The sequence below is a fragment of the Solanum dulcamara genome, chromosome 6, assembly GCF_947179165.1.
Source record: "Solanum dulcamara chromosome 6, daSolDulc1.2, whole genome shotgun sequence".
NCBI classification, from domain to species: domain Eukaryota; kingdom Viridiplantae; phylum Streptophyta; class Magnoliopsida; order Solanales; family Solanaceae; genus Solanum; species Solanum dulcamara.
The window spans coordinates 11,107,010-11,179,098 of NC_077242.1; the positions used below are offsets into that span (position 1 = coordinate 11,107,010).

Consider the following 72,089-nt stretch of genomic DNA (forward strand, 5'->3'; position numbering starts at 1 on the left):
ATCCTCCGGTGGGAGAATCATTTTTATAGCCCAAACTAACAACACTTGGTAATATAAACAACTTAAGATGCGGAAGCTGGTTTAATCAAATATGTAATACTGAGTTCCCATAAAATCATAAAACAATCCGGTCAACAAACTTAACATGCGGAAAACATCCTAGGAACTGAAAGTTATCATACCAAAATTCTAAACAACGAACAAGTCTAGAAAAGGGTATGCAATCCCCAAAAAAAAATCATTCAGAGTTAACCAATGTTTGAACATCTAAGTTCCGGACAAAGGACTAGGATAAGTGAGAGAGTCCACGACAACATGAACGAATAGCTCGCCCTTGGAATCGAACAAGATCACTCCTCTAGGCGAGGTCTCTTCGCAGCCGGTTGAATATAGCCTGTACTCAATAAAGACAGAGCAAGTGTAGTATCAGCACACAAAATTAACAGTGTACTAGTAGGATCACGCGGTTAGCCACTAAGCGGATCATGGATAAGTAAACTCAGCATAATAAGCACATATATATAGAATGACTTAACCATTTTTACCTCAATCAATACTCAACAAGATCACAGTTCATCAACCCCAATATCATGTAATTTTCGCATAAGGGTCCTCTCATAGGACCTACAAACACTTAACTTGTGTTGGAACGTGACACTTGATCCCAACATACAAAACAACCACAATTACATTCAGTATTCAACATTATGTTACCAAGAATAGGTTTATCACAAAACATGCCAGCAAATGATTATTTCACATAAAATGTAGCATGTTTCCCTATTCATATACATATATGCATACCATAAAGCAATTTAACAAGTACATAAAATACATACGGGAAACAAAATCATCACTTACCTCAAATTCGAGCTTCAACCACTCTAAATGTAATGACCCTCCGAGTCATTTTCATCCTTTTTTTTATCCTTTTAACATTTAGAGCTTTCCTATTGTGACTCAAAGCCATTTATGACTTGCGGGCATTGAAAGTTCGATCATCTAGTCGTTCATTTAGATTTTATGCCACTTTTCCTGTTTTGGAGTTCTTGGAGTTTGAATGGTTGACTTCGATCAAAACTCTAGGAAACCTGCCTCAGAACTGAATTATGACAATTTTCCCATCTCCAAAATGGTCAAATTAGGCTAGTAGCATGGTCGGCACGAGCATCGAGCCTTACAGTGCGAGTTTGAACCATTAAGCATTTTAGACTTTAAGCTTAACTTAGGACTAACTTTGGTCAACATTCTTTGTAAACGCACTCGGATTGAAATTACGTCAGCGCGGTTAGCTCTGAAATATCGAGTTTGGTCTAGGATAACCTTTCGTTCATGTCTTAAGGCTTTCGGTCACATTTTAAGCCTTTTTGTAGAATTGACAAAAAATATGCTTGGGTATGGGACCCACATTTTGTCAAGACGACCTCAGATGGAAAGCTCAACTGAGCCATTGAGTCCAAAATATCGAATTTGGTGGGGTAGCAAGTCTGTTTGCACGCACAGGATTTTGAATAAATTTTGATCACCCCATTAGAGGCTTGACCCTTTTCCAAAACTCAGTTGGTATAGCTGAGTCTGTTGTCGTTGCTAAAGCGACCAGGGCATCGCTAAAGCGATGGACGACCCTAAGCGGTTATCACTTAAGCGACATGGCCTTCGCTAAAATAACGTGTCGCTTTAGCGACATGGGTCTCGCTTTAGCGCAGCCCGCCTTTTGGTGAGTCTCGCTTAAGCGACCTTCGGGTTCGCTTTTGCGACATCAGAGGGTCATTTTAAGACTCGTTTTCAGCCTTGTTCCTCAAACTTCAAAACACGATTTTGGGATTTAGGGAGCTTTATTTTTGGCGATTCCAAGTCCGGTGGATTGGTATTGATCATGGACACATGTTGGTGTGTTCGAGGGAGCGTGAAAGGAGATGATTTGAGGTAAATTCCGCCCCAAAAGGGCTACCTCAGCTTAGTTTAAGCTTTAATGGTGCTTTTAATTATTGGGTTGATTTACGTCGTTTTGAGCATCGATTTGTGCTCTATTTTGGGGTACAAGCTCAATAATGCATTTAGATATTTTTCACGGAGTCATTTTTGGGATTCTCATTGAGGGTCCCACAATCTCATTTCAGACCTAATTTTCGGTCCGTCTTCAAAAAATACAATTTTAGTGTCAAAACATTCGTATTGATGAGATGATCAATATTTTGATAGAGTGGAGGTATTGGGAGTTATTTTTGGAGAAAAAAGCTACCAAAAAGTGGACTTGGAGCGCACGTGTTCGGCTTTGAGGTAGGCTACAGTCTCCTATTCTTTGATTGAGCTTCAATAGGTATTGATTAGTATAATTTTCTTGTGGTTTGTATTGTATGTGACGGGTTAGGCTTGACTCCTAATTTATTGTCTTATTGTCCCGATATGAGTCTTAGGCTAATTTGCCTTTATGATATTTTCCATCTAGTTGATAAGATTGTGGATTATACCTTAGTTTGGCTTTGCTGAATCTATTTTAGGTTACATGTTTGATGATTATGATGATTAGCATATTGGTGCCTTAGACTTGAGATTTGGTTTGAGACTTAGTTGATGTAGTCATTGTTGGCCGAAATTTATGAGGCTTAGTGTCCTTCGTTATTGTAGCACCTTTCTTAAAGCCTTGGTGTAGTGATTCCCACCCGGTTAGGCTTGCGTTCTACTATCAGATCCCATTTTTGGATTTAGAGCTAGAATTCTCTATGTTTTCTTGTTACTGTTTGGCGGGGCTAGTTGTGGTTATATTCTCAGAGTTGTATTCCCAGTTGGATCTGGAGGTTTTGATTGACTAGCTGAGCACCGTTTCCTCACTTTCCTCCTCCTTATTACCTAGTTAGGGTTGAGTTCCCTTTTGGTCCTTGTGGTTGAGTTAGAGGAGTAGATTTGAGCTTTAGGCCTTGATTAGAGGTCAGTTGAATTTGAAAGCCTTGTTTCTATACTCTAGAGGATAAGGTGCTTGTGGAGTCATTATTGTATGTGATTGTGCATGTTGTTTGGGTGTTGGTAATGGTATATATTGTATTCGATCTTTGTTTTCTCATATATGTAGTCGACCCTGGTACATACATTGGTTCTTGGAATTGCTTTGAGAAAGCTGAGTTGTAACTCAAACTATTTTATATCGATTTTTGAATGGGGGTCGTACTATCTTTACTACTACCATTTTTAGTAGACTGGAGGCATCGAGGATGCGCTCATTTTATGATATTGATTTGAGGCATCGAGGATGCGCTCATTTTATTATATTGATTTAAGGTATTGAGGATGTGCTCATTTTATGATATTGATTCTAGGCATCGAGGATGCACTCATTTTATTATATTGATTCAAGGCATCGAGGATGCGCTTATTTTACAAATTGATATAAGACCTGGATCGGGACCAGGGGATATATAGGGGCATTCCCGATCCCCCCATGGCGATACTATAGAGGCGCATGGGTCCTACTTTCTGGCCAAGACTAAAAATAGGTGTATATATATCTTGGTATGTGGAACTTGTAACAGATGGTACTACTGATCACCAGCATAGTTGTTTGTACCTGTCGGTAGTATGGGATGCCATACGAATTTACCTGTTTGTAAGTGAACTTCCTGGGCACACAGGAGCTCAGGAGATATTGACTTCCTATTTGTGAACTTGTGGCGGTATAAATAGTGGTCTATTATTTGTAGGTAGTTATTTCCCTTGTTCTTATTTATCTACCTTTTTGTGCAGGGATTTAGTGATACGGTCCTTTTGTCCTTTGTGTGATATCTGTATTTAGTTCTATTAGTAGGTTGTCACTTAATTGTCCTTCTTCATAGTAGATTGTCGTGTTTAGGTCTTGAGCTGGCGCCACAAGGTACGTCCTTGGTTTCCTTGTTTGTATCATATCTTCTCTCTTTCTTATATCAGATGTTTCTTATTGCAGATTTTTGTATTATTCTTGTTAGTTACTTGTGATATATATTCCTTGCTTACATGTTCTTTATATTTCTTTTATCTTTGGAGCTTACTCGGCTGATGCCTATTGAGTGTCACTTATTTGTATTCATACTACACTTCTGCAATCTGGAGATCATAGTATGGGTTTTCACTACTTATTTGGACATCGTACGGAGCAGCTCTTGCATTTTGGAGACTTGGGTGAGCTCTTGACGTTCGGAGTTGCCTATCTCATTCTATTTTGACTTGAACTAGTCTTTATTTGATATTCAGAGACAGTGTGTATTATTATTACTATTATTGTATATGTATAAACCTTGTACTTCCTTATTTGGTCTAGTGGCTCGACTACCGATTGATACCATGTCTTGGGGGTTATCTTGTTATATTGTTCTCATTCTCTTTTCTTGTTATTAATATTATTATTATTCATTTCTTTTCTTCTGCCTGTGATGGATCATTTTCTATGGTTTCAAACTATGGGTTAGGCTTACCTACTGGTGGGTTGATAGTAGGTGTCATCATTACTTGAGAAATCGGGTCGTGATACTAAGATGCAAGAGTTTTTTCTTTCTGGGTTCGTTCTGCTTGTTCTTGGTCTAAAACAAGTCATATATATACAAATGATCAAAACCCATGATCCTAACTGCACTTTAGGGCTATTTTCCATCCTTACTCACAAGCCAAAACCCTCCCACAATGACCATCCATTCTAGTTTATCAGTATTAGGAATAGAATGATGGGTTTAGGGAGTAGAATCCTTACTTAAGCGTGGAAATCCATGGAAAAACGATAAAAATTGCTCTGGGACGCCTCCTATCATTTTAGGAACAGTATTTGCATAATAAAACTATTTTTGGGTTTTTCCCATCATATGTCGCAACTGTCCCGCTCTGGCGGGTTGCACGGAAACAGAGAGTTCGGAACTTGAGCTCCAAATCCCTATTTCACAACACAACCCCTTCACAAGATGTATTAAATTACCCTTCACACTAAGTCCAGTTTTGGAAGTTTTACTTGCTCGAATGTGATTCCACAAAGCTGTAAATGCTCCGTATCGTCTTGGCTATCAGCTTACCCAACCAAATCAGAGATTCGATCCTCCACCATTCATAAGATCACCGTAGACTTCACCTAACTCAGAATTCATCCAAGTCTGATTTAGGATAAATTTTTCCAAAGTTACTACCCAAAATTTTCTAGCCTAAAATCTTTTCCCAGTGTCCTATCCATAACGACGGGGATAGGTGTAACACCTCTCAAAAATTTTCCCCTAAGATTCGGGCCTTCCTTCTACACGTGTGGGGCCCATCATATTTATTTTGAAGTATGTGCTTGAGTTAGGATGAGTCCCTGAGGAATTAAAGAACGTTGGAGGTGATGTGGGGTCATTGAGGACCCCTAGGACCGAGCTAAGTCCTAAAAAGGTTCGTCGTGGCTAAGTTAGGATGCGTTCGTGTATGGGGTCGACTTCTAATGGCCCTATCTTTTGAAAGATGGAAATCTAGGTGGCCCACGACCTACTAAATTAAAGGTCGTTGAGTCTTCTTTCCAATGCCACCAAGAATGTGAATTTTGGAGTTCGGAGTTGAAAGATACGACGATCCTAAGGCGAACTAGCACGGCAGGAATTCCATTTTTGGCTTGGGTTACAACTGCTGGGGAAATGGCCTTGGCGCTATAAGGGCACGACGCGCCACTATCGCGCCAGAAACATGCCTCAGTAGTTTGGTCCTTGGCGCGATGCGCCACTAAAAGTTGTGCAGGGTTTTTCAGGCCAAATTTCCAGAACCCAGAAACTTTAGCCTTGGCACTGTAAGGGCGCGACGCGCCACAATCGCGCCAGAAACATGCCTCAGTAGTTTGGTCTCTGGCGCGGCGTGCCACTGCGAGGTGTGCAGGTTTTTAGGCGAAATTGGCCTTGGCGCTGTAAGGGCGCGACGTGCCACTATCGCGCCAAGGGCGTTTTGGCCTAATTTTCAGAATTTTGGAGGGAGGGCAATTTGGGAATTGTCCCAAATTATATATACACAAGCCTTGAACATTTTGGGATCATTTTCAGCCCTCACTCTCTCTCTAAAAAAAAAAACCTAGGAGCTTCTCTCTCTCTCTCTTCTTCTTCTTCTCCATTTCCAACAAAAAAAGTCCAAGAGCTTCAAGATTTGAGTCCTCCATTGAAGACCCAACCACAAGGTTTTCTTCAAGTCTTCACTAAGGTATGTAAGGCTATCCAAAATATGGGTTAAGTCCACCCATGTGCCCTACTCTTGCTTGAGGTTAGATGTTCACAAAAATGGAGTTCCTTGGTATGGTTTATGGTTGAATGAGTTTTGTTTCCTATTTATTTGATTCGATATGTGTCAATTGTTAAGCTAAGAGGTTCCAAAAAAATGAGCCCTTATGTGAGTATGAGCTGATGAAGAAATGAGTTGTGAAATATGTTTTATTTATCTTCTTAACTATGGAGATCATGATAAAGGATGTTATTTTCTTGAAAATGTTGCTCAATATGAAATGTCAATTTAAAGTCTTGAAATTATGATAAGCCTCAAAGATTTTCTCAAATGGATGAAAGAAATGATTGATTATATCTAGATGATACTATATATGTGCATTTAAATTTCTTTTGGAGATGTGATTGAGATTGATCGGATAATATGATTGGAAGAGATTGATTGTGATAGAGTTGATGAGTTGACAAGGTTGTAATGAGACTTGTCGATATGATTTGATTGAGTTAATTGGATGGAGTTTTATAAGCATTGAGTCTTGGGAGGAGTACCGAGCACCGAATTCGCCGACTCTTAGCTCTAGCTCCCAAGAGCCATCTGTTGCCACTAGAATTAGAGACTTTCTGAGGATGAATCCGCCGGCATTCACGGGTTCTAAGGTGGATGAAGATCCCCAAAACTTTATTGATGAGATGTGGAAAATTCTAAAAGCTATGCATGCTACGGAAACTGAGGGGGTTGAGTTGGTGTCTTATCAACTCAAAGATGTGGCAAACATTTGGTATAACCAATGGGAACAAGGTAGGGGCGAGGATGCCGAACCTTCTAGGTGGGATGAATTTGAGGGAGCCTTTCTTGACCACTTCTTTCCCCGAGAATTGAGAGAAGTGAAAGTGGAGAAATTTGTGAATCTAAAGCAGGAGGGTGTGATTGTTAAGGAGTACGGCTTGAAGTTAATCCAGTTATCCAGGTATGCTCCCAAAATGACCCCAGATATGAGGTCAAAGATGAGGAAGTTTGTCTTCGGTTTGGGGAGACATGTGAAGAAGGAATGCAAAGCGGCGTTGTTAATCTCCGATATGGATATTTCAAGGTTAATGGTGTACGCCCAACAGGTGGAAGAGGAGAAGAGAAAGGACAGAGAAGAGCACCTGAGCAAGAAGGCCAAATGAGCGGGCCATGAGAATGAACAGAGGCAAAACAAGGGCAACAGGTCCTTCTTCTAGAAAAGGCCTCCCAATTATGCCTCATATACCGCCAGCGCACCTATGCCGCAGAACAGGTATGATCGGCAGGGACAGAGTTGCCAGAATTTCAGACCCCAGGGTTCTGAATTCCAAGCCAGTGTAAGTCAAGGTACGAGGGGGAAGCCACCATGCAGCAAGTGTGGTAGGCTCTACTTAGGAGAATGTAGAGCGGGAAGGGTTGGTTGTTATAAATGCGGCCAAATAGACCATTTTCAGAAGGAGTGTCCAGCATGGGGGAACAGAGCCCAGTTCTTTACCACTGCACCGCCAGCTAGGGGTAATCAAAGGGGCGTTACTTCCGGTACGAGTGGAGGTACAAACCGCCTATATGCCATGGACAGTCGCCAAGATCAGGAGAACTCTCCAAACGTCATGACGGGTATGATTCGAGTCTCTTCTTTTGATTATTATGTATTGATGGATCCGGGTGCCACCCTATCTTTTATGACTCCTTATGTGGCTAGTAAATTCAATAAAATTCCTGAACGTCTTCTTGAGCCTTTTAGTGTGGCCACTCCTGTCGGTGATTCTGTCTTAGCTGAGAGAGTCTATAGAGATTGCACTATATCCATTTATCACAGGGATACCTTGGCCGACCTAGTTGAGTTGGACATGGTTGACTTTGACGTGATCCTTGGCATGGACTGGCTCTATGTCTGTTATGCCTCTATTGATTGTATAACTCAGATTGTCACGTTCAAATTCCCGAATGAGGCTGTCATAGAGTGGAAGGGTAGTCCTGTTGCGCCTAAGGGTAAGTTTATTTCATACCTTAGGGCCAGGAAGCTAATCTCAAAAGGGTGTGTTTATCACATTGTCCGAGTAAAAGATGACATCATTGAGTCCCCATCCCTTGAGTCGGTTCCGATTGTCAACGAGTTTCCAGATGTCTTTCCTGAAGATCTGCCTGGAGTCCCTCCTAATAGGGAGATTGACTTTGGGATTGATATTCTTCCTGATACCCAGCCTATCTCAATTCCTCCATATAGAATAGCCCCAGCTGAGTTGAGAGAGTTGAAGGAGCAGTTGAAAGACTTATTAGATAAGGGATTTATTAGGCCGAGTGTCTCACCATGGGGAGCTCCGGTCCTATTTGTTCGAAAGAAAAATAGGTCCCTTAGAATGTGTATTGACTACAGGCAGCTGAATAAAGTCACCGTAAAGAACAAATACCCTCTCCCCAGGATAGATGATTTATTTGATCAGCTTCAGGGTGCCACGTGTTTCTCAAAGATAGACTTGAGATCCGGTTACCACCAGTTGAAGGTGAGAGAATGTGATATTCCGAAGACTGCTTTCCGGACTCGTTATGGCCACTTTGAATTTTTGGTCATGTCCTTTGGATTAACTAATGCCCCCGCAGCTTTTATGGATCTCATGAACCGAGTGTTTAAACCATATTTTGATATGTTTGTGATTGTATTCATAGATGATATTCTGGTCTACTCCAAGAATGAAAAGGAGCACGCCTATCATCTTAGAGTCGTTTTACAAACTTTGAGGGACCAGGTATTGTATGCAAAGTTCTCTAAATGTGAATTTTGGCTTGCATCAGTGGCCTTCTTAGGCCACATTATATCTGGAGATGGTATTCAGGTTGATGCTCAGAAAATTGAGGCAGTAAAGAGTTGGCCCAGACCCACATCCCCGACAGAGATAAGGAGCTTCTTGGGTTTGGCTGGCTATTATCGAAGGTTTGTAGAGGGATTCTCAACCATATCATCATCATTGACTAAGCTGACTCAAAAGAAGGCTAAGTTCCAATAGTCCGATGCTTGTGAGGAGAGTTTTCAGAAATTGAAGACCAAGCTAACCACTGCTCCTATTCTAACCTTGCTCGATGGTACAGAGGGTTTTGTGATCTATTGTGATGCCTCCAGAATTGGTTTAGGTTGTGTGTTGATGCAAAGGGGGAAGGTGATAGCCTATGCTTCAAGGCAGCTTAAGGTTCACGAGAGGAATTACCCAACTCATGACCTAAAGCTGGCAGTTGTGGTGTTTGCGCTTAAAATCTGGCGCCACTACATGTATGGAGTGCATATTGATGTATTCACCGATCACAAGAGCTTGCAATACGTCTTTAGCCAGAAGGAACTCAACCTGAGGCAAAGGAGATGGCTTGAGCTACTTAAGGACTATGATATGAGCATTCTCTACCATCCAGGTAAAGCTAATGTTGTTACTGATGCTCTTAGCAGGTTGTCTATGGGTAGCACTGCCCACGTGGAGGAAGGGAGGAGAGAATTGGCGAAGGAGGTACATAGATTAGCCCGATTGGGAGTTCATATGGAAGAGAACGATGAAGGCGGAGTTACTTTTCAGGATGGGTCTACGTCCTCACTTGTGGCAGAGGTAAAGGAGAAGCAAGACCAAGATCCCGTCCTTCTCCAATTAAAGGGAGTTGTTCACAGACAAGAGGTAATGGTTTTTACCCAAGGGGGAGATGGGGTGTTGAGGTACCAAAATAAATTATGCGTGCCGGATGTCGATGATGTTCGAGAGAGGATCATGGACGAAGCGCATAGTTCCAGGTACTCCATTCATCCAGGCTCCACGAACATATATCATAATTTGAGGGAAATCTATTGGTGGAGTGGGATGAAGAGGGATATTATGGAATTTGTTTCCAAGTGCCCGAACTGCCAACAGGTGAAGGTTGAGCATCAAAGGCCATATGGTTTAGCTCAAAATATAGAAATTCCAGAATGGAAGTGGGAAATGATCAACATGGACTTTATTACAGGTCTACCGAGGTCTCGAAAGCAACACGATTCCATTTAGGTGATTGTGGATAGAATGACGAAATCAGCTCACTTCTTGGCGGTTAAAACTACTGACACCGCAGAAGATTATGTGAAATTATACATCCAGGAGATCGTCAGATTGCATGGGGTTCCCTTTTCTATTATCTCAGACAAAGGAGCTCAATTCACATCCCAATTTTGGAGATCTTTTCAGAAGGGGTTAGGTTCGAAGGTGAACTTGAGTACAGCCTTTCATCCTCAAACAGATGGCCAGGCAGAGCGCACCATCCAAACATTGGAAGATATGTTGAGGGCCTGTGTACTTGACTTCAAGGGAAGTTGGGATGACCACTTACCTCTCATAGAGTTTGCATATAATAATAGTTATCATGCAAGCATTCAAATGGCTCCTTATGAAGCTTTGTATGGGAGGAGGTGTAGATCTCCCATTGGGTGGTTTGAAGTTGGTGAAGCCGAGTTGATTGGGCCCGACCTTGTTCACCAAGCCATGGAAAAGGTGAGAGTTATCCAAGATAGGCTAAAGACAGCCCAAAGCCGCCAAAAATCTTACACCGATGTGAGGAGGAGAGACTTGGAGTTTGAGGTGGGAGATTAGGTGTACTTGAAAGTATCACCCATGAAGAGTGTCATGAGGTTTGGAAGGAAAGGAAAGATCAGTCCTCGATATATTGGTCCTTACCATATTTTGAGGCGGATTGGGGGTGTTGCTTATGAGTTGGAGTTACCCTCAGAGTTAGTCTCTATTCATTCGGTGTTCCACATTTCGATGTTGAAAAAGTGCTTGGGCGATCCCTCGTTGGTAGTCCCTATTGATAGCGTTGGAATTAAGGATAGCTTATCTTATAAAGAAGTTTCGGTCCAAATTCTTGATCGCCAAATTCGCAAATTGAGGAACAAAGAGGTTGCCTCAGTCAAGGTCCTGTAGAGGAATCAATTTGTTGAGGAAGCCACATGGGAAGCGGAGGAAGCCATGAGATCTAAATATCCACACCTATTCGTGCCTACCGAGGAGAATGTTGAAGGTAATGACGTTTCCTTGACTTGAATTCATTAGTGTATTTTGAGTTTTGATTGATATTTTTTTGAAAAATCTGGTTGATTGAATGACTGAATGTTGATTGTGATTTTCACCCCGAGTCTATTCTTGATTTCTCGGCATTCGAGGATGAATGATCCCAAGGGGGAGATAATGTAACACCCCTCAAAAAATTTCCCCTAAGATTCGGGCCTTCCTTGTACACGTGTGGGGACCATCGTATTTATTTTGAAGTATGTGCTTGAGTTAAGATGAGTCCCTGAGGAATTAAAGAGCATTGGAGGTGATGTGGGGTCATTGAGGACCCCTAGGACCGAGCTAAGTCCCAAAAAGGTTCGTCGTGGCTAAGTTAGGATGCGTTCGTGTATGGGGTCGACTTCTAATGGCCCTATCTTTTGAAAAATGGAAATCTAGGTGGCCCACGACCTACTAAATTAAAGGTCGTTGAGTCTTCTTTCCAATGCCACCAAGAATGTGAATTTTGGAGTTCGGAGTTGAAAGATACGACGATCCTAAGGCGAACTAGCACGGCAGGAATTCCATTTTTGGCTTGGGTTACAACTGCTGGGGAAATGGACTTGGCGCTATAAGGGCACGACGCGCCACTATCGCGCCAGAAACATGCCTCAGTAGTTTGGTCCTTGGCGCGATGCGCCACTAAAAGTTGTGCAGGGTTTTTCAGGCCAAATTTCCAGAACCCAGAAACTTTAGCCTTGGCACTGTAAGGGCGCGACGCGCCACAATCGCGCCAGAAACATGCCTCAGTAGTTTGGTCTCTGGCGCGGCGTGCCACTGCGAGGTGTGCAGGTTTTTAGGCGAAATTGGCCTTGGCGCTGTAAGGGCGCGACGTGCCACTATCGCGCCAAGGGCGTTTTGGCCTAATTTTCAGAATTTTGGAGGGAGGGCAATTTGGGAATTGTCCCAAATTATATATACACAAGCCTTGAACATTTTGGGATCATTTTCAGCCCTCACTCTCTCTCTAAAAAAAAAAACCTAGGAGCTTCTCTCTCTCTCTCTTCTTCTTCTTCTCCATTTCCAACAAAAAAAGTCCAAGAGCTTCAAGATTTGAGTCCTCCATTGAAGACCCAACCACAAGGTTTTCTTCAAGTCTTCACTAAGGTATGTAAGGCTATCCAAAATATGGGTTAAGTCCACCCATGTGCCCTACTCTTGCTTGAGGTTAGATGTTCACAAAAATGGAGTTCCTTGGTATGGTTTATGGTTGAATGAGTTTTGTTTCCTATTTATTTGATTCGATATGTGTCAATTGTTAAGCTAAGAGGTTCCAAAAAAATGAGCCCTTATGTGAGTATGAGCTGATGAAGAAATGAGTTGTGAAATATGTTTTATTTATCTTCTTAACTATGGAGATCATGATAAAGGATGTTATTTTCTTGAAAATGTTGCTCAATATGAAATGTCAATTTAAAGTCTTGAAATTATGATAAGCCTCAAAGATTTTCTCAAATGGATGAAAGAAATGATTGATTATATCTAGATGATGCTATATATGTGCATTTAAATTTCTTTTGGAGATGTGATTGAGATTGATCGGATAATATGATTGGAAGAGATTGATTGTGATAGAGTTGATGAGTTGACAAGGTTGTAATGAGACTTGTCGATATGATTTGATTGAGTTAATTGGATGAAGTTTTATGAGCATTGAGTCTTGGGAGGAGTACCGAGCACCGAATTGGGCAAGAGTATAGTCCATACTCAAACCCAATACCTATGTTTCCAAACGTAGGGGGGATTGAACCATTAAAGTCGGATGTTTCCCCGAGAGATTTGTCCTGACATTATAGGACTTGGTTGGATTGGATCCATGAGTGTTTGATTCGTTCATACCCTGGCAAAGTATAAACGGGCGCGGCAACAACGTCGTTTTGTTGTACCTTCACTGGCTCATAAGTAATGGTTGTCGGATAAGAGAAACTCTCAAATAGGTCTTGATAGTACTCTGAGTCAGATTGAGTTGAATAGTATGTGATTGGTCCCGTCTAAATCATATTCTTGTTTAGACTTAGGACATTTGATTGAGTTGTTATCCCTCTTGAGTTGAGCTTCCGAGTTGATTAATTCTTCCTTGATGTTCGTTGTACTCGGCCATTTTACATACTCGTACATTTCATGTACTGACGCCATTTGGCCTGCATCGTTTCATGATGCAGAGACAGATACTAGAGATCATCAACCGGCGCTCTGTTGAAGATCTACATACACCCTCAGCTAGTTGGTGGGTCCTCTTAGTTTCCGGAGGATATTGAGCCTTCATGTACAGTTTTGTTGACATTTCCTTTACTTTGATTGTTGGTAGCCATGGACTTGTCATTGGCACCTCTTAGACTTTGATAGAGGCTTCATAGACTGGAGTGTGGGGATGTCGAACTGTTATTTTGAGGAGTCTTATTTTATTGTCTTGTTGGGTTATAAATGTTTGGCCTCCGGCCCCCATATATATATATATATATATATATATATATAATCAGTATTTCATTATTTGAGTTTTCCGCTAAGAGAATATGATTGAATGAAGGTGTGACTGGACCAGGTGGTTCGCTCGGAGGTCAGAAATGGCCTTCGGGTGCTGGCCACGCCTAGGGTACCCTCCCGGGGCGTGACAATAGGTCGTTACAAGTGTTCGTAGAGACTTGTGGACATACTCTGTTGGATTTTTTCAGCTTTCATTTATAGCTTGTCAGCTTATTGTATATATGATTTCAATTGCTGCCTTGTCGACTTGCTAGTTCAATATTATCAGTTAAGTTGGCCTTGCCAGTCCTTTTATTATGTCATTAAAATTGTTGTGACCTCGCCGGTTCAGTTATCTTGTTTTAGGAGTTTATTTATAATGGCATTGTCGGTCCTCATTGTTTCCTTTCTATTATGTTTAAGTGGCTAATTCAGTCAAATAAAGCAGCGGGTGTCAATTGCGCCTTTCCTAGTTTGGGGTGTGACAAATATTTTCTTCTAATTTTTGATAGTTATACCAAATTATTGAAACTTCATTAATTTAGTATTTTCTAAATATACTTTGATGTCTAATGATTCTTCAAACAAGAAGATTGTTAATAGAGGTACAACACAGTATCATGAATCTATCAAAAATAGACTTCATCAATTTTAAATTTTACTCTAGAACAATCTATTGCAGGATCCTCTTTTGTGATTGTTGCTTTTACTCTATCAAATGACATTGTAGCGGAGAATAGATCCAAGCATGGAAATGAACCAGTAAAAGTGCAACAACTACGCGAAGGTCTACATTCTAGAACAGATACAATCCGAAATTTAGATACACAAGCCGAGCAAGATGTTAGATGCAAACATTCATGTAAAAAAAATGCAATAGCTATGCATTTATATTACATTTTTGAGAGTCAACCAAATTTCGAGAGAGAGCCAAATTTTTTATATGTCTTTTAAATTATTAATTTTTGTAATTTATATTACTTTTTATATCATTTTCAAATAATATATGTTACTTTCTCTATTATAAAACTGGCGTGGTAAATTGCTTGGCACATACAATAAAATAAATATTTAAAATAAAATTTATATTATATTTAATAGACGATATATATCAAATACAATATAAATTTTATCTCAAGTTTAATTATGAAATATCCTACCTTATGCTATTTAATTTGAGATTACTTTATCATATTTCCCTGATAGGATAAATTAATTTAAATTATAATCCCAATATTAAGAATTTAATCCGTTTAGCAAACGATCCCAAAAATATGTTAAAACCATACACTTTAAAATCCTCACCTAATTCCTCCTTTATTGGACAACATGTTACAAAGTCTTTTCCTTTTTTAGGTTTCCATTTGTTTACACTTCAATGACTAGGTCATCTAGTTTATTCTAGAAAATGGAAATTATGTGCTAGAATTTTGTTTATTGCAAGAAATTTTTATTTTTAATAAGAAAATAAATGAAAAATAAAAATGGTCCCAACATTAGAAAATTGATTTGACTACCTGGTGGTCAACTTTCCATCTTTCTTTGATGGAGTGGAATATACTAGGGGGTGAGATTGAGGAAATTTCATATTAGATTATGAAAATTATGATCTTTTTTAATTTGAAAAATTACGATCCAAATTTAAATAAGAATATTATATAGTCATTAGTTTATGATAATACTTTTGAGTTTAATTTTTATTCATTGAAGATATGTTTTGTATTTATCCGAAATAGTTAGAGTTTAAAAAAATTACAATACATACCAAAAATTTGAGTTTATTTATTTTGCTATGTTTTTATTCGCTTGGAGTTGTATCGAATCGCTTTGTATCAATGTATTTGTTCGCTCTAATACAAAATGAATCGATACAATCAAACATATATAAAACGAATTGATACATTGAAATATTGTTACGTTTGGTAATTGATCAAATTGTCGCTATGATTGATAATTAATACTCAAACTAAAGTATATTTATTAATTTTAGAAATTTCCTCCAAAATAAAAGGGAGTTGGTACCCATTAGACCCAGTCAAAATAACTTGTGGAAACCTTCGTTCACTTTCAAGTTATAAACTAAATTCTAATATTATAAAATGAAAAGTATATTTTATATGGCCTAATATATTACAAACACACTTGGAACCAAATTTTAAGATAGTTTTAGTTCAGTAGCAGAGTCAAAATTCTTATTAAAGGGTACTGTCAAAATATATAAAAATTAAATATATGAAAAAAGCCAACCAAATAAATTTTAAAAAGGAATAAAAATGGTTGCAGTAAAAAAATACTGTGTGTGTTTGTTAGCAAGGTTAGAGAACACATAACCTCAAACAATTTTTATAACTCCTTAATCACTATATTAAATCTTTAATTTGTGTTAATAGGTGTCAACACTTGTATATAAATATTTATTAAACAAAAATTTAATATATATATATAATTTTTTGATGGAGTGGTGTCAGCTCCTCGGACAAGCGTAGCTTCGCCCCTGAGTTTTACTATTGATCAATTATATGAGCTTACAAAAATATAAGTGCTTGATCCAGAGAGTTAGGGACTACAATTCTGAGTCAATAACTATATCTAATGATTGTAACTCAATGGTTTAATTTGTTAAAGAAATTAAAGAGACATTTATGTTGCATCAAACAAGATTAATTTCAAATTAGCACCAAAAAGGGAAAAGAAAGATACAAAGAGTTAGAAGTGAAGACCAAAGAGAAAAATACTATATAATTGATATTCCGGTAAAAACTTACTTGTATTAGGTGTTTCTATTATCAACCAAGGGTGGATTCAATGTATCTGTATCAGATTCATTTGAACTCAGTATTTTCAATGTGGAACATAAGTTTATAAGAAATATTTTTACTAAAATTGCAATAAATATTGTATATAAACCCGTAACTTTAAAAATATATTGGGTTCAATGCTAAAAATCTTAAATATTAAAGTCGTAAAATTAAAGTTTTAAATCCGCCTTTGTCATCGACGGATAAAAGACATTTGTATTTCATACCCACATTATAATTAAGTTGTATTCTTTCTTTATATGTACTCATACATTTGGAATGGATGACATATAAACGGAGGACTCTCTAAGATATATGAGTTTAATATTTAATTTTAAAGTGAGATGTGTGTCTTGAATGAAATTGTTACTTTCAAAAAAAACTTATTTCAAAAAAAGAAAATCTATTTTTTCACGCAATGTATCAATCAAACCAACAATTCACTCATGAAGTAACATCTCTTTATAATAAAGTTGGTAAAACATGCAATTTTTACCGCATTTCGAAAAGGCCGTGTCTAATAAGTTGAACATTTCCTAGATCAAAACACGAGAATTATAAGCTATTTGAAGAGATACAAAAAAGAAGCATAAACTGAACTACTAATAACTCACGGAGAGGTATTAGGGTGTAGGAAATGTGCATTCGGCAGAATTCAGTAGTTTTAGTTCAAACTTAATATTTGTCTTAAAAATTTATTAAACATGTACAAATTATTAATTTGGTACCCAATAATTTAAAAAGACTAAAATTTTGAACTCATGAGCTTCAAATATTGGCTCGGTGTCTAGATCTATATATATATATATATATATATATATATATATATATATATATATATATATATTATAAGGGGGTCAACTCACGATGATCTAACCCACTTCAGCAGCCTAACACTTAGACTCAACCCTTTCTTTATTTTCCCTCAATTTCGTTGAACACTTACACAATGCCTACGAATATAGAAACACATCAGCACGTAAAGGACAAAGTCCCAACTTTGTATTAAACTCATGCCACAAAGAAGCACACAAAATTAGCCTTATAAAATTCTGACCCAATAACTCTCTGCCTGGTCTGCCTGTGCCATTAAATAGGCCACAACACCAAGTCACATGTCAGTCATGTGCCATACAAAATCAGTTGGCATCCCCAACTGATAGGCCAAATTTGAATTTCAAATAAATAAGTCTATCTACAATGCTGACAATGCCAAAAAAAGTTAGAAACTGTCCAACCACCCAACTGCCCACGCATGTGCGAGGATCACGCGAGTAACTTTCTCTTTTGGCGCCAAAATCTGTCTTTGGCCGCCTAAACTCGCTCCTGCCCAGTGCCTGCACTGTGCCCAGGTCCTTCCTCACACAGCTTGCCGTTGTGGTCCAATCTCCTCAACCGTTGCCCCTTCGTCTAGCACTTAGCCCACGCTTATTTAACTATGACCTTTCCACAATCATAGCCTTGCCTTACCTTATCTTGCCTAGCCCTTGTAAGCCTTAGCCACGTCCTGCCTTGCATGCCTTAGCCTTCCCTTAGCTTGACCAGCCCTTGTCATGCCTTAGCCATGTCTTGCCTTGCATGCCTTAGCCATGACATTGCCAAGGTCTTGTCAATTGAACTTAATTTTGACTGATTGCATTGGGCCTTAACTAGGCTCATCATGTAAATCCCTAGTCAAGCTCGAGCCACTCGAACCATCAAGCTGAGGATTTAAAAAACTTCCTCCACCAGATGAGCTCATCGTCCTTGATGAGGCTGAATCTAAGTACGCCTTGATCTCGTCCTCAAACTACCACAATGATGAACCTTTCTCCCATACAGAATCGCAGACTGCTTTCCTCTCTGTTAAACCAGAAATTTTATTCATCGATTCTTCTTGCTTTGACCTAAAGTCCTATAATCCAGAATCCTCTCAAGTTGTTCTTCAAAATGCTTTCATATAACAGGAGAAGAACGTCTCATTGCTGACCTTGTTAGATCCTTAGCATCTTCATGAAAAGACTTCAGAAAACTCACATAGAAAGAAGGGTGAATTTTCAATCTTTTCGGAAAGTTCAACTGATAAGCAACTTCACCCATCTTTTTTATGACTTCAAAAGGTCCATCATATTTTGAAATCATTCCATGGTCTCGCTACTGATTTTCTTCCAGATTTTAGGAGTAAGTTTTAGCAACACTTTATCCCCAACCTGAAATTCTAAAGCATGCCGATTTTTGTCAGCATACTTCTTCATTTGTTTTGCTGCCTTCCTCAAGTTGTCTTGTGCCTCATCTAGCAACTCCTGCTTGTCTCGCACATACATGTAAGCAGCAGGGCAACTACTTTATGATTTAGACTTAGCAACTTCTAATGGTGTGTTAGGTTGAATGCCCAACACTAATTCAAACGAACTCTTCTCTATTGTTGAGGACCTATACAGGTTGTAGCACAACTGTGCACTATCCAGTAATTCAACCCAATTCCTCTAACTTACATAGTGCCTGAGATATTCTTCAAGCAGATGATTGAGCCTTTCAGTCTGTCCATTAGTTTGTGAGTGGTTTGCCATTAGGAACTTCAAATCAGTACCCATTATTTTGAACAAAATAGTCCAAAATCGACCAGTAAACCTAGCATCATGATCACTCACAATATCAAATGGAACACTGAAATTCTTCACAACATTCTTATAGAATAACTTAACAGTTATTTCAGAAGAACACAAAGTAGGGGCACCAATAAAGATACCGTATTTTAAGAACATGTCAACCACAATCATGATTGATGCTTTGTTATTCACTCTTGGAAATCCTCTAATGAAATTCATTAAAACAGAAGCCCACGGACGCTCCGCAATAGAAAGAGATTGAAGTAACCCATCTTTCTTCCTTCTTTCTGTCTTGTCCAGTTGTCACACTAGACATGATTTCACATAGGACTCAATGTCATCTTCTATTTTTTGCCAGAAATAATTTCGAGATAGCAATGTCATCATCCTTTCAACACCTGGATGCCCAGCATAAGCAGTATTATGTGTCTCTTTTAGGAGTTTTCTTCGCAACCCATTTGAAATAGAGTAGATCGTCCTTGATCTAATACCATCTAATTGTACCCTTATTCACTTGATCCATTAACTTAACATATAATGAATCATATGCAACATTGACTTTGATCTTATCAAAAAAATCAAATTCAAGTCCAGTAATTGCATAAATAGCAGCAAATACCTCTTTGCGACTTAGTGCATCAGCCACTTGGTTTTCTTGCCTGGTTTATGTACCCACACTAAGTCATATTCAATCACTGTCTCCTTCCATCTAGCCTATTTTAAACTCAGTTTCTATTGAGTTTTGAAGTATGTATTAGCTACATTGTCTTTCTTGAAAACAAACTTCATCCCAAATAGATACACCCTCAAGATTTGAAGACAATGGAGTACTGCCACCATCTCCTTCTCATGAGCAAAATATCTTTGCTCCGCAGGATTTAATTTTCTGCTCTCAAATGCAATAGGATATTCACCCTGCACTAATACACCGCTAACAGCATAATTAGAGGCTTCAGTATGTACCTCAAATGAAAGATAAAGTCAGGCAGCCGCAATATTAGTTCAGATGCAATGGCCTTCTTTAACGAATTAAAAGCCTTCTCTTTTGATTCTGACCAATTCCATTTCACGTTCTTCTTTAGCAAATCTGTCAATGAGGCAACCTTTTTTGAATAGCCTGTTATGAACTTCCTATAATAGTTTGCAAGTCCTAAAAACAATTTCAGTTCTTTAACCCCGTTGGGTGGTTGCCATTCTACAATTGCCTGTACTTTCTTAGTATTTATGCGCACTTGGTTTTCGCTTACCAAATGGCCCAGAAATTTTATTTCATAACTAGAAAACTCACATTTCTCCATCTTGATATAGAGTTGGTATTCTCTAAATCGTTGCAGCATCTTTGTCACATGCAATACATGATCTTCTAGAGTCCTACTATATATGACCATATCATCTAAGTAGATTACTACAAAGTCGTCAAGATACTCATAAAGTACATTGTTCATTAAGTTGCAGAAAGTAGCCGGGGCATTAGTCAGCCCAAACGGCATTATAAGGAATTCATAGCTTCCATATATAATGAATACGTGGTCTTTGGGGCATCTCCCTCAGCAATACGCATTTGCCAATAGTCATACCTCAAATCTAACTTAGAAAAGAAACTAGCCTTAGACAACCTATCTAGTAGATCTTGAATTAGCGGCACCAGATACTTATTCTTCACAGTCACTTTGTTTAATGCTCTGTAATCAACACACATCCTAAGACTATCGTTTTGCCCTTTTGAAACAAGATAGGCGCACCAAATGGAGACTTCGAAGGCTGAATCATTCCAGCATCAAGAAATTCCGACAATTACTTGTGAAGTTCAGTCAAACCAATAGGGACATGTGGTAAGGAGGTCGTATCGGTGGCAGTGATCCAGGAATTAGTTTAATCCTATGATCAATTTCCCTCCTTGGAGCAACTCTTTCGGCAGTTAAGGAGGTATCACATCCTTGTACTCAGTCAACAACTTGGCAATGGCATCTGGAACTTCAATCTGCAAATCCAGCTTCACTTCAACCAAGGCAATAAGATAAGCCGGTTCACCCTTCTTTAAGCCCTTCTCAAAAGCCATAGTAGACAGTAGTACAGCAATTTCAATATTCTTCTTACTTTCCCTCGTCAAAAAGATGGATTCCTTTCATGAATCCAGGGTCCTTCTCACCCATAAACATCAAATCATCTAAATGAGGAATAGGAGCAACTTTAAATTTCCTCATAAAGTTGATTCCCAACAGCAGGTTGAAATAATCAAGTGGTACACAGTCAGATTATGCACACCAGACCAGCACCCTATTATCAGAGGCACGTCAAGAGTCATGTCATAGCCTAGTTGTGCGGCAGAATTGACTGCCTTCATCCTCATTGCACAGTCAGATACCTTCAATCCATACTCCTTGATAATTTTTTAGGCAAGAAAAGTATGAATCGCACCAGTTCCACCATCGTAATCACACTTTTATCTCCGATCTTCATGTCGATGTACATTAGAGTCCCATAGGCGTCTGATAAATCATACACTAATTCAACAACATTTATATAGGCAACATCCGCAGCAACATCTTCATCGGTGTCCATTTCACTAACATTACACAAAGTGTTTAGCAAATGCAAAGAATTAACATAAGCAGTTATTTCCTGTTCCTTTCCCTTTGTTTGTTTCTCCTTTTATGCCAGTAGAGCATTTATTTTGCCCTGTCTAGGACAATTCCTTGTTGATGGTATGGTTTCTGACAAGTCGAGCAAACCTTTTTACCAGTGGGCTTGCTTTGACTAGACAACGCAGCATCCATCTTTCCCTTTCCTTTGTTATTTCCTTTATGCCTTTGATTGTCTTTCTTCTGGTCTTTACCCTTCTCCTTCATCTTAGTATTAGATGAAGGAGTTGGGTTAGTAATGGCACTATTAGCTCGGAAATCAATCAAGGCATCTACTGCAGCAATTATACTGGGCAGATCTTGGACTTTCTACCTGCGCAATTCGTTATGTTCTCACTCCTGTATGCCAGAAATGAAATTGTGCAACTTATCTTCATCTAACATATATTGGATGTCCAGAAAAATGATGTGAATTCTTTCACATACTCACGAATGGATCTCACTTGTTTCAAACGTTTTAGCTTGTCCCTAGCAACCTAAGATGAGTTACTTGGCAGGAATTTCTCACGAAGTACATCCCTTAGTTTTCCCACGTATCAACCTTGGGCCTGTTTACACTCTCATCATCAGCATTCTTTTTCCTCCACTAGAGAATGGCATCACCACGAAAGTAACAGACTGTAATAATCAACTTTTCATTTGCAAGGACATGAGCACTAGCGAAGTAATGCTCCAGATCCCATAAGAAATTTTCTAGTTCTTTGGCACCACGAACAACATCAAACGACTTAGGTTCAGGAACTTTGATCTTGGTATGTTCCCTGAGTAGATTTGCAACAACTAAACGAAAGACTGTCACCTCTGTCTTCAGATCTTCTTTTTCCTTCTTAAGGCCCTCCATTTGTGTACCCACAGACTCATCAAAAGCCTGTAATTCGGCTAACTGTCCATCAACATTCTCACGATAAGTCTGCATCACTACATTGATGCCTTGAATCTGTGTCAGAACATCAACCCTGCCTTCATCACTTGTTGTCATACCCACAATAGTCTATAATCGTGCAACATTTCCCCGTAAGCCATTGTAACTATTTTTGCCAGTCATTATTAGTGTCGAAACCCTTTCTCTGATACCAATTGTAAGAGGGTCAACTCACGATGATCTAACCCAATTCGGCAGCCTAACACTTAGACTCAACCCTTTTTTTCTTTTCCTCAATTTTGTTTCACACTTAGACAATGCCTACAAATATAGAAACACACCAGTATGTACAGGACAAAGTCCCAACTTTGTATTAAACTCGCTCCACAAAGAAGCACACAAAATCAACCTTACAAAATTCTGACACAATGACTCTCTGCTTGTGCCATTAAATAGGCCACAGCACCCAATTACATGTCAGTCATGTGCCATACAAATCACTTGACATCCCCAACTGATAGGCCAAATTCGAATTTCAAATAAACAAGTCTATCTACAATGCTGACAAGGCCTAAACGGCTAGAAATTGTCCAACCGCCCAACTGCCCATTTTTGTTAGGCACACACGGGAAGCCTTCTCTTTTGGCGCCAAAATCTATCTCTGGCAGCCAAAGTTGCTCCTGCCCACATGTCTGCACTGTGTCCAGGTCTTGCCTCGCATATCTTGTCGTTGTGGTCCAGTCTCCTCAGCCTTTACCCCTTCGTCCAGCACTTAGCCCACACTTGTTTAGCTACGACCTTGCCACCATTATAGCTTTGCCTTGCCTTAGCTAGCCCAACCCTTGTCATGTCTTAGCCACGTCTTGCCTTGCATGCCTTAGCCTTGCCTTAGCTTGCCCAACCCTTGTCATGCCTTAGCCACTTCTTGCCTTGCATGCCTTAGCCACGGCATAGCCAAGGTCTTGTCAATTGAACTTAATCTTGACTGATTGCATTGAGTTTTGACTATATATATATATATATATATATATATATATATATATATATATATATATATATATATATATATATATTCATTGGAGTTGAGTGCTAGGATTAGCCCATTAGTCATCATCTGCTCACTTCATGACGGGTGAAGTGCATAAATCCCGAATTTAAGGTCCATGTTTAAGTTGTAGTCATACTTTAAATTTTTGCGTAATTTACATAAATTTCATAATGTTAAGAGCTAATTATATTATTTTCCTACTCTTTTCTAAATCACAAAAATTCCTAAAAATTTATGAATTTCGGATACATCACTGGACTTCCGGATACATCAGCAGACATCCGGATACATAGGGGAGATATGTATTAGAGAGGGGATAAAGATGTATCAAAGAGGAGGTATCTTTGATTAGTTTGGTGTTTACTTTTATGAACCAATGAAATACCTATGGTTTGATACATAATAAATTGTCCATTATTTTTTACAGACAACCGAATAGGTTCGATAATCAATACCCCCATACTTCAACTAGTCTCCATGTTCCTCAAATGGATCTCTTAGTTGTTGAGAAGGTTGCCCAAAAGCGGTATATAAGGTGTACCAAATAAAACTTACAAGTAAACCAGATATAAAGATGGCGACTAGGGATTGCTGGACATCCGGATACATAGTGGAGGGATGTATCTGAAAGAGGAGGGAATCAGATAGAGGGTTAGGGATGTATCAACGAGATAGAAGTGATGTATCGGAGAGGGGATTTTTGAAATTTTTTTAATGGTAGGAAATTTTAAAAATTATAATAAAATAAGATGTATATTTAGGTAATTTTTCCTAAATTTTTTGTAAGTTTACTTACATCTGGAACAACTTCAGACCTACTGAACTAAAATTGCAAAGGTCTGTATCTGAAGTTGTAAAAATTGTTTGTTTTTTGGTGTAAAAATTCACGTGAGATTATGTTTGTATACTTGGTGAGGTACCATAACATGAAAATCATCCAAACAGACCATTGCTAAATCTGCTATAGATTATGAATTTGGTGCTTAAAGTTAGTTGATAATGAAGCTACGTAATTAAGAGACCTCTCAACGAGTATTCCAATTGGAATAAGATTAACATCTTTTGTATTTATACATTATGATTGCCAAGCAACAAAAGTTATAGTAAAAAATAAGATTTTCAATAGCAAAAATAGACATATTCGTCCGAGGGATATTTTCATAAAACAACTATATATTGTGATATGTAATAAATTAATTTTATAATTATGTGTGAAGTCAGAAATGAATTCGGCTGATTAACAAACTCAAAGAAACACTGAAGGGGACGAGAGTTTTGACAATTTAAGAAGATCAATAATGATGGTAATCCAACCTATGTGATTAATGTCCCATAAAGTAGGTGGGTAATAACAAGTCATTAGTTGATCAATATATATGAACTACTAAATTATGTTTCTCCTATGATGTGTGATATAGTACAATATTGTATGATAAAGTGAGGTTAATTTAAACTCTTAATCCAATTCATATAGTTTATAGGTGTTGTGTTTCTTTGCATAATATATTAGATGATTGGACCTATATAAGTGTGGAGTGAAGCACTCCAATGAAATTATGAAAAAGTTTCTAGAGCACTTATAAATACTAGACATGCGCATTTTTTCTATGAACACAAAATTGCGACAAACAACATAGTGTGTGAAGGTATAATGTGATAGTTTTCACTAAACTCACAAAAGAAGTCTTGATTCATAGAAGTTCCAAATTTCACCAATTATCCCAATAAGTTTAATTTTACTATATTTGGATCTGATCCATTTCAATAGACAACAGATTCGATGCCTTATGTGCATTTGTGAAACCAAGCAAAAACACTTTTTTCGCTTTTTATCTTATTAATATTCCTTTTGAGATATGTGAGGGATTATTAAATCGAAAATATGAGAATGATATCTCATAGGGGAAAAGTGTTTATAGATTAAGAAAATGTATAAGATTCATCCTTTGAATATTAGTTTGAAGAAAATATCCAAATTCATCCTCCAGAAAATTAATGTGTTATAATTCATTATACCATAAATATGAGTCTTTATTTCTTATTGTTATTAATAATCATTACTAGAGTTATGACAATAACTCATCATTATAACATATGACTCTTCTTACCTATATAAACACATCATTTTCTTTTAGATGGTGTGGTAAAGAATAGAAAATATATTCTACCTTTCTTTCTAATCTTTGTTGGGTTCTCCTCTTGATTATTCTTTATTGATTATGCTCCTAATTTATACCATAAGATCTTGTTGAGGTTTTGGGGGATTCACCTTCACCGATTATTATTTTTTTAAGAATAGTGTCTTTTAACACACCTCAAGCTACAAAAAAAAATGTATTTTCCGTAAATTTTTTAACAAAATATATATAGAGAGCAAAATAGCCAAAAATAAAGTCATAAACTTGTTAGTCATCTATTATCCTCCAATTTTTAGTTTACATACTTACATTGTGGTTGGTTGGTATGGCACCAAAACTCACCAATATGAGTACTATTTGCTTTCTTGATTCAAATAAAAGACATACTAGAATAGCAGCTACCAACCAACGTGATGGAGTGCTAACTGCTAAGTACTCCTTCATCCTTAATCAAGAGGTCTCGGGTTTGAGTTTCTTTGGGTACGGAGTTGCCTTTATTAGAGAACACTTTATCCCCAATGTGGGACTTCCCAGCGCGAATCCAAATTTAATCAGGCTTCAATGTGGGTACCGGACACCGGATGGGAAATAAAAAAAAATAACAGCTACCTTATTATTATCATCATAACATATCATGGACTATGTGGGCCAGTTTTCCCTTCACTTTAAAGCTAAGCTATTTCCTATGTGCAATTTGTCACTATTCTATCCAAAAAAAAAAAGTGAGAGTCATCAAGATGGTTATTTTTATTTTTAACATAAAGCTTCTTGTTTTATCCTTAATAACTTGTTTTATAATCATAAAAATGTCATAGCACGAGTAAAATCACAAGTTCTAAAGAATCATTTGTATGTAGCAAATTAAAGATGCTTCTTTCTTAAAACTTTGTGTCTAGTAAAATTAGTGGCAGAGGCACCTTTATTCAAAGAGTATCAATTGAATTCTCTTAATTATTTCGTACGTTCACTCTTTTTATATTTTGATTTTTCATAGTGAAAATTCTAACTTTATCACTGAGTAAAACACCGCCACAAAACATGAAACCAAGTAAGTGAAAGGTATATAGTGCCCCTATAATAATTAACTAAACCTATATTCAAGTTATCTTGCTTCAAAGCTAAGCTCAAATTAAGAAAAGCTTAACTCCCTCATGATTCATTCAAGACTAGTGTCCAACAAGCATGATAAACAAACTCCAATTATACCTTTTCATCAAAATGAACCAAAAAGACCCCTCCTTTAATTCCTTTCATCCACCATAATTTTCTTCACACTCCCAATTCCACCATCATGTTTCCCATCTTTCTCATTTTCCTCTCTTTTTTCCCCTTCACAATAGTCATTTCCTCTCATTGCACAACCTCAACATCCACTAAAACATTTGACAAATGTATGCCACTCCCTTCACAAGATGCCTCAATTGCTTGGACATTCCATCCACATAATGTCACACTTGATATTGTGTTTTTTGGTTCATTTATTTCACCTTCTGGTTGGGTTGGTTTTGGAATTAACCCAAATTCCCCTGAAATGACTGGAACTCGCGCGTTAATCGCCTTTCCTGATCCAAATTCTGGACAACTTGTTCTTTTACCTTACATAATTGATCCATCAGTCAAACTCCAAAAAGATCCACTTTTATCAAAACCTTTAGACATTCATTTGCTAGCCTCTTCATCTACTTTATATGGTGGCAAAATGGCTACTATACACAATGGTGCTACAATTCAAATTTATGCCACCTTAAAACTTGTATCTAACAAGACCAAAAATGTACATTTTGTTTGGAACCGTGGGATTTATGTCCAAGGTTATTCACCTACAATCCATGCTACAAACATAAATGACCTTTCTTCAGTAGCCACAATTGATGTGCTTTCAGGATCACAAACAATATGTCACAACAATTTCTTGACACTGAAAAATGTACATGGTGTTATAAATGCAATTTCATGGGGTGTTATTCTCCCTTTAGGCGCGGTCACGGCTCGTTACCTAAGGCATATTGAGTCACTAGGGCCAACATGGTTTTATGTACATGCAGGGGTGCAATTATCAGGAATTTCACTTGGTACTGTTGGATTCGCGATAGGGATTCGATTAGGGCAACTTTCACCAGGGAGAGTATATGGACTACATCGAAAACTTGGGATCGCGACGTTTATTTTGGGCATGTTACAAACATTGGCCTTGTTTTTTAGGCCTAAGACGACAAATAAGTTTAGGAAATATTGGAAATCTTATCACCATTTTGTTGGATATGCTTGTGTGGTATTAGGAGTTGTGAATGTGTTTCAAGGATTTGAAGTTATGGGAGAAGGAAGGTCTTATGTCAAATTGGCATATTGTTTGTGTTTGTCCACATTGATTGGTGGTTCTTTGGCATTAGAAGTGAATTCTTGGGTTGTTTTTTGTAGAAAAGCAAAGGAAGAAAAGATGAGAAGAGAGGGATTAATTGGGAGTTCTGGGAAATTTAGTGGATCAAGTCATGGTTGATTAATTCAATTATGGAAGAAGAAAAAAATTATTGTATCACATTTATGTCATTGTTGTAATTTTGATAGTTCAAAATATTTGAACTAAGATTTTGCAAGTTTATAGTGTAATTTTTTAATTGTTTGTCCCCTTATAAACAAATCATTTCTATAAATTGATATTGCAAGCCAATTAAATCTATGTAGTTATGAATCTTTTTTGTGATTAACATTATGAAAGAAGTTGTTGATATATATTGCTTCTATTAAGAATTTTCCCTTTTTGGATGATGAGAGGGCCAGGGAAACCTAACTATGAATTGCTACCAATGTTGAGATCTAGGATATATATAGTACGTTGTCGGAGTTAGACTTACTCGAAATAAGTCTCCAATCAATCGTAAGGGATGAGAAATTTGATTTGTCTTTTTCATTTAGTGTTTATTGTCACATATTGGTGAGAATCATATTTTGAAACTTTGGTATATAATGTACCAGCTCTGACAGTGACTATTAGCTAGTCAATCTCAGATCTTCTCCTCACTTTATAATTTCATTTTTTTTCTTTTTATTTCAGAAGGCTAAACAAACTAAACCTCCATGGGCCCATTGGACTGGCCCAAGCCTAAAAAGACACACTAAGAGAAAGGCTTATCAAACTAAATCTCCATGGGCCCATTGGTCTAGCCCAAGCCTAAAAAGACACACTAAGAGAAAGACTAATCAAACAAAATCTCCATGGGCCCATTGGGCTGGTCACACTAAGAGAAAAATAAAAACAAATTGTCAAGAATGGGATTCGAACCCATGCCCTTTCGGACCAGTACCTGAAACTGGCGCCTTAGACCAACTCGGCCATCTTGACATATATAATTGTTTTCAATTTTATTTATTATGTTTCCACATCTAAATGTATTCAAATATTTTTTTTTTTTTTTTTTTTACAAAATATACCGGGATAATCTTTGAATGACGTGAGCATCGTCACAACTCCATCATCGAAATGAATCCGTTCGGTAATTCTTTCTTAAATTTCAAACTTATGAGTGATGAATTTTATAAGAAGACTTCAAGTATTAGAACTTAAGTTTTATATGTATATATCACATGAGAGGAATGATCTATTTTTATTAAGTTCATTTTAATATTAAAAGCATATCTATGAGTGGATACAAGGTTTAATTAATGGTTGATTTGTATATGTACTTCAAAATTGAGTATTGAAGGTGTACATCTTAAAATATGTAATCCAAATCTGGTGTATAGTTGTAGGATCAAATTAAACTAGATTTTTACACTAGCAAATATCACAACAAAAATAACTTTAAAATCTTTATTATAATGAGGCTTGTGGTGCTAGTGGTTAAAGCTTAAATTTACTACCGTACGAATGCAAGTTCGAGCCTTGTTGTGGGGTGTATTTTCTTAAAACTTTTTTTATCATGCAAGACATCGCTGCGAATTTATTGTAAAAAGAATTGTGAATAAGTAGATTAAAACCCTAGACTTTTTGTAAGTAAAATCTTAACTAAACCAACAAAACAAGTCTAAATTTTGTATGCAAATTTGCTAATAAATATTAAGTATTATCTTGCTCTATGTTAAAAATTTTGTCATAGGTTACTGTTCAAAGCAGCGTGCACCCAGAGATTCAAAATCCTGAATCTACCTCCGCTAATATTTGTGTATGATTTCGCTGTATAATGATAATATAATAATATGATACTATGCTTCAAAAAATAATTGAATTTGCAATTAATTGCTATCACATGATATCACTATATATGTTGAGTAAATTGTTTCGTCGTTTAATTGCGTTCACATATTATTGTTGAAAAACAAGTCATTACATAACCACACATAACACAGTAATTTCAAAATGATGCTAACTGCAGTTCACATTCTTGGGGACCAAATCAATAATTTCACACATATAAACTTAGATTAATGGAAGATATAAAAAAGGTGATTATAAATATGGTCACCCAATTTTTATCAAAATTATTAAATTATTTATTGTATAAAAAAGTTTATAACTTTAAGTATAATGGAAAATCACTAAAATATTTTTTGAACAAAAATTATTAAGCTTTGGATAAGTGTCACGAAAGGTTACTACACACCTTTTTTTTAACCAGAAAATCATCCACTTTGATTAAGTGAACCAGAAACTTTTGAGTGTTTTATCCTTAAAGTGACATTTTTTATATCAAATAATCGAATCTTAAAACGAATATTGAATAGTAATATGTGTAGAAGGGGGGGAGGAGCTCATAGGTATATCTATAGGTGTTAAATTGGTGAGCTAAACTGAATTTGAGTGAGCAAAAATGAACTCAATTAATAAATGAGTTGATTATTGACTCGCTTATAAATTACTTGTTTTAAAATAGATTATAATATAGTTCGTAACTTGACCCTTCTAATTATTACTAATGGATTATTTGGTATGATGTATAAAAATAATGTTGAATAGGATGTATTAATAATGTTGATATTAGTTAGCTTGAGATTATTTCTTATGTACTATTTGGTTTGATGTATGAAAAATTCAAAGTGATCAAATAATGTAGTATTAGTAATACACAAAATCAATACATGCATTATTTTTTTCGAATGCATACTACCAAACGATCCTAAGTTTTAATTATTTTATTTGTTCTCATATAACTTTTAGTACCTAATGATTTTTTTTTTATTATGATTATATATAAATATCAAATAAAAAATATATTTTTAAAAAATATTTTGATAAAATTATTTCTCATAAATTAATATGAATTAGATATCGACTCAAATTTAAACAAAGTGAATAAATTATAATTTTATGGACTAGTTTTATCATATCTAAAACCTCTAACAGATAATCACAACAGAGAAGTAATTTGGAAATTTAAGTTGTTATTTTCAAACACTTTGAAAGTAGTAGTCGAATTGTCAAAAGTCAAGTCAAACTAAGGTACAAAGATTTCAATAATTGAATGTGTCCATTAATATTTCCACAAAAAAACAAAAAAAGAGGTTCATTATTAAAATCTACTCACATTCTAATAATCACAACATTATTGTGTATGCAGTACTATAAAAATGGCAGAGGTACTGAAGCATTACTAATATATAGAAGAGGCAGCCAAGGGCGTTTATGGTATTTTAAACTTTTTAAGCTTCAAAAAGATTGTATCTAACTTCTTTATAAGTGTACTTTTTTTAGATTGGACATAAAAACCATGACATTCTTTTACCTGTTTTTTTCCTGCTGACATTGAGGCCGTTTGCATTGGTTTATAAGCTGTTTTTAGCTTTTTTTGAGTGTTTGGTTGGCCAATTTAAAGTCATTTTATGCTTAAAATTAGCTCCAATAAATAGTTGGATTTATTTTGATGAACTTATTTTAAACAGTTTATAAGTTGAAAACAGCTTATAAATCAAAAAAAAAAATTGGTCTGCACCTATTATTTTTTTTAACTTATAAACAGTTTTTAACTTATAAGCTGCTTAAAAATAAGTCAATCCAAATGGGCTAGCCTTATCCATGTGGGCCATCTTCTTTGCCTTTAATGCTTGTGGGCCCTACCATTACTTTTATATACCATGTCTTTGTTTTCCCACAGTCCACAGCTTCTTGTATTTTATTTTAAATTTTTATTCACACACCTTGAAATATTATTTACTACTTCATTAATTAATACTTAATCTTACTTCATTAATTAATACTTAATCTATAAAACCTGGAAACAAATTCAAACATTACACTTTCTTTCGTTTTAATTTGTTTGATCTATTTTTTCGCACGAAATTTTTAAAAAAGTAAGACTATTTTTAAATTTTTTCATCTTAAATTAAAAATATGCCAAATATATCAAAATATTTTTTAATATTATAATTTTAAATATGTTATATAAAAAGTTGAAATTAAAAATTTTAATTAAAAAATAAAATTATTCTTTTTATAAACGAACTAAAAAAGAAAGTAGATCAAACAAAATAAATTGGAGAGAGTAATTTTAAAAATGAAATATGTGCGTGGGTCTGTGATATTATTACAAAGAGTGGAATTAATTGATGTTTTCACTTTCATATATATTGTTAAAAAACTTTTGTCTTGTCTTTGTATATTAATTTTTGCATATTTGTGAAGTTTTAAAGATTTGATTGTTTTAATATAGGAGTATGATGATTTGTAAAATTTAGTACTTTTTCTATTTGAATTTATTTGTCTTATTTTTTTTTAATTTATTATATATTTAAAAATTACATTAAAAAAGCTATAAAATTAAAATGATTAATAGCTTAAAATATTTATAAATTAGGAGAAAAAAAGTAATATAGATTGAGCTCGTGATGGCCCAAGCGCCTAAATCTAGTAGTGTAATAATTGATCAATCCTATGATTTTCCTTTCAAGAGAACTGAATTCTCTACAATTTCAGTTCAGAGTTTTTATTAGCCATTACTACTCCCCACCTAAATTATTAGACACAAAGATTGACTTTTGATGCAGAAAAAGGCTTAAAAAACAAGAAAAATAAACTCTTTTTTGGAGTATACTAAACCAGAAAGATAATAATACCTAACAGTACCCCTTTTCATATTTCTACTAGTCTTTCTTTTCTCTCTCTTCACATTTTCTGCAATCTTCGAGATATTTGTGTATTATTGGTTCCCTTTTTCTTTTTCTTGAATTTTTGCTTTGAGTTCTTGAATATGGTGTCCATTATAAAAAGGGTAATGGTTGCTTTTATTGGACTTTGTGCTGCTTGATTGAGTCTTGATATGTTGTCCCTGGCTTAATTGGTTGTTTAGTATACAATTTTTACATTCTGGGCTTCTTGGGTTTGCTATCTTTAGTTTTTTGTGGGGGGGGGGGCTCTAGAGAAAGTTTTGAGAAAGCCACCCAATATTTAATTCTTGATTTGGTCTGCTAGTTGTGCTACAATTATTGTTAAAAATTCAGTCTTTTTTTGACTTAAGCAGTGAATCTGAAGTTGGAACCTGTGACAAAGTTCAGCTCTGGCTCTTTAGTAGGTAAGTCCTAACCAATTCTGTGAATTCCCATAAAAATTCTTAAGGTTTGTGCTGCTGTTATTTGGATTTCTTAAAGTACTCTTTTTTCCATTTGGGGTTTTTAGGAAATAGTTAGTTTTTGTACCTTTGAGTAGCCAACTTTGATTTTGTGAGTTTTTTTAATAATGGACTGTCATCAAGTAGTCACTATGGCAGAATCAGAATCCCTTGTTGTTAATGACAAGACAAAATCTGGTTCTATGAATTGTCAAGGGAAGGGTGGTGTGATTAGAAATGTAGAGGGGTTTATTGGGGTTCTTGATGTTCATGTGCACCAAGCAAGGGACATACATAACATATGCATATATCATAAACAAGATGTGTATGCCAAGGTTTCCTTAACTAGTAATCCTGAAGAAGCTGTTTCAACCGATACTATTAATGGTGGGGGTCAGAATCCAGTTTTCGATCAGAGTCTTCGACTCAATGTCAAGACTATTGAGACATTAGTGAGGTGTGAGATATGGATGATGAGTAGGGTCAAGAATTATTTGCAGGACCAGTTGTTGGGATTAACTTTAGTACCTCTTTGTGATGTTCTTGCTGAGAATGGAAAGCTAGAACAAGAATTCACCTTGTCCTCGAGTGATCTCTTCCATTCTCCGTCAGGTTTTGTGCAATTGACACTAGCATATACTGGTGCAACCCCGGAAGTCTTGGAAATTCCCACACCAGGCCATTCTTTGGCTGCAGCAAATGGTAGTGGAATAGCTGAGAGTATTCCTTGTGAACTGGTTAAGATTGAATTCCCAGATCCCCAAATTGTGAACGAAAATGAACGAATGGTTACCGAGTATTATGCAATTCCTTGCACTGAATTGGATGGTCAAAGCTCTGAGCATACAGACTCCAAGGAAAATGGGGAGCACATATCTTCTGAAAACGTTGAGATTACATCAGAAAGTGTGGCTGTTGAAGGTCAGGATGCCACTGAAATCAAGAAGTTAGAGACTCTAACCCTGAGTTCTTCAACCAAAAGTTCTCCATCAAACTCAATCCCCAAACAGACATCATGCGCTACGAAGGAGGAATCTGCACTGCCTCTGAATGATACTAAAGACAGTGCTAAAGTGGTTGATAGCACCTCGCCTGCTGTGGCTGTTAGCACGTTTACGGTGCCAGTTGTCAACGTGAGCATTGTACCAGAGAAACAGGTTGTGCAGCAAGACATAGTTGATATGTATAAGAAAAGTATGCAGCAATTCACGGAAGCTCTAGAAAAGATGAAACTTCCTCTGGACATTGAAAATGGATCACCCATCCAAAATGGAAATGACAAAACAGAGAGCTCCAGTTCAAGTGAGAGACCACAGGCGCGCCCAAACGGCCAAAGCCCAAGAGTATTTTATGGTAGCAGTGCCTTCTACTGAACTGTAGAAAAGGTTCACAAAAGAAATAGGTTGTACTTTTTATCTGCCTGAATTTACTTGCTTGTAGTTGAGCATAGACTGGAATGTTTCCAGTTTAATTAGGATAATCAAGAAGCTGTTTCCTATGAACTTTTCATGTTGCTGTATTAGAAATGTTGTTACCTAATGTGATTTAAGTTTTCTTGGTTCCTGTCAATTCCCAATCCACTGTCTTTACATCTTTCATTTTCTAGCACTGAGTTCAAGAAGTTATGAAACCTTTCTCTCATTCCTAACACTTGAGTTGTAGACTTGGTGATAGCTTATTTCATGATCTGATTATAAAGGTCTGTCCGGTTCACAAAGCATCTTATGTTAGCAGGGTTGGGGAAAAGGCCGCACCCTAAGGGTGTGATTCTCTAAGTTGGCTCCTTCTTCAGCTAGAACCGCGGAAAGGTGTCCTACATTAGATAAAAAGATGTAGATAACTCAGCAAAGCAAGGGTGTTGGACTCTTCTGTTGAAAATTCCAATTCAATTCAATTAAGACACAAATAACATGGCATATCTTATCACAGAATATGTTAGCATGATTGTTACCAGTCTCTTAAACAATTGAATAGCAAGTGATTTAGTACTTTGCTTGACTATATTCTACTTATAAATTTGATATCTAAGGCAAAATTTGTGTTATGACCTTTCAAGTGCTATTAGTTTGATAGTATTGTAGCTTCTCAATGTGGGGTCTTTCCACTATCCAACTTTATATGACCTACCTGAACTTTTCACAAGTATAATGTTAGAATGAGCTAATAATAGTCGACATAAATGATAAAAAATTATGTTTCAAAGGTGTGAAAAAGGAATGAAAATATCACATGAAATTCAAGAACTGTTAAAGTTTTGGGGTTAGTATGACTGTCCTCATTAAGTCAAATTAAGCATGATTTTTAAAGAAACTAGGTTTCTTTCCAAATTAAGCATCAATTTTAAAACCTCAGAAAACATCTCCAGGTTAATTCATTCTGGAGGCAGTATGAGAAGCATTGATTTTCTTCAGTGTTTACACACATTTAACTCTGCCTATGCAAATGTCTCAAAGCATGGCTAAAACAGTCAAAACTCTATTTTAATGACGTCATTTGTTTGGATATTTTTTTTGGCTGTGGTAACGAAATGTTGTCAGAGTATGTTTCAATTTATGTATCACTTTACGTTTTTCAAGATTCATGTTATATAAACTTTGACCAATATTTTAAAATGCGTTTTTTCATCATATTGATATAAGAAAATTTGCAACTTACACGGCTTTTCTTATAGATTTTGAATGTTTAAATATTGAGTTAATCTAAGCCAATTTAACTTCAAAGTTTAGTCAAACTAACTCCCAAAAAGCAAAAAATGTCACATAAATTGAGACAATGGAGTAACATAACATGAAACGGTTCCAAAAACAACTTGTTTGTCATAGTGACATGTTATAGAGAGGTGTGACTATCAACAAGGAGAGCAGTATAAGGTCAATAACTACCGTAAAAATAGGTAACTATGACAAATCCTTTGAATACTAAATATGCTAGAACATCTCTACTTAGACATAAACACAAGAGATGCACATAGCAGATCCCAACTAATTCCACATGTAACCATGGTTTATTATTGATTGATATGTAAATTTAGAAGTCATCCATCCAGATAAGAAATTACAATATCAATGTCAGCTGATGAATTTGAATTTGAAATGCATCAATATATGTTAAAGTAATTCAAATGATAATATATAACTAAATGAACATCAGAATATGCAGTAAATTATTCATTAGGAGACCCTAGATGGGTATCCCTAAAATGTATCACACTAAATCAACAACCTCCCTTACATCCAAATGAGAAAGGTAAATCCCACTTAAGGGAAACTACAGAACAAACACATTATCAGACGAGAATCTGCAACTTTGCAGCAACGTTACAGCAAAAAAAAAAAACATTTGACTAAAAATTTTACGCAAAACTTTCTATTTGTTGTTGTATGTATCGTTGCCTCACCAGAGATGCACAATACATTTCTGACTATATGCCGCAATCTGATTTTACACCTCACTCAAGGAAAACAAAAAAGGGGAATTCCTTAAGACATAAACTCAATAAAAAAACCTTTAGCACAAAATCTTGTAAACTTCTATCTCTAGACCTTCAAAACAAGCAACTCCAGTTAGCCCTACAAAAGGATATCCAATTCTTTAACCTCTCAACTTCATATAGTTATAGAAGTATGCAAAATTCATGATTCAAATTCTACACCAAAGTTTCACCTAATGTAACACCCTTGCTTGTCAATATTCTTCTAGCCACCAATCCCTGCATCAATACAAAATCAGTAGATTAAGATAAGCCCTGATTGGACATCATATGCAACAAATAGCAAAGGGAAAGAAGAGTGGGGGAACAAATATACAAACAAGCAGGACACAAGGAATTACCAAAATCTTTTAGGTCAGAAAAAAAAATGACGAGGAAAAAGAACTTATATTTGCTCCAGTAGCTATTAACATGAATAACAATATTCAAGTCAAATCCTTGAATTTGTTTTGCTCCTTCTAAATTGATGTGTATTAACACTTCCCTAGATCTTTAAGGAATGGGTTGATGGTTAGCAAAGACAGGATGTTCAATGATCTTGCAGCCATGTTCCGTGAAGCATTATTGCTCACAGGCAGTATCTTTATTCTCTTTCCAGAAAATGCTTTTAGTTCGTGAAAAGAAAACATGACACAAGTATTAGTTTTTTTCTAGTCAGATGAGTGAGCAACAAACAAAAAGCAGTAGTAGAGCCACAGAAAATAGTGTATGTGCCCAACCTAGGACAAATCATCAGCCATACTCCTTTCTGATTTTAAATAGTTCTCTCCCACATCATTGGAGAAGTATAAACAAAACTTCGATGGTCTTTTTCCAGGGACATAATGCGATAGAGTAGCCACAGCCCAAGCACTCTTATCGATTTTTGTTCCATTTGGCTCTAAATGTCATATTAGAGCCTACTTATGTCTAATCTTGCCCGGTCAATACAGATTGGGGCTGCAACAGATGGCAGACATATTGGGCTTCAGCCTTCAGCTTATGGTCTCTCCCCACTACTTATCCGGGAATGCCTTTGGGTGCAAGTTGCAACGCATTAATTAACAAAGGTATGGAAAGTCATTGAGGAAGTGGAGAAAATCTTTCAAACAGGAAAAAGCAATGTCTGTTCTTAGGTTGCAGACACTTACTAATGGTGCTCTAGAAGCCCTGCACACATGCATGATATCCTAGTTTCCATCCCAGCAACAGTGGGGAAAAGGGAAAGACAGATTGAGAGAAACTTCCTTTGGGAAGGCAACAAGCAGAACAGATCTTGTTAATCAGAATGAATTAAATCATACAAGGAGGACTTGGGGTCAAAATTTTGAGATTTCACAAGAATAGCATGTTCAATTATTTTGGAGATACAGCAGAGAAGAAGAGATTCTTCGGGAAGTAATTCAAGCAAGCTTAGCTCCAGAGTCTTGGTGCTATGGCTCTTATGAGGTTGGAATATGGAAATTTATAAGATATCTATGAGGATGAATTCTGTGAGCAGACTTGCTTCAGAGTAGGAAAGGAAAAAATATTCTTTTGGCATGATGCACAGTTGAGACCTACTCCTCTTAAAGAGCAATTCCCTGATTTATTCATGTTTGGAGCATACATAGAGATAACTATAGCTCATTGCTTTACTGCCAATGGCTGGGAATCTGTTTAAGGACTTTTTAGACTGGGAAATAGACAGCATCACTGAGCTGCCAAAGAAGATGGATGAAGTGTAGATTCTCCCTGTGCAACCAGATTCACTGGTATGGTCTGAGCAAAAGCATGGAATTCTCTCATTCAAGTGCTTTTCTTTTCTTAGATTTTTTCATCTCAGATTAGTAAAACTTTTTTCTTGAGCTGAGGGTCTATGGGCCCACAAAGATAGGGGTAAGGTCTGCATACATTCTACCCTTGTTGTTGAAGTGTCTTTCTATAAGACTTCAACAGCATTTTCTTGTTGCTAGATGCTCAATAAAATGCCTTTAACAATCATCAAAAAAAGATTCTCAGTCAAGTCATGTTATAAGTTCCTCAGTCCTCACTATCTCTTGAAGTATGAAGAGAATTGAGAGCAGAAGATGATCAAGAAAATAAACCCCAACTAAGGTGGCTTTGCTTGTTTAATCTTGGTGGTTGCCCATGATGGCTGTTTGAAATGGAACTTGCTGAGAAGAGATATCACTCTTTGCAGCAAATGCTACCAATGAGAAAGGAGCTCTGAAGGCACAATTCTCGAGAACATGATTCGATCAATTGAGGACAGCAATCCAAAATCTAAAGTGAAACACCTGATCATCTATTTTTGTTTTGCCTATCATCTCACAGTTATAAAGGTAATTTTACAGCAAAGGTAGTACAAAGCAGGATGTGTGGTAGGCATATATCATGAGTGATGAGATTGCATCCTGACCAGTCCACCAAGCCTAGTATTTAAGTGGAGGAGAGTAGAGGAACGGCCAATTCAAGCTAGAAACAGAGGATCACTCAGTCGTAAAAAAGGCGAAAAAATAAAGGTTATTTCAAACATCCACAGAATGTGAAAGAAGATTAGGATCACTGTTATGCCACTGGTTTGTCGGTTACAACTTACATCGAAAGAGAGAAGTGCTGTAGGGACAGGTCATACTTTTTATACCTACCCAGCAGTATCTTAGAGCTGGTTATTGTTACTAATAAAAGCTTTTCCTATCTTGTAAAAGACCTACTTGTGCCTGACGACCTCCAGCAGCAAAAGTTTCAGTCCTCAAATTTGGTACTGAAAGGCACAAACAAACATCCTTTCAAATTGTTCTCAATTCCATACATTTATAAGTAATCCATATTTCGTGGAGATGTCCAGAAATTAGTAGTATTATTGGTAAGAGACAAAAACACCACATTTAAAATATCATATAACACCACATGAGAGAACTGACAACTGTGAGGAAGAGAAGAAACCTATTTGATCCTTCATTTTGACAAGTTTAGGAGACGGAAGCTATTAAATATGGGTTTAAGTTCTATGCACTGGGTATGTTGTTGTTGAATCATAGGTGAGGACAGTTCTGACAAATATCTAAGAAGTATGGCAGAAAATATTAAATGGTAACCTGGTAAAAAAGGTACAAACAATGTTAAACCACACCGACAGTGTAAAAATATTTTCATTGCAAGTGTGTAGAACTTAAATCGATTAAATAAACTAAACAGTTCTAGCTTTCACTGAGCAGCTAAGTTTCATAAAAACTAACTGATCAGCAACTTACAAACTAAACGGTTCTAGCTTTCACTGAGCAGCTAAGTTTCATAAATACTAACTGGTCAGCAACTTACAAAAAAGGATGATCACAACAAAGAGAAACTAGAAAGAGTGATATTGAACAAAACAAATGAAGGTTTATTTGTCAACCTAAAATCAATTTGCAAAACAAATGGTAATGCATGACAAGCTAGGTCCAGGAATATCACTTCACCACAATAAATTTTAGTACATCAATGTATCACTTATGTTACTAGTTCTAGCTCTGTAAATTAGGAAACATTATACATCAGTAATTTGAATATATGTAATTGATTTAGCACCTTTTTTCTCTATTCTTTTCTTCCCTTTTGGGCTTACGGTTTGTACAATGCAACAACAACAATCAGTTATCTTCTAACACAGCAAACAAATATTTTTCAGACTAGCATTTAGCTAGTACTTACACGTGAAAGAACTCAAAACCTAATACATATATTAAAAGATGTCAACATGCCCAACTTGTAGGCTCCGAAGATTATGTAAGAAAAACCTTATAAAATATTTTTTATAGGGGAGGAAATAGAAACCATGCACGCTATATCGACATCAAAAGATCATAATTAGAAAGTGAAGACAGAGAGAACAGATCATAAGTCAAATCAATAGTAGAGATCTTAGACAGAATAAATTAGGGGTGGGCATTCGTTTTCTTCGATTTGGTTCTTCAATTTTTCGGTTTGTCAATAGTGTGTACCGAATACTGTACCAAACTAATTCGGTTTGGTTCTTCTTTTTTATAAGTTTGATTCAGTTTAGTTCGATTTTTTTAATTCGGTTCTTCGGTATTTATTTGAATGGAACAACTAAAGTATAATATAAATTTTAATAGCAATTGTTTCAAAATTGAAAATTTCAAAATAGATTCGGTTCGGTCCGGTTTTTAGGTTTTTATGCGCACCCCTACCCCACATTAAGTACATGGGAATTTGAAATTGAACAACTGATTTTCATTAAAAGCAAAAGCATAAACAAAGTTATTTTAAGAAAGAACCAATTCTAAAAATCCTGCGCAGGCCATAACTTAAAAAGGTGGGTGGTTGATCAGTGATTGAGCTCAATATACCTGAACATAAAAGTATTACTTGCTTTGGCCCAATGGAACTCCGAAAAGCCTTTTAAGAAGCACCTCCCACAACCCTCACCCTTATAAAGGTCATAACTTGCTTAAAAAGATGATGCAGTATCTCAAAGATTTTTCCGGACTAAAAGGAGCAATTCAACTCAAGCTACTTAAAGACAGTGACAGCTTTGGGATAGAATCCATGGGTTTAAACTTCAAAATGCACAAGCACACTACTCCCTCTGTAAAATATGGTGGCCAGTTTAGCTTACTGTGGAGTTAAAAGTAATCTTAAACTAATGTTCTTAAAGTATTCTTTTATTATCTTTACATGGAAAATATCCAACCTATATTACTTCCACGTACATTCGAAAAAAATAAATTTCATTTTCAAAAGATAAATTTATCCATGTCCAAGAACCATAATGCGAAGAATCTGAGGCAGAAGAACTCCAAAATAGCTTCCAGACAAGATTCCCAAATTTATTCATTCCACCATGATGTATAAATGCTATAAACCGTACACTAAGCACAAGAACGGGTAGTTCAATGGCATCTGAGATATATTAGGAACTTACAGGATTGAAAGATGGGGGAATCCTAAGTCTAGTGGAACTACTTAGCAAGCAGAGAGTATCGCACACTTTGGAGAAGGGGTGCACGGAGAGAAGGTATGCTCTCAGTTAAAGCTTATAACAATGTTGTGAAAAAGCGCTGAAGCGCTCGCTTTAAGCGTGAAGCGAAGCGAGGCGAGGTACTAGCGCTTCAACATCGTGAAGCGAAGCGATTTCGAAAAAGCGAGCGCTTCACGGGAGAAGCGAGAAGCGCGCTCATCTAAAAGCGAGAAAAAAGCGAGCTTTTTTGGAAAAAAGCGGCGCTAGGTTTTTTTTTTTAAAAAAAACTGTACAACTTCTGTGACTTCTCCAAGCTGCTCTTTCAGTGTGACTTCTTCAATTCGACAGTCCAACTTCAACATTTCAACCTCAACCAAGTTAGTTTTTCTTCTTCTCTTCTTCTGTTCTTCTGTTCTTCTCTTCTTCTCTTTCTATTTCTATTTTTATTTTCATTCAGCGCAGCACTGCTCTCAACTGCTACGATCTTCTTTTCTTCTTCTCTTCTTCTTTTTCTATTTCTGCGCAACTGATGTCTGCGAAGAATTATTTTTTTCAACTTTTATTCAGCAGTTTGGCCTTTTTTTTAAGATAAAGCATATGCTCTGTTCAAGTTCATGTTCAAATAGAAGTAGAACTCTTGTTGATGAGTCCTCCGATGAGGAAGAAGATGAGGACCAAGTAGAAGTAGAACCCTTGTTGATGGCACTTCAAGAGTTTGAGGATCTTGTTGAAGAATAGGATTTTGCTCTCTTTGTGATTTGGTTATGCATTTGCTTTATATGTTGTTACTTATGAGTATTATTGACTATCTAGTTACTTTTTAATCTAATTCTTTTGAGTTCTTGATTATTTATCTATGCATATTTTATATTTTATATTTTTATACTAAATAACGCTTTTTCTGAAAAAAGCATGCGCTTCGCTTCACGCTTCTCGCTTCTGTGAAGCAAGCCCCCGTCGCTTTTTTCCGCTTCTCGCTTCTCAAAACACTGGCTTATAACCAGAAACTGTTAGTGAGGGAGGAGGTGGCTTTTCCACATTTTCCGATATGGATACTAGAGGAGCCTAAAAAGTGTGCTTTCTAAGTGACTAAAAGCTAGGACACCATCCTCATGACAACCTGAGGAAAAGGACGATTACACATGTTTGATGCTGTTTTACGTGCAGATGATCAGGAGGAGATATAAATCACCTCCTTTGCATTGTCACATAACAACGCGTGGACGGTCTTGAATTGGCTCAGAGTACTATGGTGTGATGCCAGACACAATAAAGAGAGCGATGTGCAGTTTGGATTTCAGGAAAAAGAAGAGAAGATCAAGGGCACAAGATGTAATCCCTCTAGCCCATATGAGGGTGATTTGGAAAGTGAGGAATAGGAAAGTATTTGAAAGAGTCGAGAATGACATGCCTGAGGAGTAGCCCTGTGTTTTTAGTTTCTTTTTTATGCACCCACGAGGTTCCTACTTGTATGGATGATTAGATACTTTTGTAGAGAACCATATTTTGGTATAGTTTTTTCACTTTCTGGTATACTACTTGTATACAGGAGTTTTTTATCCCAACATCAACAAATTATTTGCCTTATTTGTCATCAAAAAATAATTATCATTTGCCTTATTAAGAAAGGGATAATTGTCCTCTAAAGAAAAGTTCAAAATTGTACCAAAGCTAAAGAGTACTCCAAAGTCGTTCGAGTCTATCAAAGGGATTGTGTGAAAGAAAGACACCACATAGAAAAAAGCCTATTGTATCAAATGTAAATTATTTAGAGGTGAACCTATGGCTTACATTAGGGCTATTTAAGACAAGCACAATGGAGCCAAAATCGCGTTAGGATAGTGGGAGGAGACACGGACCACTTTCCAGTCATGATGGGGTTGAATCAGGGATCAGCCCTTAGCCGTTCCTTTCCATATTAGCGAGGGACGAATTGACACAACATATTCAAGGGGAGGTGTCATAGCGTATGTTATTCACAGATGACATAGTATTGATTGTCGAGACGTGCGGTGGAGTTAACGATAGACAAGAAGTTCAGAAAGAGGCCTTAGAGTCTAAAGGTTTCAGGTTAAGCAGGACTACGACAGATACTTGGACTACAAGTCCAGCACCATGACGCATGAGGAGGAGGTGGAAGTGAAGATCGATGCACTAGTCATAGCTTAAAAGAAAGCCTCAAGTATCTTGGGTCCATAATTTAAGGAGATGAGGCAATTGACGATGATGTCGCACACCGTATTGGAGCGGGTTGGGTGAAATGAAGGCTTTCCTCTAGGGTATTGTACAATAAGAATGTGTCACCAAGACTTAAAGGTAAGTTCTAAAGAGGGATGATTAGACCCATACTATTGTATGGGGCAGAGTGTTTGCTAATCAAGAATGTCCATGTTCAGATGATGAGGATGATCAAATAGATGTGTGGCATACTAGGAGAGATATGATTAAGAACGACGTTATACAAGACAAGGTGGGAGTAGCGGCTGCCATAGAGGAAAAGATGAGGGAAGCAAGGTTGAGATGGTTCGAACATCTGAAGAGGAAGTGTGCGGACGCGTCAGTGCAGAGATGTGAGAGGCTGTTTATAGCAGGAGTTAGAAGAGGTAAAGGTAGGCCAAAAAAGAACTAAGGAGAGGTGATTAGACATGACATAGAACAACTTCAGTTGACTGAGGAAATGATCTTAAATAGAAAGTATGGATTATGGAAGTCAAGGATTAGGGCAGAAGGTTAGTAGGTAGTCGAGTATTGTCGTACTTCTAGTAGTATGATTTAGGCATCATGTAGTTCCCCTTTCACTATTGTGTATTAATATCTATTATTGCATTTGTTTTGTACATTTGTTGTTTTGTTGTCGTCTCCTTTTCTTTCTTACTTTCATTCAACAATTATATTTTTTTTGACCCGAGGATCTATCGGAAATAGTCTCTCTTCCCGCAAAGGTAGAGGTAAGGTTTGCACATATCCTTGCCTCCCAAGACCACTTGTAGGATCTAGTTATGTTATTGTTGTTGTATCCAATAAAAATTATATAAGATATGAGGCATGAAAAGGATCCTGTATAGTAATGATATATTCCAAAAAAGAAAGTTCTCAAACTCCATCTCTTAGTTTTCCCTTGTATCCATTAAGATCTGGGATCATACTTTTCTTAAGTTCAAGATTTCAAAATGATATTCTATCATCTGCTAACTCAATAAAATTGTTGATGATTTTGGTCACTGATGCTACATACAAGTACCAACCAGTGGTTTAATGGTAATTTTGATTGGTAATGAATCTATATGGCCGCAATTCTTCGGATTAATTACTCCACCTGAGATGAATGTTATGACCATAAGCATCAGTCTAGACCAATGAGTGCCTACCAGGAACAAAACCAAGTAGTACAGCGATTACTTTTTTTGTATAATCGTGCTGTCCGGTCAAACTTGCGCGCACCTCAACTAATTATACGGAATACTTGCTACCTTTCACCAGCACGGTTATCGAGTCACCCTGACCACAAAAGCTTGAATATATAGAAGGAAATCACCTATTTCTTTTTTTTGCCTCTGGCAGACTTAGAACCTGAGACTTGAAGATTCTCAATCAACTTTGTTGAAGTGTGCGACCATCTCATCTAAAAGCTTAAGCTGTTAGAGAGAGCACACTTTTAATTATTTAATTGTATTCTCAACACACACCCTCACGTGTGGTGTGGGCCTAATTCTTTTTCATGGGCCAAGCACGTGAAAATTCTTTTTGATATGGGTGGAGGTGAGATTCGATCACAGGACCTCTGCCTGCTCTGATAACATGTTGAAGTGTATGACCATCGCATCTAAAAGCTTAAGCTGTTAAAGAGAGTACACTTTTAATTATTTAATTGTATTCTTAACAAACTTTATATGCACAAGGCCACACACTTGGATGCAATAGTATAGCGATTACTTAGACTACACTATTTACTTGTATTTTCTAGTCAGTGTATTTGATGCGCAGCGGACATAGAAGTCTAACAATAACGAAAGAGTACATCATCAGGCCTAAATTCCCGCATAGAATGAAAAAAGCTCAATTATCAAATAAATATTGTTATTCATGGAAACCCAATATTTATGAAGAATTAACACCTAACATTAGTAAGTCATTACCAAATCTGGATGAAGCAAGATCAGGAACAACTAGAATTACCCTTTTTGAAAGAAAAAAGAAAAAAAAAATCAACAAGAATTCTTGGAATTTTAACGAGAGTACAGAGTAAGAAGCGACTCACATGCTTCTTCAAAGTAAGGTGCATATATATGGAAAAAATATTACTCCCTCCTTTTCAATTTGTTTGTATAGTTTTGACTTGGCACGGAGTTTAAAAAGGTAAAGAAGACCTTTGAATCTTGTGGTTTTAAATTAAAGATATGTAAAATGTACCAAAATGTCTTTTAATCTTGTGGTCTTAAACGTGCCGGGTGGAAAGTTGAAATTAAAGAGTTGCTAGAAAAGGTAAGACGCATTCTTTTTAAAACAAACTAAAATGGAAAGTGAGACAAAAAATTGAAATGGAGGGGTAACTAACATAGAAATATTATGTTTTAATCATCGAATTATAATTATAATAATTATAACATCCAATATACAACATGGAAATGTCAATTTCAACAAGCCAACAACTCAAATTTACATACCACCAAAATGTAGTTGAAAAAATAGATCTCGTGGAAATTACTTCCATCAAATAATTGATTAGTTTAATCTTCAATCAATGCATTGAATTTAAGTTTTTAATTAATCAATCATAAAAGATTTAGTTTGCAAAATTCACTTTCATATTGAGTTGCTTTGCTGAATATTTAGCATTACTTTCATTGCAAGTGTTATTCTTCGTATCGTAACAAAAAGCTTATAAATCATAAATTGGAGAATATAAATATGAAAAGGTTTACCTTTGATTGCAAGAGTCAGTTTTTCTTATCCTACAATAAGCCTATTAATCATAAAATTGGAGGAGGAGGAGGAGGGGAGAAGAAAAATAAGGAAAAAATAAAGCAATTAAGAGTAAAAGAAGACAATCAAGAGAACACTAAAGACTATCTAGAGAGGAATCCTAGTACTCAGGTAGCAAGAGGCATATTTATTGTTGTACTTTTCTCATCTTGTCATCTTTCAAAATTGATCTGAAAGAAACATTTGCTTCTTCTTCTTTTTTTGAAATGGTAAAGAAACATTTGTTTCTCACAAAGATCGCTTTGCACCTAAAGTTTAAAGAGTACGCTCCTTTGAAGTTGCATCACTCGCTTTATATCACTTTGTCACTTTCGTCGATTAAGCAAATGGCCTTAGTAATACAAGCTAGAATTTTACATTACAAAGAAGTAAGCAACTAAACTAAACCTAAAATAAATCAAAAATGGCCAACTTGTAGCTCCTTTTAAGCTTCCTTTTATCAATGATTTAACTAAGATCTGAAGATCCTTCCTGTTTTAATCCACCATAATTTGAAAATGACATAAGACTCTTTCTTTTAAAGTAAATGGAATTATGTACATTGACTCACAATGTTCTGCTTCTAATCTATATTGCTCGGACTCTCCAACTATGTTGTCGCACCCATGTCGGATCCCCAAAAAAACACTACTTTTGGACGATTTGACATACATCCGTTGGCATTTTTGAAGAGTCCGAGCTACACAGCTTCTTATTCACAATGTAGTTTTCAAGGTGAGTAAACAAAAATCTAAAGCACAAACATATCTTTAGAAAAAGAACTTGATGCGAAGTTAAAATAGTTAGACATCACTTCACAGAGTGAATCCCTATAAGGATTCTTGCAATTAATTTCGAAAAGAAAAACCTTGATGTATAAAGGTTGTAAGTCAAGAGAAGGAAGCGTGTTAATCACCTGCTTCTAATGACAAATCATGGTATCAACAACATTAATCCAAGTTCATCAGAAAATTAAAGGAATATTTAAGCAAGGTGAAGCAACCTCTGGCTTTAAATTACTGAGAAGCTTACCGCTGTTTGTCTGTCTTTTACCAACACCATAACTGCCAACATAACTAGCAGAACTTTTAGGTGGCATGTCTGAAGGTGCATTGCCGAGTCCATAACCAATTGAACCAGATGCATCTCGCTCAGAATTTGCAGAGCGCCAAGTGGAATCACTATATCCCAAACCACCACTGTAAAAATCAGCAAGAGCCCCATCATAGCTACCATTAGATGCAGGATATGATGAGGTAGGAACCCCACTAGATGTAACATTTCTTCCATAGCCTCCAGTCAACCCATATAAACTATCCTCACCCCCATAACCAAGATTTCCACTTTGGTTAGAAACATTTCCTCTACCCTGAGAGGAAATTGAAGATGAACCCCAAACTCCAGTGTTGCTAAAGTTTCCTGCCCCGGTGTTCCCACTTCCAGCTACCGCAAAGTTGCTAGAGCTTGTGGAGTTCGTTCCATAACCCAAACCCCCATTTCCCCACAAATTCTGAGTTGCTGAGCTGAAGAATGAACTATTTCCTCCATTTACTCCATCAAACCCAATAGGACCACCAAGTCTGTTAGAACTATTAACATAATAAGGGTTCAGTCCCCGTCCATAGCTCAAGCTGCTGTTAAAGTTTGCACTTCCCCCATATCCTGGGCTTAACCCTGGTTCAAAGTTAAGGCCCACTCCATAACCAGAACCAAATGGAGCAAAACCACTCCTACCTCCAGCAATGGGGCTAAATCTACCATCCATCCTGACTCCATATCCTGCAACTGTATTAGGAGAGAATCCCTGTGTGTATCCATTAAGGAAGTTATTGATCCTACTTAATGGATGATTGAACCCACCAAGTCTTGGACCTGGTGATAACTCTTTGGGCACTGCACGTTTGACCTCAACCATTTTACCATTTAGCTCATGGAAGGACTTAAGCAATACTTTATCCACTGCATCCTCTGAATCATAAGTTATAAACCCAAAGCCTCTTGGTCTCTGAGTGTTATGGTCGTACATAACTACTACATCTGTGATTGTTCCGAATTGCTCAAAATACTGCTTAAAGTCAGTCTCAGTTACTGTGGATGCTAAACCTCCAACAAAAATTTTTCTTGTACGTCCTGGACCAGGAGAACCCTGAATGCTAGTGCTGCTTCTACTTATTGTGCTTTGGTCATCCCTTGGAACAGCCTTCTTTGCTTCAACCTGAAAAATAAGTAGACCATGATGAGTAAAAAGAAGAGATTAGAGAGTTAATTATAACCACTCTTCCAGTTGAAGTTCATATCAAAGAAGAGGGCAACTAAGTTCATGGCAGATGTGATATGCCATAAGAATGGGAACAATGTGCCAGTTTAGTGTACGGTAAAACACCATTTGTACCAAGAAAGCTTCGATATATAAGGCTAACTCGCTATTACAGTGTCATATTTCCATTGATTTTAGGTGTCATCCAAAAGTATAATCTTATCAGAAGTTCAAACGACAACCTTATATGCTGCTTGTTCAATAAATCAAAAGTAACTAATCGTAAAACCAATTTGCAAACTAGAACTGCTTACCATCCTGCCATCAATATTGTGTTTCTCCTTGATAACCCTATCAGCAACAGCAGGATCAGCAAAGACAATAAAACCAAAACCACGGGCACGACCTGTAGTCCTATCCTTCATAATTACAGCCTCTAAAACCTCCCCATAAGTACTAAAATACTCCTTCAGGCGCTCTTCATTTGTGTCCCATGAAATTCCACCGATGAATAACTTACCAAGATCAGACTGCATTTTCCTACAAACAAGAAATCAAAAACCTGAAAAAGCTCATCTTCAAGGTACTCAATCATCATTCTATAATATCGAATTTAAAGCTGGAAAAAAAAACTGCCATAAAATGACATAGCTTGATGAAATCAAAGATACATCATACAAGTCCACCTAACTTTCCAACAAGAACACACCCATCGAGATTCACTTTCAAATGCCCACTTGATGATATTAAATGCAGATTGAAAAAAAACTAAAGAACACACCTTTACAATGAATAAAGTACCAGAACCAATCAGACATTATCAGATTCAATTAAAAAGTATCGGATCCTTAAACGATCAATCAAAATTTAGAATCAAAATGTAAAGCCCAACAAACAAGCTAAAGCAACATCGACCCAACAATGAAAATGTTTTCAAATGTAACAAAGAGAATTGAGATAAAATAATGAATACCCAAATCAAGAATCAACCGATTGAAGAATACCCAGATGAGAAAACAGTAAGATCTAAAGAGGGGGCAATAGTAGAACGAAGGGCGTTGTTCTTCCTTCTCTATATTTTGCCCCCCAACTTTGGTGTCCCCCACTCTTTTCTCTTCTCTTTCCAATCTTTCCAATCAATATGTAACAATTTTGAATACACCAATATGTTCAGCTAAGAAAAGATTGTTTCTAAGCCTTTAATTTTATATAAAAATTAATTTTTTAAATTTTATATTTATTTTTTTTTTTTTTAATCTTTTTTGGTAAGAAGAAAGAAAGAATATGTGGTAGTGAAGAAGAAGGGAAAAACAAAGAAAAATTTATCTTTTTTGATCTTTGATAAATTTGGAAGGGATTGTTTGTCTTCCATTTGGTTTCCATATATAATTACTGGAAGAAGAAAAAATCCTTAGCACATTTTCAAAAGCCGCATGTTTGTATATGCACGCCTATACTTTGGTCCTGTCAAATGACAAACATCAACCATTGATTTTAGCCAATTTGTTTGAAATTCAAAGAATCATACATGTAGTCCCATGATGAACGGTGTTGATGAACGGTATTCCATTGTACTCTTTTTTTTTTTTTTCAATCGGTGTTTGGTATCTACACTGAAGCCTGACTAAGTCCAAATCTCACAATTGGGTGGGGAGGAGGTTTCATTGTACTTTATAGTATAATACTCTCTCTGTTCCTATATATTTGTCAAATATTTTCTAATTTGATTTTTACTTTTACTTGTCATTTTTTGATAAATCAAGAAAATATAATTTTTTTTTAGAGAACTAATGCCTTTGAAAAATTTAGAACTTCTTAAAACTCATTATATCAATCATTATTTTCTTAATAGTTGTGTTAAGTCAGAATTTGACATGTAAAAAGAAATGGAGAAAGTAATATTTGAATTTTGAAAAAGAAAAATATGAGTAATGAATGTTTGGTATATAACATATGTTTACTTCTTGATTATTTTCCATTGTTGATTGGCTAAAATTGGTAAAATTATTTTTCTGCGTAACAGTGTATAATTTTTTTTAAAAAAAAAACACTCTAAGACCAATAAAGCACAAAGGGTATCTGGATGATCAATTAAATTAGTTATCAAATTTAACATTACATATCGATACTTCACAAGCATTAAAATCATGCATGAACAATTAAATGTTTGTTGTCTCGATATAGCTCTCCAAGACGAAATATTGATATACTCGAAGTTGAGGTCAATGTTCACAATGACATCGTTTTTGCAGGAGTATTGTCTAATTGGTTAATATAGTTAATTTTTTTTATTACAAGTGATTTTATTAATGTTAATCAATAATTTATCTCGTGACGTGAAATGAATATCTACACTCTCAGTTTTTTCATGTGAATATAACTTAATAATAGCAGAGTTACATATGGTCACACTGAACAATTCATAATGAATTTTGTGATAGCTCCAGATAATTATATATATGTTTGGATTGAGAAATCAAAGAAATAATGATGATTTGATGTTTGATTCAATTCTAATGTTGTATGGTGTGATTAAGTATATGTTAAATAGAAATAAAATAGCAATAATGTTGCATATCAAAATTTTGCCTTTATATAATAGCATAATAATGTAGAATTCAGTCGTTATACTTAAACAAGTATTCATCCTTTAAATATGAATATATATGAAGCAAAATTTCTCTAGTCGGAAATCATTTATCATGTATTAAAGCAAAGTCAAGGTTCATGTTAATTATTATTGATATTTATCCAACTATTGGATTGTTATTTGGACACTAGTTGAAAATCTTATTTCATTCTAAATTAATTACTATCGTGCAAATCTTAACAAATTTTTGATACACATAATTTTATTTTTTGAAAATCTCAAATTTTGTGGTACGATTCTTAGGTTATGTTAATGATAGTTATGAATATTCACCCAAGTTCATTAGCAATAATAATGATCAAGTATAAGTGAAATGAAATAGATCTATGATATATTATTATTAGACTTGGAAGAAATGAGATTTCATTGCTCGATTGATTTCTATTGTCACTTATCAAAACATGTTTTTGCATGGATTGTAAAATGCTTGATTTCTATGCTTGTGTTGAGTTATTTTATAAGTCATGTTTGTATCACAATTGTGAGCAAGACTCGTACAACTATTATACTCTAATTGCAAATTTGCAAAATCGTGAAGAAAGATACACCATACATTATATATATATATATATATATATATATATATATATATATATATATTTTGAGAGAGTTGGTGTTGTAAAGTTTTTATTGTTAAATGCACAGTAAGTATTTTATTTATATATTTTTTTAAAATTGGTGCATATATATATATAAACGAGTATTTAGGTTAAATTCTAATCCTGAATAAATAACAGAAAATGTAAAATCAATAGAAAGAAGAATGTATATAGAAGAACCTATTAGGTTACAGGAAGGAGGCAATAAAGGAAAAATATTAAATATAGCTTCACATAACCCTCAAATGTGGAATACAATTATAGATTTATGGAAAGGAATGATAGTAGACTACATAAAAAAATTACCAAGAAACATATGCTGAGGCAATGTATAAATGCATGAAAACTTTTTTAGGAAAATCTGCAAAAGCCGTATGGGGGGCATATAAGTCAGATTTCCCCCAAAAAATCAAATTTTAATAAATTTGGGATCAAATCTTTATAATTTTACAAATACAACACATAGTCTAATTACAGGAGAAGACCTAAGTAATGATTTAATAATATTTCAAAGAAATGCTTTAATAAAATTAGAACAACTAAATATTACAAGTTCATTTCATATAAAGAATTTCTTAAAAGACTATTTTTATTATTGTACAATTAGTGAAAATACATTCGATGGAGAATTAGTTAAGAAGCTATTTAACAAGTTATCAGGGGCTTTAGGAAGAGAAATAGAAGACAGATGATATAAAGAGAATGAGTAGTCCAAAACCCTAATACAAAATGGTCAATAGGACAGAAAATACAACATGTAATGAAAATATTAACAAAAAAATGTACAAATATACAAATCCAAAAATAATTGAACAAAATAAAATGAGTTTATGTAAAAATATAATATATACAATTCAAAGTTATGATAAAGACTAACGTAAACCAAAACGGTATAAAAGAAGATCTTATTATAACCAACATCCATATAACAGACGAAAATATTACTGAAGAAAGTCATCGGCTAGAAAACCATATTTAGATAAAAATAAATATGTTAGAAATGATAGAAATTACAAAATAAATTAGAATATTTTACTTGTGGAAATATAGAACACTTGGCAAATGTATGCCCAAAAAGAAATAATAGTAGAACTAGAAATTCACAATTAATAGAAGAATTTCTAGAAACACTAATTAATGTAGATGAATATATGTTAGATAATGAAAGTATATACTTAATTGTAAGTATAGAAGCAGCAGAAAGAACCAGTCAAATTCGTCGACTCCGAAAAAGAAGAATTAATAAATGAAATGGGATTAGAGTTAAAAGAATTAGATCTAGATGAAATACCAGCTAGTACTATGATGAATATTTTACAAGATTGTAATAATGAATTTGAACGGAAGAAAGGAATAGATAGCAACCCATGTATTATATATAGATGGTACCCTAGTAAAAAAAAAAAGAAGCAAAATGTAAGCTATGTTATGTAGAAGGATGCATTACATGCACAGAGAATAAATTAAAAATAAAAGTTATAAAGGAAAAAGAATATAAAGAAGTAAGCAATCAAACAACCAATTTAAGACTATGAACATTAGAAACAAGAATGAATGATTTAGAACAAAGACTAAGATTATTTAAAAAATGGAAAGAAAAGATACAAAAAGAAGACTCATCTACACAACAAACCGAACCAATAAATCAAGAAAGACGAGTAGCAGATGAAGTGACAAAATTAGTGAACCTAGAACAACTACTAAACCTAGAAAGATATCAAGAAAAAATTCCTTTCATACGACCAACTTCTAAGACTCTAATATGTAATGAAGATAAAAATATTTACAACAATAAAAATATTAGCTAGACTTAGAATAAAAGATGCAGAAATTGAAACACTAGCGTTAGTAGATACGGGATTTACAGGCTGTATAATAAATAAGAAAATAGTACAGCAAAACTTAATAAAAACTCTATCTAAACCAATTGCAGCAATGCAAATGGATGGAACCCATAATATGTATGAGTATTATATAGATAAGGCGAAACCCATCGGTGACCCTTTAAAGTTGGCACAAACTTTCACTTAGACATCTCAACTAAGCTTTGTTTATTTTAGATACCTCAAGTAAGGTCTCGATGTATCATTTTGACATTCTTTTTACAATCACGCAAATATCTAAAGTGTGTGTAATACACTTGCCGATGATGTGTCAAAATGGCCAATTAAACGAAGACATGTGGCATATATATCAAAAATAATTTTGAAATAATGATTTTTGAGTAGAAAAAAAGTGACCATTAACTTGATGACGTGTGACATTTTTTACGCAAATAATAATTAAAAAAAAATCATCACTTCTAAAAAAAGTGATTTTCAAAAAAAAAAGAAAAAATCCACCCCCCACCTAGTCATCTTCCTCACCCACCCCACTCAGCCCACGACTCCACCTCCACTCAGCCCACCCCAACCCCTCCTCCGCCCTATCAGGTCATCTTCTCCACCTCCACCCACCCCAACCTCAACTCCACCTTTGCTTAAAAAGTTGAACTAAAATATACTATTTTTTGAATCGTTTTCATTTCCATTTCATTTTCCAATCCGATTCAGGTTACCTTTTTATAGGCTTAAATATTACTATTTTGTTTGCTTTTCACTCTCTCCTCTATTTTAGCTTTTTCAGCTTCAGTTGGGGTTCATTTCTTCGACTGAAGAGGTGTGATTAACGAGTGATTCTTTTTCTTTTTTGCAGTTTTATTATATGGGTGTGAACCCCTTTTTTCCCTTATTTTTGATTAGGTGTTAGGGTTTTAGTATTTTTTGAGGAAAAATATTTGTTAATGGTGGAAATGTTCAATTCAGTGAAGTGGGTGGTTTGATTTGATTCTCTTTTTTGCTTGTGTAAAAATGGTTGCAGCAAGCTCAAAATCCGAGAGGGGTGAAGCTCTGAGATTGTGTAAAGAAAGGGAAAAAATGGAGAAGAAGAAGAACAAGAAAAAAAATAAAAGAGTATATATTTTTTTTATAAAAACACTCTTCACGCGCTCAAAATGGGTGCAGCACACGCAATATGCCAAGTCAGCACAAAGTGTCAAAATGACACATCAGAACCTTATTTGAGGTGTCTAAAATGAATAAAACTTAGTTGAGGTGTCTAAGTGAAAAGTTGGTGCCAACTTTAGGGGCCACCGACGGGTTCCGCCCATAGGTAAAGTATAAGTTAGCTTTATAAATACATGTAATGAATTTTATAAAGCAACATATACTACTGATAGATTAATATGGGTAAGAAATTTAAACATAAAGATAGATTTTATAATAGGATTACACTTTATATTACATAATAATGGAAGTTGTTTAATGTCAAGAGATGGAGTAATGTTTTTTAAAAAGACTACTTATACACCAGTACAAACAATAAAATTTGCAACAAAAGGAAGATACACTAATGGAGATAAATCAAATATTATATCCTCTAATGCATCAACATCAGCCCAAAACCTGCAAACATGTTGTGATACTTGTAAGAATGATGATGAATGTTGCAAAGAACAAAACGACATTTATGAAGAAGAAGATTGTGATAAAGATATATGTGAAATTGACTATAGATTAATAGACATACAAATCGAATTTTATAATTTTAAAACAAGAATTGACAGAATAGGAATTATAAAAGGTCCAAAAGATTTAAAAAATATAGTAAAAATACCAGATGAAATGTAAATAATAGGAGAGCAACCCTTAATACATTGGGGTGCTAATAAATTAATGTGTAAATTATATATTATAAATCCCGAATATATAATAAAAATGGCAGCCATAGAAGCCACAAATCAAGATATAAAAGACTTTAGTATAATTAGGAATAATAAGAAGATCCACTTCTAAACATAGATCTGCAGCATTCATGGTAACAAATCATAGTGAAATAGTAAGAGGAAAGGCTAGAATAGTAATAAATCGCAAGAGATTAAATGATAATACTAGAACAGATGCATATAAATTACCTGATAAAAATGAATTAATTAATAGAACACAAAAAAAGAAATTATTTAGTAAATTTGATTGTAAATCAGCTTATTGACAAGTAAAAATGCACCCAAGAAGTATAGAATGGACAACATTTACTTGTCCTAAAGGACATTTTTAATGGTTAGCTATGTCATTTGGCCTAAAAACAGCACCTCCAATATTTCAGAGAAAAATAAATACTATGTTAGGAGACTATAAAAACTTTGTGTTAGTATATGTAGATGATATTCTAGTATTTAGCAAAGATATGCAAGAACACTGAGGACATCTACAAACATTTTTTAGATTATTTGTACAATATAGAATAATAATAAGTAAAAAGCAAAATGAAATTATGTAAAACACATATAAACTTTTTAGGAATAATACTAGGAGATGGAAAAGTATAATTACAACCCCATATAGCTAAAAAAGTATTAGACATGCCAGATAGATTAGATAATACTAAAGATTTACAAAAATTTCTAGGGCTAAAAAATTATGCAAGAAATTTATTCAAGACCTAGGAAAGATAGCAGGACCTTTATATTCTAAAACAAGAAGTAAAGGCCAAAAGCATTTTAATATGGAAGATATTAAATTAGTACAACAGATTAAAGAAAAAATGTAAAATATTCCTAATTTGAATATACCATTCGAGACAGATTATTTAATCATAGAAACAGACGGAAGTTTCTTAGAATGGGGAACAGTATTAAAAGCTAGACCTAATGAATATAGTAACAAAAATGAAGAGAAGATTTGCGCTTATCAAAGCGAAAAATATAAAGAAAAAGGTAATATGAATAGTATAGAAGCAAAAGTATTAGCAATCATACACAGATTAAATAGTTTTAGAATATATAGTTTAAATAAAAGCGAAATATTAGTTAGAATAGATTGAGAAGCAATTGTTAAACTTCATCAAAAGACAAATGAAAAATCTAGTAGTCGAAGATGATGGCTTAATTTCATATATACTGTCACGCCCCGAGAGGGTACCCTAGGCGTGATCGACACTCAGAAACCATCTCTGGCCTCCGAAAGAACTCTCATCGCTCATTCGTTCATTAGCGAAATACTTAAGTGAAAATAAGAATACTTATGTGGGCTCGCCATCATCAACATCAAATGAAAGAAATAGTCCTTGGAAGAAGTAGTTTCAAAGGAGAACTACTCCAATTATATCATCAAACTCTGTCTATGAAGCATCTAACACTATCAGACGGTGCCAATGACATGTCCATGGCTACCTCAAAAGAAATATAATACTCAACAAAAATAAAAGGATAAAGAGTTCCTCTGAATACAAGAAGGACTCACCAAATAGCTGGAAGTAATAATTTTCAATGATGTACCTGTTGAGGATCTCTAACACTTGTATCTGCATCATAAAACGATGCAGGTCGAATGACGTCAGTACATGGAATGTACGAGCACATAAAATGACAGTAAAGTAAGGACAAATATCAAGAAACTCCTCTCAGGAAGACTCGACTCAGAACTCAACATCATCTCAACATCAATATGTAATGCAAGTTTAAAAATAATAATAATAAGCAATGCTTACTCAGTTGAGAGTTTTTCTAACAGACAACCATCACTTATGAGCTAGTGATGATACAACGAAGCGATGTCGTTGCCACATCCATCCAATACCTTGCCAAGGTAAATGACATCACCATTTTGGATCCAATCATCAAAGTCTTCCTTTTGGAACTTAAGAGGTATAGCCTCCATCCTACGCTAGTTACGTAGTTCTGGAGTTTGAGTCAACTAAACTCTTACCCAACTCGGTGCTCAATACTACTCCCAAAATATGTGCTCATATTAACATCATCATCTAGTCTTATTAGAAAAACATCAAACTCATCTTATTACCTCTTCATCAATCATTACACTTCAAAACATTATTTACATCTTGATCAAAACATCATTTACTCAAATTCATTTAAACTCAATTCTTTTGCTCTTTCAAAACTCAATAAAATACATATATAGTATTAATTCAAATCATTTTTTTGTCAATAAATATTAAAAGCCAACATGTTTACTCAAAATACGTGTAAAAATATTCATGAACATCAAATCAATTATGGTTCATGGGAAAGAAGTCATGAACAATAATTCCAATAATATGAGAGATGAAAAAAAATTCAATGCATAAATATATCTAACTCAATAAAAGAAGAATTAATTCATTTTTGGGTATAACTCAATTATGATGAATTTAAATATTGGATGCATAGACGAACTCAACCTAATGCTATGAATAGCCTTACAACCTGAAATTCAAAGCTTTACTCCGAATTGAAGAATTCAATGGCCACTCTTGAACCCCTAGCCTTTTCTCCTCGTCGAAGCATTTTGTATACTATCTGGAGTATAAAAATTACCGAAATAGTATTTCTACACTACTAAAAACTAAAACTATATTTGAGAATGAGTAAAAAAGTGTATAAAGAGAAGAGTTGCTTGAGAAAGCTTGATGAATAAAATAAAGAAATAAGGTAGGTATTTATAGGTGTGGAGGAAGAACCTAACAATAAATAAAAATAATTACAATGGATGATCTTGAAAATTCAATGGAGGATTGTGATCTCATAAATGATGTCAAATGGAGGACTATTGATGTCATTGGTGATGTCAAATTGATCTAGATCTTTCCATGATTGGTGAGATTAACCTTCTTTTAACGAAATACTCTTTTTCAGAGCTGCATTTGAATATGATAACTTCCTAATTAGGATTTGGTATCTTCATATGAATTGTATATCTAAAATTATACTTTCAGGTCATTCAAAAATCAACCGATTTATAGCATTCTACCGTGAGATATAATTTTTTTCTACAAATACTCCATTTCATCACATCACCATATCTTGCAAAAATTAATTTATTTGACCTACATATCCTCTGAATCTTAATATATGGTCTTATGAAAGTTTTACGTAATGATGTTGTGGTTATTCAGAAATTTAAATCACCTAATTTGGACTATTCTATGAAAAGTTATGCCCAAAATACAAAAGCAGTATCATTTTTATCGAGAATTGAAACGCATACAACGTTTTAGGGGGTGTTACATATACGATATCCATATATCAAAAATTATATTTGAAAATATAAAACAAAAAAAGGTTCAAAAATGCCCTTAATGTATTAGAAAATAATTCAGAAATGTCCTCCTTCCACCTATTGGATCAAAAATGCCCTTAACGTATAGAAATGGATCAAAAATGTTCTGCTTCCACCTATTGGATAAAAAAATCCCCTATCTATTAAAATTTTTCAAATTTGTCCTCCTTCTACCTAAAAATATGTTTATCAACTATTAAAACCTATTTAATATGCTCGCATTTCGTGCGATCTTAATATATTTTATCAATAAATATAATATTTCTATAACATCAAAATATTTTTAAAAATTCTTTTTAGCCTTCAAATTTGAATAAATTAAAAGTCAACTTTTTAATTCATTTTACTTCTATTAGCATCTTAGCTATATATTTTTTTCATTGTCTAACAATTTTAGTCTTTTCAAACTACTGAATTTTTTGTATAAATTATGTTAAGTGATAATGTATTTACACTCAGAAAAAAATTCAACAAAAATTATCTTTTTATGGGCATATATAATAAAATTCCTCTTCTCCGTGAACTAAAATAATGTTTTTATACAACATACATTGAGTTAATTCACATGTTAGTTCATATATTTTATTTAAAGCAAATACTTCTCTTAGGTAAGACAAACAAGTAAGAATTTTTCAAAAAAAATACAAATAAAAAAACTAAATAATTGTCAAAGTACTGTTAAAAAAATTATTGACATATATAATTAGAATTAGTAAATTTTTGAGTCATTTCTAACATGTTAAGATATTTTTTTATCTAATAGGTAGAGGGAAGGGTAAATTTGAACAATTTCTAATAGGTTAAGGGCATTTCTGATTCAATAGGTGGAAAATGGCATTTTTGAATCATTTCTAATAAGTTAAGGGCATTTTTGACCCAATAGGTGGAAGGAAGGATAAATTTGATCCAATGGGTGGAAGGATAACATTTCTGAATCATTTCTAATACGTTGAAGGCATTTTTGAACATTTTTTAAAAGACAATACTTTAGCAAATTAATTAAGTAGACTAAATATAAAAATAAACTAATAAGATATTTGTTTTCAGCATGAGACCAGCATGCATGAGATCAACAGGTCTGCCAATAGACAAAGGTAAAGGCATAGCCTCAGCATCAGGCACACGCTCAGACACTACTAGGTAACATTAATTTTAGACCTCAGACAACATCCATAGATATGATGAAGTGGATGTATGTAATGACCTTGAGGGTGATTTTCGTAAATTTGTACAAAACACGCGTGAACAGTAACACGCGTGAACAGTAACTTTTTGGGCAAAAAATGCCCCTTTCTTCTCATTTCAATATTTTTCAACATTTGTTTGAGTTCTTGAACTCCTTGAGGTGATTTGAGAAGAGATTTTCGAGGCAAAGTGTTGGGTAAGTGATTTTTGACCTAAAACCTTCCTTTTTCATTAAGTTTTTGACGATTTTAACTCTTAAATTTTAGTTTCAAACCCCAAAAATCCTTGTTTCTTCCCTAATCCGAATTTAAGGAAAATTGTGATTTCCAACTCGTTTTGAGCTCTATTTTTATGGGTTTTTCAACCATGAGTTCCTTATTACCAATAGAATGGGATTGTTCAATAAATTTACAGATTTGACCCTTTTCGAAAATAGTTAATTTTTGGACCATTTTACCCCCGGTTCCGAAACCTATCAATATGGGTGTCATTGGACTCCTTGTGACGTGTATGTTTCATTGTTGATAGTGGGTTGTCATTCCGAGCGCTGAATTCGAGAGTTACTTATCCGGTGGAGGTATTCGAGTGCGGTGTCGGCAATTGAGGTAGGTTTGGCTATCTTTCTTTGAGATTGAGATGGGGTAATTAATCATTCATATGTTATAGACTTTGGGATGGGGTTGTAGTATGAGTTGAGAATGTTATATATATTATGATGTCCGTGTGGAGGCTTATTTATTAATGTGTTGCCGTGACGGGGTTTATTTGTATTACATAGCCCGTGTGGGGGCCTTATTTGTTATCTTATTTGCTTTGAGAGCATGTGAATTATGATTTGCCTAAGAGAGAGGCTTGAGTATATTATTTGACTTGTGATGCCGCCTGAGAGATTGAGTTGGGGGTTTTGAGCATACTTGAGTATTGAAATATTGTTGAGAAAGGGGTGAATATTTAAATGAAAGTGTGTTCTTCCCGTTACTATTTATTGAGGGTGATTATCATGTGTAGGTTAAGTTTTGAGAACTTTGAACATTATACCACATGTGAGTTGATTATTACTTCCATGCATATGTGTTTTGATGCATTCATCCTCATTCATCACATCATGAAACATGGGAAGTTGAGAAATATGGAAATTCTTTTTGAGAAAGAAAATGAAACACCTTTAAACCTTTGTATCTTGAGTCCCTGACCGAGGCAGTTTTCCGGTAGGGTAGTGGATGCATTGTGATCCCAACCTTTGTATCTTGAGTCCCTGACCGAGGTAGTTTTCCGGCAGGGTAGTGGATGCATTGTGATCCCTTGACCACGAGGAGGTGGCAAGGATAATGAGATATTGTGATTGAGGTATATGGTCTGCGAGACCCCCATGGGTCCTGCTTGGTAGCACAGCTCGGCAGGTGTATACGACAGGCTGTGCGACAGTCTTGATTCCACCGTACCACCACATCATTGCATCATCATATTGCATTGCATTGCATTGACATTTGTGCTGCTTGAATTATTTGATTAATTGTGATTATGAGTTGTTATTATACTTTATTCGTGCCACTATATATATAAACTGGCGGCACCGATGCCGAAGTGGGACTTTTCTATATGCAGGTGGAAGCGTTCCTTAGTTTATTTCATAGGTTTGATTAATTCCTTATACTCAGTCAGCTAAAACCTACTGAGTACATGTGAATTGTACTCACCCCTACTTCTGTGTCCCTTTTTGATGCAGATACTAGTCGGGGTACCCCACGTGGCAGTTAATATTCTAGCGGATTGTGTAATTCTCAGATTAGTGGTGAGGTCCCAGAATTCGGATCGTCACTAGTCTATCTTTATTTTTCAGTCTTTTGTATCATTCAGAGACTTATGTTGTATCTTCAGATTCGAACCTTGTATTAGATGCTCTTTATACTTATGACACCAGGTTTTGGGATAATTTCTTCATTGTTTTTTTTTCTTTTTATTTAAATCGTGGAATCACTTTCCTCTTTGGGAGTCTTGTATGAATTTTATTTTTAGGGTTACACATCAGATTGGGTTTTGAGATGTGTGCTATCATGACCTCAGTTTTTGGGTCGTGACAATTGGTATCAGAGCACTAGGTTCACCGGTCTTATAAGTTAAAGAGCAGGGTGTCTAGTAGAGTCTTGCGGATCGGTACGTAGACGTCCGTACTTATCTTCGAGAGGCTACAAGATACTTAATAGGAGAATTTCTTTCTTTTTACTCCCTTCGTGCGATTTATTCATATCAAGTGTTGTATACCTCTGATCTATTCCTTCTGCGCAGATGGTGAGGACTAGAGCCACAATTACTGAGGGTGAGGCTGCACCTGCTGCTCAAGCCCAGTACGCGGGCGAGGTAGAGGACGTGGTGGAGTCAGGGGACGAGGCCGAGCAAAGGGAGCGGCACCTACTCGTGGACGAGCTAGAGAGCTATCACGTGAGCCCATGTATGAGCATGAGGATGACTTAGAGCAGAAGACTGAGGAGGAGAGGCCATCCCAGCCTCCTGTGGTTCCCGATAGTACTCCGATGCTTCAAGAGCTATTGGTTCGATTATTGGCTAGACTGGATGGTGCTCCTACCTCTGGTATTATTTCAGGTACTATAGGTTCTCCTATCACAGTTGGTGCTACACCGCCAGTTCAGGGGCCTAGTGTAGGATTTCAGACTCCTGGTTCATCTTCAATGCCTTCTATTGCACCTCCGAGATTTACAGCTCCGCCAGTTTCTGCTAATGCTGCCATGTCGGTAGCTGAGCAGAAGAGTTTTGAGAGGTTCGTTCGATTGGCACCTCCAAGGTTTGATGGTAAAGCCGGAGAGAAAGCCTATGACTTTTTGACTGAGTGTCAAGATAGGTTGTTCAACCTAGGCATTTTAGAGGCACATGGAGTTGCTTACACTTCATATCAATTTGCGGGAGTGGCCAAAGAATGGTGGAGGTCAGTTCTTGCTCGTAGACCTATTGGTTCTCCTATGATGAGTTGGGAACAGTTTACTGAGGTGTTCCTTGAGAGATTTGTGCCATATAGCCTTCGTGATCAGCGTAGGGATGAGTTTGACAGACTGGAGCAGGGCTCCTTATCTGTATCTGAGTACGAGACTCGCTTCCATGAGTTATCTCGTTATGCTATGTCGAGTATTCCCACCGAATTCGAGCGGATTCGCAAACTAGTGAAGGGATTCGCCGGTTATCTCCAGGAGGCTACAGCCTCTCTTGTATTGTCTGGGGGTACGTTTCAGAGTATTATTGATCATGCCAGGATGATAGAGAGTATCCGACGTGCTAGACAGGGCGGGGCCAAGAGGTTCCGTCGGCAGGGTCAATTCAGCGATCATTCCTCCAAGGGTAGAGAATATTCGGGTTCAGGAACCCATGGTTATCAGGGCAGACCAGTCCAGGCAGCTATTCAGGGTTCTTCGAGCTCCGGAGGTCGTTTTGACAATTCTAGTTATTCCCCACGGAGTTCAGGTCCTCGAGGTTGTTATGTGTGTGATGAGTTTGGGCATAAGGCCCAAGATTGCCCCAAACGTGCTCCTTCTAATGGACGGCCTGGGGCACCAGTTGTTCATTCTATAGATGCTCCAACTATTCGAGGTTCTTCGCAGAATACTAGAGGTGGCACCCATGGTGCTAGGGGTAGAGTACGAGGTGGTGCTCGTGGTAGTTCGCAGGCTAAGGGTGACCGTCAGTTATGCTATGCTATACCGGGTAGATATGAGGCAGAAGCCTCTGATGCAGTTATTACAGGTATTGTTCCAGTTTGCCATCGTTCTGCTTCAGTATTATTTGACCCAGGGTCTACCTATTCTTATGTGTCGACTTATTTTGATGTGGGTATTGATTATGTGAGTGAGTCCCTTATTGTGCCTATTACTATTTCTACCCCAATAGGTGAATCTTTAGTAGTGGATCGGGTATACAAGGGATGTTTGGTGATATTTTCGGGTAGAGAGACCCGTGCAGACTTGATTTTATTAGACATGCTTGATTTTGATGTGATACTGGGTATGGACTGGTTATCTCCTTATCATGCTATATTAGATTGTTATGCAAAGACCGTGACCTTAGCTTATCCCGGTTTACCTAGCTTAGTATGGAAGGGTAATCCGAGTTCATACCCTAAGGGGGTGATATCTTATATTCGTGCTCGTCGCTTGATGGATAAGGGTTGTTTGTCTTATTTGGCTCATGTACGTGATCTCACCACGGAGTCATCTCATATAGAGACTACGAGGGTGGTGAGAGAGTTTATGGATGTATTTCCTACAGACTTGCCGGGAGTTCCTCCTGATCGTGATATCGATTTTGTGATTGATTTGGAGCATGACACTAAACCCATCTCTATTTCTCCTTATCGGATGGCTCCGGCAGAATTGAAAGAGTTGAAAGAACAATTGGAAGATTTATTGAAGAAAGGGTTTATTAGACCTAGTGTATCACCGTGGGGTGCACCGGTTTTATTTGTGAAGAAGAAAGATGGTACTATGAGGATGTGTATTGACTATCGACAGTTGAACAAAGTCACTATCAAGAACAAGTATCCTCTCCCTCGCATTGATGATTTATTTGACCAGCTTCAAGGTGCATCGGTGTTCTCAAAGATTGATTTGAGGTCGGGTTACCATCAGTTGAGAGTTCGAGAATCTGACATCCCGAAGACTGCATTCAGGACTCGTTATGGGCATTATGAGTTTGTGGTTATGTCCTTCGGGTTGACTAATGCCCCGGCTGCTTTTATGGAGTTGATGAACCGGGTATTTCGACCTTATTTGGACTCGTTTGTGATTGTGTTTATTGATGACATCTTGGTTTATTCCAAGAATGAGGCGGATCATGTTAGGCACCTGAGGACAGTCCTTCAGAGATTGAGAGAGGAGAAGTTGTATGCAAAATTCTCCAAATGTGAGTTTTGGCTTGAGTCCGTGACATTCTTGGGTCATATAGTGACCAAGGATGGTATTATGGTTGATCCAGCCAAAGTTGCAGCGGTTCGTGATTGGGTTAGGCCTACTTCGGTTACCGAGATTCGGAGTTTTATTGGGTTGGCAGGCTACTATCGTCGGTTTGTTCAAGGATTCTCTTCTATTGCAGCCCCATTGACTAGGCTAACTCAAAAGACCGTGGCATTTCAGTGGACTGATGAGTGTGAGGCGAGCTTTCAAAAGCTCAAGGAATTATTGACTTCAGCACCTATTCTAGCCTTACCCGAGGAGGGCGTGGCATTTATTGTGTTTTGTGATGCTTCGGGAGTCGGCTTGGGTGGTGTATTGATGCAAAAAGGTAGAGTTATAGCTTATGCTTCTCGACAGTTGAAGGTACATGAGAAGAACTATCCTACCCACGACTTAGAGTTAGCAGCAGTGGTGTTTGTTCTGAAGTTGTGGAGGCATTATCTCTATGGAGTGCATTGCGAGGTCTATACTGACCACCGTAGCCTTAAGTATATCTTTTCTCAGCCGAATCTGAACATGCGGCAGCGTAGGTGGTTAGAGTTATTGAAAGACTATGACATTACCATACTTTATCATCCGGGCAAAGCTAATGTGGTAGCGGATGCCCTGAGTCGCAAAACATCTAGCATGGGTAGTTTGGCCTTTCTTAAGGCTGTGGAGAGGCCTTTGGCGTTGGAGGTTCAGTCATTGGCTAGACAGTTGGTCCGACTGGATATTTCTACACATCATGGTATTTTGGCATTTGTGGAGGCTAGGTCTACTTTGATGGACCAGATTCGTACACACCAGTTTGAAGATGAAAAGTTGAGGGCCATTCGAGACAAAGTGTTGAGTGGTGAAGCAAAATCAGCCTCTCTTGATCAGGAAGGAGTTTTGAGGATTAATGGTCGCATTTGTGTGCCCAAGGTTAGTGAATGGGTACGTATGATATTAGAGGAGGCTCATTGTTCCAAGTATTCGATTCACCCGGGAGTGGCAAAGATGTTTCATGACTTGAAACAACATTATTGGTGGTGTGGCATGAAGAGAGACATTATTGATTTTGTGGCTAAGTGTCTAAATTGCCAACAAGTGAAGTATGAGCATCAGAAACCGGGTGGTCCTATGCAAAGGATGCCCATTCCTGAGTGGAAATGGGAGCGTATCACTATGGACTTCGTGTCTGGATTACCCATGGCATTGGGTAAGTATGACTCTGTCTGGGTGATTGTGGATCGATTGACCAAATCAGCCCATTTCCTTCCGGTGAAGACTAGCTACAATGCGGATCAGTTAGCTAGGATCTATCTTCGTGAGATTGTTAGGCTGCATGGGGTGCCTATCTCTATTGTATCGGATCGGGGTTCAGTGTTCACCTCTCACTTTTGGAAGGCATTACAGCGTGGTTTGGGTACGCGACTAGAGATGAGTTCAGCATTTCATCCCCAAACCGATGGTCAGTCTGAACGGACTATTCAGGTGTTGGAGGATATGCTTAGGGCCTGTGTGATTGATTTTGGTGCCCGATGGGACCAACACTTGCCCTTAGCAGAGTTTGCCTATAATAACAGTTATCACTCCAGCATTCAAATGGCACCATTTGAGGCATTGTATGGTCGTAGGTGTCGATCACCCATTGGATGGTTTGATTCTGTTGCGGTTGATGCATTGGATACTGACTTACTTAGGGATGCTGTGGAGCGGGTACGTTTGATTCAGGGTCGACTATTGACAGCTCAGAGTCGTCAGAAGAGTTATGCTGATAGGAGGGTTCGTCCCTTAGAGTTCATGGTGGGTGATTGCGTGTGGCTTAAAATATCGCCCATGAAGGGTGTGATGAGGTTCGGAAAGAAGGGCAAGCTTAGCCCAAGGTTTGTTGGCCCGTTTGAAATCCTGAGGAGAGTAGGTGGAGTGGCGTATAAGTTGGCCTTACCCCCTAAATTGTCAGCTGTCCATCCGGTGTTTCATGTTTCCATGCTTCGCAAGTACATACCGGATGAGTCTCATGTGATTTCTTATGATGCGGTAGAGTTGAGTCCGGATTTGACTTATGAGGAGGAGCCGACAGTTATTCTAGATAGGCGGCTTCGTAGACTCAGGACCAAGGAGGTCGCTTCGGTCAAGGTGCAGTGGCAGCATCGGCCTGCTGAGGAGGCGACTTGGGAGTTAGAGTCTGATATGCAGGCTCGATACCCTCAGCTTTTTGAGACCCCAGGTACTTTATTTTATCTTATGTTCGAGGACGAACATCCTTTTTAGTGGTGGATATTGTAATGACCTTGAGGGTGATTTTCGTAAATTTGTACAAAACACGCGTGAACAGTAACACGCGTGAACAGTAACTTTTTGGGCAGAAAATGCCCCTTTCTTCTCATTTCAATATTTTTCAACATTTGTTTGAGTTCTTGAACTCCTTGAGGTGATTTGAGAAGAGATTTTCGAGGCAAAGTGTTGGGTAAGTGATTTTTGACCTAAAACCTTCCTTTTTCATTAAGTTTTTGACGATTTTAACTCTTAAATTTTAGTTTCAAACCCCAAAAATCCTTGTTTCTTCCCTAATCCGAATTTAAGGAAAATTGTGATTTCCAACTCATTTTGAGCTCTATTTTTATGGGTTTTTCAACCATGAGTTCCTTATTACCAATAGAATGGGATTGTTCAATAAATTTACAGATTTGACCCTTTTCGAAAATAGTTAATTTTTGGACCATTTTACCCCCGGTTCCGAAACCTATCAATATGGGTGTCATTGGACTCCTTGTGACGTGTATGTTTCATTGTTGATAGTGGGTTGTCATTCCAAGCGCTGAATTCGAGAGTTACTTGTCCGGTGGAGGTATTCGAGTGCGGTGTCGGCAATTGAGGTAGGTTTGGCTATCTTTCTTTGAGATTGAGATGGGGTAATTAATCATTCATATGTTATAGACTTTGGGATGGGGTTGTAGTATGAGTTGAGAATGTTATATATATTATGATGTCCGTGTGGAGGCTTATTTATTAATGTGTTGCCGTGACGGGGTTTATTTGTATTACATAGCCCGTGTGGGGGCCTTATTTGTTATCTTATTTGCTTTGAGAGCATGTGAATTATGATTTGCCTAAGAGAGAGGCTTGAGTATATTATTTGACTTGTGATGCCGCCTGAGAGATTGAGTTGGGGGTTTTGAGCATACTTGAGTATTGAAATATTGTTGAGAAAGGGGTGAATATTTAAATGAAAGTGTGTTCTTCCCGTTACTATTTATTGAGGGTGATTATCATGTGTAGGTTAAGTTTTGAGAACTTTGAACATTATACCACATGTGAGTTGATTATTACTTCCATGCATATGTGTTTTGATGCATTCATCCTCATTCATCACATCATGAAACATGGGAAGTTGAGAAATATGGAAATTCTTTTTGAGAAAGAAAATGAAACACCTTTAAACCTTTGTATCTTGAGTCCCTGACCGAGGCAGTTTTCCGGTAGGGTAGTGGATGCATTGTGATCCCAACCTTTGTATCTTGAGTCCCTGACCGAGGTAGTTTTCCGGCAGGGTAGTGGATGCATTGTGATCCCTTGACCACGAGGAGGTGGCAAGGATAATGAGATATTGTGATTGAGGTATATGGTCTGCGAGACCCCCATGGGTCCTGCTTGGTAGCACAGCTCGGCAGGTGTATACGACAGGCTGTGCGACAGTCTTGATTCCACCGTACCACCACATCATTGCATCATCATATTGCATTGCATTGCATTGACATTTGTGCTGCTTGAATTATTTGATTAATTGTGATTATGAGTTGTTATTATACTTTATTCGTGCCACTATATATATAAACTGGCGGCACCGATGCCGAAGTGGGACTTTTCTATATGCAGGTGGAAGCGTTCCTTAGTTTATTTCATAGGTTTGATTAATTCCTTATACTCAGTCAGCTAAAACCTACTGAGTACATGTGAATTGTACTCACCCCTACTTCTGTGTCCCTTTTTGATGCAGATACTAGTCGGGGTACCCCACGTGGCAGTTAATATTCTAGCGGATTGTGTAATTCTCAGATTAGTGGTGAGGTCCCAGAATTCGGATCGTCACTAGTCTATCTTTATTTTTCAGTCTTTTGTATCATTCAGAGACTTATGTTGTATCTTCAGATTCGAACCTTGTATTAGATGCTCTTTATACTTATGACACCAGGTTTTGGGATAATTTCTTCATTGTTTTTTTTTTCTTTTTATTTAAATCGTGGAATCACTTTCCTCTTTGGGAGTCTTGTATGAATTTTATTTTTAGGGTTACACATCAGATTGGGTTTTGAGATGTGTGCTATCATGACCTCAGTTTTTGGGTCGTGACAATGTATTTTGGGAAACATAATATAACAGCTTACCCGCAATCTAATTTATCATTTACAGTATTACCAGAATGTGTTATAGATAGACCTCAGAAATATTTAGTGGATAATTTATGGATCGCATATAATAAGAAAGATAGTAAATATTTTGCAGCAACATTAAATGCATTATGTCAATACTTTACAGCCAAAAGTAGAGAGAACAAGTTTAAATACTATGTAGTTATACATGAAAAAAATAACAGTATTTTTCAGACATGGGTAGAAGTACTAGACTCTATAAAAGGTATATCAAAATTACTTTTAAAAGGTTTTAATGACTTTACTGAAGCTCTAGATTATACAAGAGGGATACTTGGTCCAAACTACTATATTTCTCCAGCCCTCAAACAAAATCCAGACAAGACCCCTCAATATACATCCAAAAAGACACATATAAAATAATTTTTTTGTGACCCTTGCTCTTCGATGACTAAAGCCTTCATAAGACTCAATGCCAAATCTGAATCCCTACTCTAAGAAAATATTAAATTAATGGAGCATGTGAAGGCCCTAAAAGGCAAGGTCACTCATAGCCAGAAGGCATCAGAACCGAGTTTTTCATCTCAAGAAAAAATGGATGAGAAGGGTGTGCATTTCCCTCTGAATGCAAAAAAAATCACTGTATCGTATGTAGATACAGCTAGTCCGGTCCAAACAATTTATGGTTGTCACTTTGCCAAAAAGTGAAAATGAAGGTTCTTCATCTTGAAGAAGACTACCAAGAACATTTACTCAGGGAGAAGTATTTAAGAAGAAAAACATACTCTCTAAAAAGAAAAAAAATGATAAAACCGAAGGAATAATCAAACAAGCATTAGAATAATTTTTTAAAGATAAAGAACATGATAAACATGTAATTAGCAAAGATAGTCCAAGTCTAAGTTCAGACAAATTGGTACCAGATATAGATAGATTAAATACAAGTTTTGCAAGAAATACTCAAAGTCCAAAACAATATAATAGATCTACATCCCCAAGTTCAGGAGAAGATGAACATTACGGAGAACATTCATACTATCAAGATGCTCAAGACCATAATGAAGACGATGATTCCGGGATGAGTTTTGACTCCATAACCTAACATAATCTTGATACATGAATATTGGCTACAAAAGAAAGAAGAACAACCTGTAGCAACATGAGAAGATCAATAGTAACAAGAAATTAGCAACAATTCAGGCTATTGCACCTGATATCTAAATGAATGACAGAGATTCAGTGTAGAGAAAGAAAATGATAAGAAGAAAGACATGGATAAACTAAAATAACATATATTGTATATAGTATAGTGTGCCATATGAGTATGCCCACATTTGTCATGTGAGTGCTTACTTTACCACTACCTGACAAGGAAAAACTGATAAGCACGCGTTAGTCCAAAGAAAAAGAAAACAAATAATGCACGTGACGATGAGGCCACTGAGCACCCGAATTGCGTTATTAGTGCATCTTATATTTAGGTGTCGGCCCTTAGTTTTAGGCCACACTATTTGTTTTTACACCATTACTTTAGGTTCCTTTAAGCTTCAGGACTTCTATATAAGAAGCCCTTCTTCTAATGAAGAAGGACACACTTAGAAAGAAAAAAAAATGAAGTAAAAAACACAACATATTCCCCTTTCCTTCATGTTTCCTACAACCCTCCTTCTCAAACCAATACTCTTTGTGTAATCGAGTCTTGTACTAATATTTAGTGTTGTTCAATAAAGTTTTCAAGTTTGTGAAAGTTCTTTGGGTGTTTCCGAAAGGAAAACCTCTCTTAGTTTTAAACATGTAAGTCTTTATTGTTGTTATGTTTCTATATTTTCCTCCAAAAAATATGTTTTTTTTTGTTTAATATTGTGATAAACTATTTATATATTATATTTATAAATTAACCTTAATATATGTTAACCTCTTAATCTCTTAATAACAACGATGGATTATCTGTAAATTTCTAAAATTTTAAGGTCTTTTTAAGTCCGCCATAATTGAAAGGACGTCTTTCGTTTCCATATCTGGGGTAAGATTAAAGAAGAAGTTATTAAGAACATAAGTTAAGAGAGAGAGATGACCAGGGTAAGATTATTTAAAGAAAAAGAAGGTAAAAATGGGGAGAAACATAGGTTAAAATAACAACTGAAAATTCAAACATGATAAGACTATACGAGAGAGGATTACTGAGTAGGATTTTACAATATATTTTCAAACACCTCATTTTATTTCTGAATTTATTTCAGAACTTTCTGGCTTTCATCTAATATATATATAGATATAATATTTCCTTAGTAGTGCATCATGTATTTGAAAATTTAAATT

At 36.1% G+C, this 72,089-nt stretch overlaps 3 protein-coding genes and 1 non-coding gene across 7 annotated transcripts; 2 read left to right on the plus strand and 2 right to left on the minus strand.

Annotated features, from left to right (window-relative positions):
* The first annotated feature begins 26,915 nt into the window (after positions 1-26,915).
* Positions 26,916-28,463, plus strand: LOC129892092 (cytochrome b561 and DOMON domain-containing protein At2g04850). Its single transcript, XM_055967637.1, has one exon. It carries the CDS (start codon positions 27,074-27,076, stop codon positions 28,277-28,279), a length of 1,206 nt encoding a protein of 401 aa, XP_055823612.1. The 5' UTR covers positions 26,916-27,073; the 3' UTR covers positions 28,280-28,463.
* A 578-nt stretch (positions 28,464-29,041) lies between these two features.
* On the minus strand, positions 29,042-29,122 carry TRNAL-CAG (transfer RNA leucine (anticodon CAG)). Its single transcript has one exon. It is a non-coding gene; the product is annotated as a tRNA-Leu (tRNA).
* Positions 29,123-32,699: 3,577 nt separating this feature from the next.
* On the plus strand, positions 32,700-34,886 carry LOC129892415 (uncharacterized). Its single transcript, XM_055967981.1, has one exon. It carries the CDS (start codon positions 33,446-33,448, stop codon positions 34,688-34,690), a length of 1,245 nt encoding a protein of 414 aa, XP_055823956.1. The 5' UTR covers positions 32,700-33,445; the 3' UTR covers positions 34,691-34,886.
* Positions 34,887-36,471: 1,585 nt separating this feature from the next.
* On the minus strand, positions 36,472-50,272 carry LOC129891936 (heterogeneous nuclear ribonucleoprotein 1). 4 transcript variants are annotated; one of them, XM_055967428.1, is made up of 5 exons: positions 49,924-50,271; positions 49,265-49,490; positions 47,726-48,908; positions 36,981-37,026; positions 36,472-36,886 (listed from the first exon to the last, which is right to left on the minus strand). In XM_055967428.1, the coding sequence occupies exons 2-4, from the start codon at positions 49,484-49,486 to the stop codon at positions 37,013-37,015; spliced, it is 1,419 nt and encodes a 472-aa protein (XP_055823403.1). In that variant the 5' UTR covers positions 49,487-49,490; positions 49,924-50,271; the 3' UTR covers positions 36,472-36,886; positions 36,981-37,012. The 4 variants fall into 4 exon arrangements, with proteins under 4 accessions (XP_055823403.1, XP_055823404.1, XP_055823402.1 ...); XM_055967429.1 differs by having other exon boundaries at positions 36,472-37,026; positions 49,955-50,272; XM_055967427.1 differs by having other exon boundaries at positions 36,472-37,026; positions 49,924-50,270.
* Between the last annotated feature and the right edge of the window lie 21,817 nt (positions 50,273-72,089).

Bases quoted from the DNA above. Each gene is read 5' to 3' on its own strand.
- LOC129891936 (XM_055967429.1), bottom strand. From the start codon at position 49,486: ATGCAGTCTGATCTTGGTAAGTTATTCATCGGTGGAATTTCATGGGAC. The intron at 48,909-49,264 runs GTAAGCAGTTCT...CTTATTTTTCAG, and splicing joins ACAATATTGATGGCAGGATG to GTTGAAGCAAAGAAGGCTGT.
- LOC129892092 (XM_055967637.1), top strand. From the start codon at position 27,074: ATGTTTCCCATCTTTCTCATTTTCCTCTCTTTTTTCCCCTTCACAATA.
- LOC129892415 (XM_055967981.1), top strand. From the start codon at position 33,446: ATGGACTGTCATCAAGTAGTCACTATGGCAGAATCAGAATCCCTTGTT.